This window comes from Amphiura filiformis, chromosome 12 (genome assembly GCF_039555335.1).
Source record: "Amphiura filiformis chromosome 12, Afil_fr2py, whole genome shotgun sequence".
Taxonomy (NCBI): Eukaryota; Metazoa; Echinodermata; class Ophiuroidea; order Amphilepidida; family Amphiuridae; genus Amphiura; species Amphiura filiformis.
In genome coordinates this window covers 42,827,052-42,899,140 of record NC_092639.1, presented here as the reverse complement: position 1 = coordinate 42,899,140, position 72,089 = coordinate 42,827,052, and the positions used below count along the sequence as shown (strand labels likewise).

General features: G+C 35.4%; 1 protein-coding gene across 1 annotated transcript; it reads right to left on the bottom strand.

Annotated features, from left to right (window-relative positions):
• Nucleotides 1–43,415: 43,415 nt before the first annotated feature.
• On the bottom strand, nucleotides 43,416–67,050 carry LOC140166246 (uncharacterized GMC-type oxidoreductase Mb1310-like). The gene is made up of 15 exons (XM_072189653.1): nucleotides 66,699–67,050; nucleotides 65,895–65,954; nucleotides 55,979–56,124; nucleotides 55,247–55,347; nucleotides 54,287–54,333; nucleotides 52,407–52,535; nucleotides 52,055–52,171; nucleotides 51,477–51,569; nucleotides 50,733–50,798; nucleotides 49,838–49,897; nucleotides 49,103–49,200; nucleotides 47,307–47,499; nucleotides 45,431–45,483; nucleotides 44,319–44,486; nucleotides 43,416–43,886 (listed from the first exon to the last, which is right to left on the bottom strand). Exons 1-15 carry the CDS (start codon nucleotides 66,900–66,902, stop codon nucleotides 43,754–43,756), a joined length of 1,668 nt encoding a protein of 555 aa, XP_072045754.1. The 5' UTR covers nucleotides 66,903–67,050; the 3' UTR covers nucleotides 43,416–43,753.
• Between the last annotated feature and the right edge of the window lie 5,039 nt (nucleotides 67,051–72,089).

Sequence of the window (72,089 nt, the reverse complement as noted above, 5' to 3'; positions counted from 1 at the left end):
AAGCCACAAACTTATTACTAATGCAGATAATTATTTGATTTATACCAAAAAGCTTTCTAGCATTATCTCAGAAGCCATTCTTATACTGTGGAATGAGGCATACCAGCATCCCAGCAAACACAAAACGTTTTCGACAATATTCGCAAAAGGTTATAATATGTTGTCAGAAAACGTTTAAATGTCGGGTTATATAAAGGGTATATTAAGGGTATAAAACGTTTTCATAACATTAAAAAACATTTTTTGATAATCTACTGCCCAGCAAACAAAATGTTTTACAGAAAACGTTTAAATGTCGGGTTATATAAAGGGTATTAAAACGTTTTAATAACATTCCAAAAACATTTTTGAAAACCTGATACAAAACATTCTAAGCAGATGTTATTTTTGGGTTGAAAAATATTTTGCGAAAAATGTTTGCCCAAAATATTTGCAATAACGTTTTAAATACGTTTTATGACCTTTATATAACCCGACATTTAAATGTTATTAAAACGTTTTGAAGAAAACATTTTAAGAACATTTCTGTGTTTGCTGGGGCAAATATTTTAACATAATCTTATTTAAGTGTTGACAAAATATTTGGCAAAAATGTTTGCAAAAATAGTTTACAATAACATTTTTGAAAACATTTTAGAAATATTGTTGTAGTGTGTTTTCATACAAAACGTTTTAAAACGTTTTCATGACCTTTATATAACCCGACATTTTAATGTTATTAAAACGTTTTTACCTAAACCAAAAGCCAAAATATAACTTATTTAAAACGTTTTAAAAACGTTTTTGTCTTTGCTGGGATAGTATTATATTTCCATTGAAAGGCGACGGTTTAGAATCGTCAAAAGATTTACTTTTCGCATAATTAGAAAAAGTGAACACACTTAATCACTGAAATACCAGAAACTTAAAATCTGGATGAGGAAAAATTACAGAGCAGGGTCACGTGACACAAAACTTCGGACGTTCTGAGAGGTTGCATATCAATCTTCTGTCACAGTTCAATAACAGAGATTCAAGAGTGATGCTAAAGCAGCAGGCAGAGTTGGGGGTATGAGGCTATTATTGAGTTAGTTTCAATATTCTAATAAAGTTTGGTTATTTCTTCATCATATAGGCCTTAATTTAGACGAAATTAGGATTAGGGTTAGGGTTAGGGTTATTAGAAGGATAATGGTTAGGTTTGGGTTCGGATTAGCGTATACGAAATGTCGGGTTATATAAAGGGTATTAAAACGTTTTAATAACATTCCAAAAACATTTTTGAAAACCTGATACAAAACATTCTAAGCAGATGTTATTTTTGGGTTGAAAAAATATTTTACGAAAAATGTTTGCCAAAAATATTTGCAATAACGTTTTAAATACGTTTTTATGACCTTTATATAACCCGACATTTAAATGTTATTAAAACGTTTTGAAGAAAACATTTTAAGAACATTTCTGTGTTTGCTGGGGCAAATATTTTAACATAATCTTATTTAAGTGTTGACAAAATATTTGGCAAAAATGTTTGCAAAAATAGTTTACAATAACATTTTTGAAAACATTTTAGAAATATTGTTGTAGTGTGTTTTCATACAAAACGTTTTAAAACGTTTTCATGACCTTTATATAACCCGACATTTTAATGTTATTAAAACGTTTTTACCTAAACCAAAAGCCAAAATATAACTTATTTAAAACGTTTTAAAAACGTTTTTGTCTTTGCTGGGATAGTATTATATTTCCATTGAAAGGCGACGGTTTAGAATCGTCAAAAGATTTACTTTTCGCATAATTAGAAAAAGTGAACACACTTAATCACTGAAATACCAGAAACTTAAAATCTGGATGAGGAGAAAAATTACAGAGCAGGGTCACGTGACACAAAACTTCGGACGTTCTGAGAGGTTGCATATCAATCTTCTGTCACAGTTCAATAACAGAGATTCAAGAGTGATGCTAAAGCAGCAGGCAGAGTTGGGGTATGAGGCTATTATTGAGTTAGTTTCAATATTCTAATAAAGTTTGGTTATTTCTTCATCATATAGGCCTTAATTTAGACGAAATTAGGATTAGGGTTAGGGTTAGGGTTATTAGAAGGATAATGGTTAGGTTTGGGTTCGGATTAGCGTATACGAAATGTCGGGTTATATAAAGGGTATTAAAACGTTTTAATAACATTCCAAAAACATTTTTGAAAACCTGATACAAAACATTCTAAGCAGATGTTATTTTTGGGTTGAAAAAATATTTTGCGAAAAATGTTTGCCCAAAATATTTGCAATAACGTTTTAAATACGTTTTATGACCTTTATATAACCCGACATTTAAATGTTATTAAAACGTTTTGAAGAAAACATTTTAAGAACATTTCTGTGTTTGCTGGGGCAAATATTTTAACATAATCTTATTTAAGTGTTGACAAAATATTTGGCAAAAATGTTTGCAAAAATAGTTTACAATAACATTTTTGAAAACATTTTAGAAATATTGTTGTAGTGTGTTTTCATACAAAACGTTTTAAAACGTTTTCATGACCTTTATATAACCCGACATTTTAATGTTATTAAAACGTTTTACCTAAACCAAAAGCCAAAATATAACTTATTTAAAACGTTTTAAAAACGTTTTTGTCTTTGCTGGGATAGTATTATATTTCCATTGAAAGGCGACGGTTTAGAATCGTCAAAAGATTTACTTTTCGCATAATTAGAAAAAGTGAACACACTTAATCACTGAAATACCAGAAACTTAAAATCTGGATGAGGCGAAAATTACAGAGCAGGGTCACGTGACACAAAACTTCGGACGCTTTGAGAGGTTGCATATCAATCTTCTGTCACAGTTCAATAACAGAGATTCAAGAGTGATGCTAAAGCAGCAGGCAGAGTTGGGGTATGAGGCTATTATTGAGTTAGTTTCCAATATTCTAATAAAGTTTGGTTATTTCTTCATCATATAGGCCTTAATTTAGACGAAATTAGGATTAGGGTTAGGGTTAGGGTTATTAGAAGGATAATGGTTAGGTTTGGGTTCGGATTAGCGTATACGAAATCATTTACGTGGAGTATCAACTTAGGTTTTTTTTCCGTTTTTTTTTAAATTTTTTTTTTAAAAGTTATTAAGCATATATAAAGATTTTAAAAAACGAGTTTGAAGAAAATTTATCTTCGAGTCCCAATTTTTTTTCTTGAGAAAAAGGCAGTTTTGTGATTTTTGTTCCATAGATGACAATGTTAAAACTATTTTTGTTTTTATCCGTTTGTCAAAATGGAGACTCGGATGGCTTTCAAAATAGAGTACCACGTGCCCACGGATATGATGATTGATATAAAAAAGTTTGAAATTGACAACCAAAATCAGAAATATTTTTCATTTTATACCAAGAGAGATTTTCCAATTCAGAACAAAATATTTGAAGTGCATTTTACGAAAAATGTCAATTTTAAGCTGTTGAAATCCAAAACGGAAACAAATTTCGTTCCTTCAGGTTGCAAGAGATACGATGTGCATAGAAATGGTCAAAGAGTGTGCTTTTCTAGCACTTTGGAGAAAATCATATTTTCAAATTAATGCAGATATCCCGTTTTGTCGGTTGCGTAGGTCTATACATTTTTAAACATTGGATATTGATAAACTAATGATTGATGATCGATAATTGATTATCGATAATCGATAATTAATTAGCCATAATTAATTCCACGCACAACCCCCCCCCCCCCTACCCAGAAGGAAATCATCCTTAGCGATTCCCAGTTTTGTCGGTTGCGTAGGCCTATAAATTTTTGTTAAATGATTGATCATCGATTATTGATTATCTATAATCGATAATTGATTATCGATAATCAATACCCCTCACCCCCCAACCCACCCCCCACCCCCCAGTATCCACAAGGATATCATCCTTAGCCATTTGAACATGAGAGTCTGTTTCATCATTTGCGTGTTAGGGTTTAGAATTTAAGGGATGGGTTTATATGTGTGTAAATGGAGGAGAAATGGGAGGATTTTGGCATGTTTGCTGTGATTGTTTGCCTAGCAATATTGATCACAAGTACACAATTGATGGTGCATATCAAGGACCAAACTCTATAGTTTTATATTTGAGCACGATCACTTCTGTAAGGTCATGGAAATTATGTAAATCGGCTTTTATATTTGATGTTGCATATCGGCTCACGCACTTTTTTTGGTACCCAGTATTTCACAAAGTCCCTGTACTCTGATGACCCTATGACTTTTTGCTGGTATGTTGAGCACTTTAAACAATTAATTATAGTACTTACCTCCTACTTTAGGAACATGCATATGCCTTAATGTATGTCGACCATGTCAACAACCCAGTGTAGTTTTACATGGTTGGAAAAGTCTATTTCCTTTCGCTATTTTGCCAATCATAATTCATAAATTGTCCAACTTTTTTGACAAAAAAGAGTTTTGCAACTATTCCTCCAGCAAGGAAACACAAATTTATGTGTATCCAGTGCGTCCTTTACGTTTAAATAGTTCAGTTTATTGTCAAGTTGTGCCTCTATACGCCATATTTACGGAATTGATGATACGAGGTGATACGGAATTTTTGAACCCAAATTTCTTGAAATATACATTACCTTTTTAACTTCTCGCCACGAAATTGGATTCATAAGAAGGTCAAATACAAGCCTTCCATTATGGCTGGTATCATCATCTCGATTGGTGTCTTGTGTTAGTATTATTCCATATTTTGCTGGTAGAAGTTCAATGAAACCCTCCATAATTCACGACTACTGTCACTTGTGTTATAAACTCGATGTGTTTACTATATTGTCGCTCGGGTCCGCGACTAATCGCAGGGACCGGTCTATCATTAGCTATTCTATACACTTTTCAATAGCCTTATTGTGATGTGTGGGAGTTTTAAAAGCCGAGCCATGAACAAAATATAATGCGAGCACCCAGGGGGCATCAACTTTAGAGGTGACGGTATGTGCCTGTCAATATATGCCCCTCTTTTGAAGCCGACTATACCCGATGACCAGGCACCTTCAGTTTTCAAAATATTATACCCAATGACCCCTTTTTCATTTTGTTTGTACATACAGGGTGTATCAAAATGATTGGTACCGGGCTATGTGACATTTTCAAAAATATATCAAAATTATAAAATTGCTAATTAATATAGTTTTTGTACTATATATAGAAAGGGGTATATGTTAACGTATTGATCTATTAATCTGAAGTTGATAGGTTGATGCATCTGGGAGCTATTGTCATTTAAACGAAGATCGACGTAATCATGGTTTGACTTACACAACACAAGATGAATAGGTTCACTGCTTGAACCATTTATTGCATACATACTCTTCAATATCTCACCTCAGTATACATAACATAAAATTGCTCAAGTTTACACATGCTTTTAGAAAGATAGTTCCTGAAGTCCCTGCCTTACGACTCTGGCAGTGTGAGGTGAAGCCCTATCGTGAAAGAACTGGGATGGGTCCATTCTGTAACTGCCCATATCAAATTTTGAAGCATTGCAAGTTATAGCATGTTTGCATAGGATACGCCTTGCTCCTAGAAACTGTCTCCTAAATCTCCTCTGCACTTCCCCATAGCTTCGTGTCGACCAGTGATTCTTAACTATGAATGCACACTGAAGTGTGGAATACTGTGGAGCTATTCCAATAACTTTTACCAGGTAACCTACATTGTCTACAGTCTATAGCCATTCCGCCACACCATCTACTTGGTAATCTCAAAATACAATTTAAATTACCTCCCTGGATGGTGTTGATACACAAACTTCTTTCACCCACCTAAATTATTCAAGTCAATAATATTACTCTCAAGCAATAAATATTGATTATTACATTAATTTATATTATGAATGAAGAAATAGGCAAGGAAAATATTAAACATTTCCATGATTTTCAACATATCATCCTCACAAGGTATTTGCAGTAAAATAGATCTTTGAAAATGGTGCGCTCCTGATCCAGCCTTACGATGAAAAGTGTAAAAACACCTACTTTCCTTTAGAATCATGTAACTACTGAATAGAATGTGCTATATTTATGATCTAAAATTCTTAGAGAAGATAAAACTACCATAATTACAAATATTTAAACAATTAACCCCAAACTGGCACAAAAAGTAGACCAAAAATTCGGCAAAATATGAGAAGTCTTCGGTACCAATCATTTTGATACACCCTGTAATGACCTTTTTTTTTTAATAAAAAAAACCCCAACGTTTTGTACTGATATGCGCCTACTTCGCGACGCTTGTAGGCCTACCCATCAATTCTAAAGTTGAGTGCCCCGGGGCGAGCGCATACTGCGGGCCAATGAACAATGAGATAGTGGCTTTTCTGATATAGCTTTGAGGAACTGTTGAAGTATAAATCAGCCAACGAGTAGGTGTGTCCAAATTGCACATCTTGAATTGAGACCAAGACATGCTGTTATTTCCATTGTTATACCGTTCCGCTTGGTTTATTACCTACCATTGCCTACGAGATGCAGTTCTAAGGTGACAGAGAGACAGGTCTGCAATTCGATTCCACAACCATTTATACCTTTCATCTGTTTTATTGTATTATCGTGCGAATTGCTCCGTGGTACCTTACGGGTACCTGAATTTTATTTGAATGAAGGTGACTCTGTCATGCTCGACGTCATATTGCATAATTTCTATACAGTATATGCAATAAACCAACCAGAACAGTATAACAATTGGAATAATAGGCAGTTCTAAGATAGGTTAAGAAGAATATAACGTCACAATTCTGTATTATTATTCAAGGTTGTAACGTGTGTCTATGCTGTCATGTAGGCCTACCTGGCAACAGACACGCCCCCGGTACAAACAGATGAAATTTGTAGAAAAGCGTGCTTATGACAAAAACATTAAAAATGATACTTTGAGGTATTGTTTTTTAATTTTTGTATGGCAGATCATACATACACATGTGCTGAGGTCAAAAAGGTAAACATTTTGTTTTTGACCCCTGACTCACCTGTCATTCCAAACAACCCCTTAACTGAACGTTGATAACTGATTGATCATTGATTATCGGTTATCGACTATCTATAATTATATCTCCTCCCCCACCCACACCAACTCAAACACTACTTAACTGTGGCATCTACTAGCGTGGTCGGAAATGGTTCTGCATTATGAAATATTTTTTTTTGGGGGGAATAATGGCTATTCAGAAATTAACGGCACCTACCCTATAGAAGACTTGGGATTCCCAAAATAAATTTTTTTTTTTTACGAGGTCAGATGTGTCAAATTTGTCTTCTATAGGGTATGTACCTTTTATTTCTGTAATAGCCCAATATAGATTATGAGCAAAAGATGAGTGTCAAGTTAAATTTGTGTAACTGTAGTGTACCCAAAGAGTATTCTTGTGTGCACTAGGTCATATAATTCAGTATCATTCAGTAGACATGAATAACGACATTTCATTGGTTAATAGCCAAATAATATAATTTCGTATTGTTCAGCGTGCATAAATTACCGTACAATATATAGCCGTATTATTCAGCTCTTAATCAGTACCGGCAATTAACGGCCCTGCATACTCGCGTTGTATTGTACACTGTGCTGATCGCGTATGCGGTAGAGACGACAATTACGCGCTACCTCGCGTCGAGTGCTAAGTGTACGTCGCGAGTTGGCAATGGCGCGCTGTATTACATGGCCTGGCGGTAGTTGCATGACAGAAAACTGTAAAGCATGCATGGAAGAGTTTGGAGTAGGCCTATAACTTTTATTTATTTATTTATTTATTTATTTATTTATTTATTTATTTATTTATTTATTTATTTATTTATTTATTTATTTATTTATTTATTTATTTATTTATTTATTTATCCGTGTTAAATTCATGTCCATTGAATGATAAATTCGTTACCCCTTGTCTGTTCATGCAATACGAAAAATATCACTGGTTTGAGGTCGTACCACACGAGGCCGCATGAAATGGATAAGTTTGATATGTACAATATGACCCAAACACCTCGTCACTAATATTCAAAGATTCATTTGTCATACATTCGAAAGTCTGATATAACATATTGCAACGTATTGTCGTTATATGTATATGGATATAGAATCATTAATTAATTAAATCAAAGGGGGGGGGGGGGGTGCAGCTTACCTTTGCACGAGTCCAGGTTACATCTTCGTATGCGAGATATGATTTCTTTTGTATCTTGCACTGAAATACAAGAAGATACACTAGTAGAAATTTAAAACGAGAATTCTTTCAAAGATATGAGAATTGAACATTTTATCATTTCTATTAAACTTTCTCATCCAACTGAATGAGAAATACCAATTAACGCGTCAACCACCTGTCACTTTGTTTTAAATGAGAACATTTAACACTTGTGACAGGCTGTTCACACGTTAATGAGTATTTCTCGTTCATTTGAATCAGAAAGTTTCATAGAAATGAGAAAATTTTCAATTCCCATAGTTTTGTCCAATTCTTATCGCTTTGAAAGAATTATCATTTTAAATTTGATAGTTATTATAGAAAATCATTCTGATATCAACGCTTAATATAACAACCGATGCTGCCGTTTGAAAACATAATCTGGATTAACGTCAAATTATTCACTTATTTGCTGGTTTAAGAAAAATCTAGTTAAAATCCCTTACTCTTTCATTTACTGATGGCGTTTAAGTAATCCTACCTTATAATCCCAATCCACCTCAGTCCTTTGTAATGAACTCGATAGTGACGGGGCACAGTGTCTTCGACCCTATATCTTCATGGCAGGAATCGCCATGGTAGGTTAAATCCACAGCCACGATTAGCCATTTGGTTCAAACCTTTAAAGCTCTTTTAAACTAATAATTAGTCGAGGGACATAACCAAGGCTACTCACAATAGCCGGGTAATCGATCTTGGTTGTGCGTGATTAAGCTTGTATACCCCATTGAGGTCAATGGTCATCGACTTTTATACTGCCTACAGTGAGTGCAGCTGTACTACACGCTGCACGCTGTAGTCCATAACAGGACCAACGCAATATAAAATGGTCAAATTTTGAGTTCAAAGCGCACGGCCAATTTTCAAAGCGCATTCTAGCGACTATCATATCTGTTCAACACGTATTTCCAAGTTTATGAGACCAAATCTGGTTTCTTGAGAAAAAATCATGACGGAGATATTCATCATTTTCTAACCCGGTATCAGAAGATTTTCGTCTGATATCAAAATCGTGCATAGCAATTCACGTGTATCGATCCCGTGTATTCATTTTAGTGTCCTTCTGCACCAAATAATTATTAGCCAGGCGGTGTCGGTGTGCGGGGTATGTGTGTCGATCCAGTCAAGATCTGACGGTCCTGCTTCAAGAAGTAACACGCTACGATTAGGATCCTCAGATAATCGGGAAGCTATGACGCATCCTGCACTACCACCACCACAAACAACATAATCGTAGGAATCTTGCAAATTGGCCATAATTCGGTATGGAATATTATTAAATGCTTAATTGAGGAAACAGGTAAATCCATACGCTGCCAGCAGTTTAAGGTTACACGAAGAAACGTATAAAAACGTATAAAAGACGTATAAAGTTGTTCTCTAAAACCGCGTTTTCTCAGCAATCAAATATCGCAGTGAGTCAAATGTTGGTGCATAGATGTATCTCAACATTATTTTTGTGTGTTTATACAAATTTTTAGAATCTGTTTGAAAATCCTTCGTTTAAATCATTTTTACGCACCATGTTCACAAGATCAAAAACACGTTCCATGCAGTTTTTTTTCAAATATTCGCTCCGTATAAAACCACGCCGAGTGATTGTTTTCTCCTTTTTTGTATTGTACTACAAATCGACCAAAGAAATAATGTTGCCATGGGGAAGAAGCAAATACAGTATCGATTAAATTTTATTAGCCCGTTTTTGGGAACAATTTTCGAGAATCTTGTACCACAAAACACTGTTATGTTACATTATCGATATCTGGATTGTGGAACGTTAATTTTGATTTCTAACTGCCTACATTATTTCTCAAAAGTATGTCGATCCCTTTACCATTTGAATTTCACTCCAAATTTAAGCTACTTTTGCAAAAATCGAGGTTTTTCGCCATCGATACCTCCGACATTTACAGCAGTGATGAGATTGTTTATCATAAGAGCCTGGCATGCACTATTCCATATTAGTCAGTTTGAGATCAATAGATTTCACAGGTCACTCAGTAGCTCAATCGGTTAGCGCGTCGGCTCACGTTCGACTATATAATACTATAGTTTTGAGCTGGAAAACTTTGGTACGTGTTCGAGTCCCTATGTGGTCCATTCCATCTATTTTATTTTATTTTTCTCTTACTTTTTTCTTTTTTTTTTTTCTTGTTCGTTTCTTTCTTTCTGACTGCAGCGATTGATTGTTTTTGCCCGTTTTTTTTTTTCATTATATAATTCAGGAATTTTTAGACTATACTAGTCTAATAGGCGCGGCCTATGAATATATTTTTACAAATTAGATTAACAAAATATTGGTTGTTGGTTTTGTTACTGTTGTTGTAGTTATTGTTGTAGGCCTATAGCATAATCAGGGTATAAATAGGCATACTAGACTAGTATTATAGCCTATAAAGCATTGATTTATTTCACGACAGATATCATCCAGGATAATTTTTAAAATTGAAAATTTAGAAAATCCAAAGGAAAATTGCCGAAAACGGCTGCCCACAATCACCTCCCCCCCCCCCCCCATCAGCCCATATGGTCCTATCATGGTCGCCCCTTCCCTATCCCTGCAACATATAGGCCTAGGATGACTCACGAGCCGCGGTTTGTCCGTGGCCCTAGTTCAGATCGATACACTATTGTACGCGTGAGTTCATTCTTTTCTGCATGGCTGTTTCCATTATTAACTTACGCCCCTCTGGAATCAAGCCTTGAAAATCAATTGTATTTAACCTTAACTAGGCACAATCGTTGGACTTTGACTGGCATAAAACAAACACAATAATTAGCCCAGGCACGTGCCATCCACAGAGGACGAATTCGCGTTTCGTCTTTAACCCCAACGTACATTATTAAACTTTTCAATTATTATATTTAACTTTTTCTCATTAATTCAATAGCATTTATAATTTGCATTTTTTTTTATTTGAATGGTATAGACCATTAATATTTCTAAACATAGGGATTTTGCATTGAAATTACTGTTACCAAAATGGTAAGAAAATATATTGTAACCAAAGGAGTGAATTCATTATAAAGTCTATCAGAAATGTTGGGCTTTTGAAGAGAGATTTACTACAACATAATGACACATTCTAAGGCAATTATGATTAACTATTTGGAGTGGTTTCCTGCATTCATTCTTATACTTTCTTTAATATCGGATATATTCTATAACATACAAACTCTAAGTTGGTTGGAATCACAATTGGTCATACACAGCCTTTTGAGTACAAGAAAATTGGTTTATCACCAGATATAAATCTGCAAAATAATTTGTATAAATAGTACACATTTTGCTCTATTTACAAGTCGGTTAGCAATTTTATTAATTTACTATATTGCTGAACTTGCATATTTTAATAATCTTAAAAAAGCTTAATTGGTTTCAATTATTGATATTTGAAATTATGTGCAATATTATTTTTCTTATTTTGAATGTTGCGTGTATATGATATAGAGTCCAAGTGGAATGTAAGGTTGTGAAGCTGGGGACGGATTGGAAGTGGGTGTACGGCCGGGGTGAAGGACTAAGTGAAAGTGGTGTGCGACGTATAGACGAAGTACGAAGAGAAAAAAGGAGTGAAATTGGTTGTGCAAGGTGAAGACTAAGTGAAAGTGGGTGTGTATGTGAAATTGCATATTAATGGGTAACAGGTCGGTGTTCTTTGCATTTAATTGTTTTATATTTAATAATTATTATGTACCTGGATGTAATTCTTATACAGGGCAAAACGGTTGCAATTCCTTATCCTTTTATGTCATTTTCAGTTTCAGTGTTTTTAATATTGGAATATTTTGTGTGATGAGGATGGCATACAGGGCATTAACGGTACCGTCTCATCCCTGTTCTCTAATTCATGAGAATTCCCACGGAGCATGATATAGAAACATATCTTTTCGTCATTTTGCAGAGTTCACAACAATAAGAATAAATGTTTTGCCTAAAATTGCCGCAAATAATTGAGATGTTCGCAATTTGTGTTCCTAAGGCTAACCAGGCCTTCGGTGTGTGTGTGTGTGGGGGGGGGGTTGGTTTTGGGGTTCAGGGAAAAAGGGGTGTAAATGCAGTGACACCGTCAAGGCAAATGGGTTATTTCTCTTAATAGTCTTATCTAGGTAGATAATTTAGATAATTTAGAAGCGTTTAGAAGACCACACAATACCGTATAAGCTAAGCTTCAAAGCGTAAAAATTCTCATATGCACGTCTCAACCGCTTCAACAAAACAAACAAAAATCTCAAATCAGGCCTACATGTATACCACACTGAATTTAAGATTCTTTTCTCGTTTTTAAACCTCTTTATGGATTTGTTTCAGCATATAAGTCTTAAGATGTAAGTCACATCCATCTTGCCCCTATTACTTCCCTTCATTAATGATCAAATCGGCACCCTTCTCTCCAATCATAATACATGGTGCGTTGGTATTCCCTGAAGTCACGTTGGGCATGATGGAAGCGTCTATAACACGAAGCCCTTCAATTCCTAGCACTCTGTGAAAATGGAAAGAAGAGAGACTTATCACAGAGAATGTTAGCATAAAACCAAGAAAGTGTTAACCGTCTGTGTCAGTGTCTCTTTTATTTCTGCAGTATGTACATCTCCCTCTCAGCACATACATGCAAATTGCAGATATACAAACTCACACCATGGCACAAAAGTACAACCCTACACAACCACACCCCTACTCCACAGACAATCACCAACTGGGGCCCATACTTAAAACAATCTTTTTCCAAATTTTGAGCTGTATTGATCCAGCGGTTTTATATGAGAAGCACAAATGTGGTAATGCTATAAGATCGTGTACATACTTTAGGTGTTGGTTACCACTTTTACCACGTGTTTGTTCATACCATTTAATGAAACATATCTCGTGTGGTGCATTGTTATGTGGTAGGCCTTCTGGAAAATGTGGGAATATGCTGTTGATGTCATCACACACCTTTAACACCCATTTTACAAGACGATGCAGGATCGGATATTTGTATACAGGTTCTACGTGCATCGGTGTTTAGGTTCTTATCAGACTAACACACCCATTCACACCCCACCCCACATCCCTCACACAGTAGCTGACACTTGCCTGAGTTGAGGGTCAACCACAACAGTAGGGTCATCCTTAGCACCCATTTTACAAGTTGACGTGGGATGGTATAGCGTCCAGGCATAATGACGTGCAAAGGCCTCTAGGTTTTCATCAGACCATTCATCATGTTTACTGCCAGGCATCTTCAGACAATTCAGTTTGCACCTGCAAGGAAAGGTCCGTTATTGCACTTATGAAATTATTATTTCACATCTGAAGATCAACAATCATATGTGATAAAAGCTTGTATGTGTAAAAGTTGCTTTTGTTGTGCATGTCTTTTTATTTACCTGTATAAAGTCTCCTAGACTATTATTTTGTGAAGTATGTACTGGAAGTAATTATACACTCCCCTCCACTGCACATTCACACCCACCCTCACCCCTACACTTTCATGGCTTTACACACATTATTTGTACACATGTTGTCAATTTATATGGGGTAGCTTAGAACATTTTTTGCCACCCAAGTGACTTGAGAGCGAATATTATGTATGTACTTACTCAAATGGTGCCATAGCTTTGGTTTCTAAAAGCTCTTTGGCAATACGAATTCCCTAAATTAAAAAAAAAGAAGTGATAAACGTTTATACTGAAATGCAGATCAGTACAATAATATTATGTGAAAGATTCAGTTATTCTGTTACATAACTGTTGCTTAAATACTTCCCGTTAATAATATGATTATGTTGACATTCAAAGACTTGATAATAATATTAAAATGGTATTTGAAAATACAAATTTTGTCTTGTCTTATAAATTCGAATGTTTTATCAGTGTTTGTGATTGGTTTCAGAGTTACGTTATCGTGTCCCAATAGTCCATGTACCATTTAAACGTCCATAACGACCGCAATAATGATGGTATCTTTGCAAAGCCTCGGAGAGAACTCGTCCAAATATTTTTACACCAAATTCGACATACAGAATGTCCCTACAAGAACTGTGTCGTTGGAAACTTACTTTTCGGTATTTGAGTATATCCAAACCAGCTAGAGCTAAATAGTTGATGGGGTTGAAGAATAAACCTGCTATCACATACTTTTTACATTTTGACAATTGACCGCTCCGTTCTTGAATTATAAGAATTGTACACAACAATCCGTTCCAACTCAAGTATCAATCAATGCGGACAAATTGTTATACAGATCATTATACAGATCACTGATTGATATTTGGAATCCGTGGACCGGTTTAAAAATCAGGTAGTTTCATAAAATTCATATATTTCAAAACAGACACCCTGAATAATAATATTAAAAGTATTTTCAAAAAGCCTCAAATGAGTGCTTTGTCAACCGTGAATAGGAATAGCAAGGCAACTCAATTCAATTGACCGTCTATATTATTATCAAATTCATGAATCATCAACGAAATTGCGTATCTCAATTATACAATTACTGGAGTAATCGTGGGGTTTGGGTCAACATACAGTTGTACGTTGTGTAAGGGAGTGTTTGTGGGAATATAAGTTCAACAAAGATTTCTGGAATGAGCTGTGCATGTAAAACGTTTTCACCGGCACCTTCAAGGGGCTGGTGGGATATTCCTTTAGGCTAGGTATTGGGTGCTTTTTCGATTTGTGTGTTATATAATAATTATGTAACAAATAAAAGCATTGTTTTGATAAATGGAAATGAGAAACAAGAAGTTGTGTAAGGGCACACATCACCAAATTACTCCTGGAGTGGTTGTAAAACAAAACACTGGGTGAGCATTTGGGGCTTGTGTTGACTTGGAATCAAAGGAAGTAACATTATGACACCTCAAATAACAGTTAACTGGTTAAGGTATTATAATGCGCTAATTTCATTTGCCAAAAAGTATAACTTTACCTTCATCATAGCCTTCACATCATAAGGGTGATCAAAGTAATTTGGATCAATCATTGGCGGTACCGAAGGGTCAGCGCTGGCTAGTTTGATCTCACCAAAACTCTTTGGGTGTAAGAATGTAGGGAAGATGCACAAGCCTTCCTTTACCAGACGCTCCTCTCGTGGCATGTCTTGAGATAGGATGGGATAGAACCTGAAAAAGTATAGATGAGGTGACCTATGATGTCACATATTTACATTCAGACTGCCCTCTGTTGTTTCAAGTCAGGCAAAATAACATAGGAGTGTCTATGACAGACCACATAAATCTCTTTAAAACTCAACTTTTAAAAACCTTTGAAGTTTTGTGTGATATTATGTATATAGCTTGATGCATTTATAAACAAGATTGATACCATTTTTTTATTATTTGCTTTGAAACCAAAGTTAATGAATAAAAATTAACTTCTTCCATGTAAACTATAGTGTTTTTTGCCTGACAGTTTTGATCACAGACCAACAGAGGGCGTATCAAATGTAAACACATGTCACCTCATCTATATTTATGAAAAATACTTTTTCGTTTGATAAATGATGAAAAGTGTCATTTATTTCAATAGGTGACATTTTTTTTCGTCACAAATCTGTGACTGGTTGAAAAGTCCGTGAAAAATCTGTGTTGAATTACAGATGTTTCATGGACATTTCTGTGACTATCTTCGTGTAAACTTCATGTTTCTAGAGACCATAATGTCATGCTAGGCCCCGAATTAAATTATAAGCGGACCTTACAGGATCATAGCAGTTATCACAATAAACAATGTGCTCCTTAAGGTGGTACTACACCCCTTGATAAATTTGTGACTATTTTTGCATTTTTCTCAAAAACTATTAAAACACTGGTAACAAAAGTTATATATATTATAGGGGCAAGGAATCCAGTTACTACACTGGAATTTCAGTGACTCGAGACAAGTAGTTATTGACTTGTTGATCAAATATTAGTTTTCACTCATTTATGACTGTAACCCCACAACTGTGGTCTGTGCTGAAATAACATTTTCAGTGCAGTAGTTGTAGTCCTTGTCCCTTATACCTATTACTTGTCACCAATGCGCTATAATTTTTGAGAAAAATGCAAAAATAGGCACAAAATTTGCCAGGGATGTAGTACCACCTTAAGATCTTGAACCAACAATTGTATAAAATTATGATCATCAGCACCATAATCCATATACGTACTTTGGATCTTTGAGCACTAGAAGCTTATCTTCATCGATTCCAAACTCGTAGAAACATCCAAGGTATTGGAATTGTATATCAGGAGAATCCACTTCTGGCTACAAAATAATAGAAACATGGCATAATCAAGTGAGTATCGGCTACCCCTCCTCAAATATAACTTGATTTATGTTCTTGTCTTATCTATGCCCATACAAACTTAAAAATGTCTGTTTAAAGATCATCAAAACGTAGTTTTACTTCCATTCAAGATTAACGGAAATCCATATCACATTTACTGGTTGATTTTAATCATATATTCTCGTATAATCTTCTAAAAATGGATCGATATTAAGGGTGTTTTTTTTTCTTTAACTCCAAGCTGATTTTCATCATCAGACGGTATCTCTAGGGGATGTAAATCTTGCATTGCATCATCTATATTGCAACTAAAATTTGCAACCATTGGCTTTTTATTCCAAAGTGTCGTTATGCGACGTTAAATTTGCACATGGGAACCCCCAATTCAGGTAGCCCCTTTTAATGATGGGTTTTGACTCTTTTCCGAATTCTGAAAAAGGTTCGCTAGTCCGAATATTGGGTTCTCTAGTCCGAGGGTTCGCTAGTCCAAATAATAAATAAGGTTCTCTAGTCCGAATATAGAATAAGGCTCGATAACAATGACCCTAAACCTAACCCTAACCCTTAACCATAACCATAACCCTTATTCTTATTCGAACTAAAGAACCTTCGGACTCAATTTGGTTTTCGGACTAGCGAGCCTTCGAACTAGAGAACCATCGGACTAGCGACCCGTCGGACTAGAGAAAAGCCACGACTTCCTTATAATACCTGTTCTTATTAGCGGTACGAACATGCTTAACTTTGACATCGCATAATTACGCTTAGGAATAAAATGCAAGCGGCGAGATTTTTATATTTTTAAGAAAACTATCTTGGGTAATTTTTCATTCAATTGCTTGACTCAAGAGCAATCAGGATTTTAAATTTATACATACTGTTAGTTAAATTTCATGAAGAATGTAAGTTTAATCAGGCTTTAAACTAAAATATATTGAGATCAATAGCATAGCGTCATAGGGGCAGGGGGGCACGTGCCCCCCTATCAATCTGAAAATTTAGAAAATCCCGAAAAACGGCTTGTGCCCCCCCATCAGACTCGGTGCCCCCCCCTCATGGTTGGTGCCCCCCCCCGATATGATACATACTATAGAGGAACCTTAAGATGGTGATAAAGTGTAAGTATCATGAGTAGAATTAGTTTGGAGTTTTAAACTAGAATTATATGGTTTTGGTTTCATGCTAAATTGTCCACATCGAGAAACACTGGGACACAGGGTTAGCGGTTACCTGTCCAGAAGTCCAAATTGACAAATAAAGGGTTCCAGGCATCTAAGTCTACACATAGGTACAAATTTAACGGGTCCAAATCACGGGGACCTGCCAAATCAAGGAGTCCTGGACCCAAAGACCCCTTGAAACGCTATCCCTGCTGGGACATGTGATCCAAGAATTATCACTTTCATGAAAGGTGGTTTATCATATCTAATGCATGGACCAAATTTAGAAAATTTCTCCAACCTTCATCTCCGAAAGTCAGGTGGGTTTTAGAAAACCCACCCTTAATGCTTCTCTAAATTGTGTTGTTCTTACATTCAACCAATGTCAATATTAAGAAGACATTCATAATTACCTCTTCCAGCCCAGTTTTAATAAATCCAGTTGCTTTCACATTTTTTGTATCCTCGAGAACCTGAAAGTGTTAAAGCGAAGCTATAAATTAATGCTAATAAAACTTAATGAAACAGTCTGCTGCTCCCTTTATATGTGACGTGGTATATCGAGACATTTTGGGCAGGATCGTAAATGGATAAATAGTAAAAAATCTGCCCGGGTGTGATTTTTTTCACAGCTTGGGTTTGTTGCAAATTTGTGATGTTAATAATGTTAAAAATATTGTCTAATAGTTTCAGATCGGAATATAACTGGCTTCTTGTATTTTTTCAGACATTTCTCAAGGTCATTCCTCAACATTGTCAATAATGATATATATATATATCTCAGTTTCCAATTTTATAAATACCATAACTTACGTACTCAATATCTTCGCTTAGGAATGTCCGATTTCATTGGGGAAAACGGCGTTGTGGAGCTAAATATTTCTATATTTAGGATATGTAACAATTTATAACCTGCCCAAAAGTGTTCTTTTTGATATACCATGTCACATATTATTCTGATTACAGAGGGTGACAGTTTTAATTTTACAGTGAATTGCTGTTTTTACCTTGCTTCTGCGAAATTTGCTTCGTTTGCTGCAAACTATTAAGCGGCTTATTTCTCGACGGTATATTCTTGAGTCTTTAGATTTATATATCGAGTTCATTTTCCAGGCCATGTCCAGGCGCCGGACATCTGTGACTGCTACATTGTTATTTTTTTATTTTTTTATTTGTTTGACAACCCTGGATAACATAAGAAAGACTCCTGTGGAGATTACTTCCGTTGGGTCCATTTGAACACCGGGTTGGGAGAGTAATAGGTTAACAATCTACTCTTCTCAAAAGTGACTGTGAGCTACAAGTATATACAGGTATGGCTGTTCTGTACACGGTGCTGACGGCTTAATGTCACCTCCGAACTACGGAATTCGCTCATGGTTCATATACCTAAATCGAGGGAGATCGAAAATCTGAATTTACTCTCTAGATGCAGTCAATTCAAATCAGGATCTATTTTTAAAGGTCAATACACAAGAAATTTGTGTTTGTTTGTTTTGAAAGTTTTTGGAATCGAGCCTGGGACCTCATGCACCAAAAGCGAGAATTCTGACAACTAATTCACGCTCTCCCTGTTGCCATTGATGTTTAGAGAAAGCGAATAAATTGTATTTTGGAACCCATGTTGACGAAGAAGTATCATAGTTTACCGCACAGTCGAAAGCCAAGCAGTAAAACAAATTTGAAGCTTGCATTGCGATCACCAGGAATGCTGACATGTAGTAGAATCTTATTTTACCGGAATGTATAGGCGTACTTTTTACAATGATATATAAAAGAAATCACTCACATTTGACACTGTGTATACTTGTGATCCAGGTTTGACAGATACTTTCATCTGAATAGCTAAATGATCCTGAAAACAATTTAAAAGTATGTTGCGATTTCAGGAAAATTCAGTTACTGCAAAAGGTACCTTAGGGGTATATTTTGGAAGTGGATATTTAATTCTAAATGAACAGACAGTAATCTAAGCTTAAAATGGTACAATTGTGTTTTCTACTTTTTAAACCATATTTGTTCATACCCTGCAAGTTTTTCACCAATATCTCGGAACTAGATATCTACAAAAAATGTCTTATGCTTTGGATCGTGTTAACTTGAAACTTCTCATGATTTCAACCAAATGTTGTTGTGTAGAATTTTACCTGTAGGTTTTGTCCGACTGGTAGATCAGCCACGCATTCAATACCAAACTCTTCCAGATGACTCTTAGGGCCCACACCAGACAACAGCAGGAGCTAAGTAAGAAAGGAAAAATCGCAATGGTCCAATCAAGCTTTTTGGCTGTTGTTGTTGTTACTCTTGCTGTTGTTTTTGTTTTTGTAGTTACTTTTGCTTTACTTGTGTTTGTCAGAAAATGGATTGAGCGATTCCTTGTAAGTGATATAGATTGTGATGAAGAGTCTGGTAGAATCGAGAGCTCAAGCCATTTGACGTACCTGAGGTGAATTGACGGTTCCACCAGACACAATGACCTCCTTGTTGACAGCGACACGTTTGTCACCATCGTCAGTACGAAAGCAAACTCCAACAGCTTTCTTATCTTTGATATCAACCTGGTAGTTGGGAAAAGACACAAAAACTCACAAAAGTATACGTTTTAGTTTTCACTAGCGGGATACCCGCGCTTCGCGCGGGTCCCCGCTAGATGGGAGCGTTCACTATAACAGGAATAATAACTGAACAGGTAGAATCATTGAAAAGGCACAGAAGTCATCATGGAACATAGAGCCAAGGAACAGCGACAGGGGCCGTGGGTGAAATACACAGGATGAAAATCTGCCTCTTATTTCAAAACTCTGCATAACCGGACTGACTTTAGCTCAAAAACACCGAAAAGGTTATAAAATCCAAATGTGAAAGATTTAAATTCAATATATAGGAACAGTTGAACAAATAAAAAAACAAAAAAGGAGGTGTGAAAAACCCTCACAGATTTTCAAGTCAACAGTAAGAAAAAAGTGCATCTCTGATAAAAAAAAAAATCAGAAAACTTGAAAACGAAATGAAATGAACACTATATGCACTATTAAGCATCAAACGTTGATAAATTGTTGTATAAAAGTAACTTGTATCATTTATTTGCTTGCTTGCATATTTATGAAAGTGTACAATATGATGTAAATTATTCTGTGACAAAAAGCTAACCCTGCTAGATGATTATAAATCTTCGAAGGCAGAGGTTACAGTTTTTCCCAAAATTAGTGTAATTTCTTCTTGGTGGGCTCGGTGGTACGATTTTTTTTTTTCTATTTTTGCTTTTTCTGTGTTTTTTTTTCAACAACAACTTTTTTTCACTTATAGTTTTGTGTATGTGTTTTGGTATGTACTATAGTTTTCATATAAAGACAGCTGTGAACCAGGTTATGTATGTGGTAATCAAAAATCAAATGAAGGTTTCTGTTAAACATGTTAACATGGTTAACGAATGGATAGTACTATAAATATATGTTCTGTAAACTGTAGAGGGTTGAGTGATAAATCTAAGAGAAGAGATGTTTTAAATTATTTAAGGAAAAAGAAATTTTCAATTTACTGCCTTCAGGATGTACATTGGGACCAGAAATGGGAAAATATGATCAGATCAGAATGGGGATACGAATGTTATACTGCATGTTATAAGACAAATTCCAGGGGTGTGGCAGTGTTAATGAATAACAACTTTGATTTCAAAGTGCGTAATATTCAGCGGGATCAAGCAGGCAATTGGATTGTACTTGATATTACTATGATGTCCATGGATATCACGATAGTTTGTCTGTATGGCCCTAATGAGGATAATCCAGATTTTTATAAGCATGTTAAAAATGTTATCGAAAACGTTGGCAACCCACACTGTATTATATGTGGTGATTTTAACTTAGTCCAAGATCAAAATAAAGATACATTTAATTATTTGAATATTAATAATCCAAAGGCAAAAGAAACTGTTTTACAAATAAAAGAAGATTTGAGTCTGTGTGACCCTTGGAGAATTATGAACCCAGATATAAAACGTTTTACCTGGAGAAGAAACAATCCCATAAAACAAGCTAGGCTGGATTTTTCTTGATTTCTTCTGAAATTTTGAATATAATAGGTCAAACAGACATTCTACCAGGTTATAGGACTGACCATTCCATGGTAGTCATTGGTCTAAGTAAGAGCAATAATATACAAAGGGACGAGGTTCGTGGAAGTTGAATAATGATTTAATTGAAGATGATGAATATGTGAAAGTGGTTAAAGACTCGATAACTAAAGTGAAACAAATCTATGCTGCTTCGCCGTATGACAGAGAAAATATAAACAATATTGATCCAAATGAGTTAGAATTAACTATTAATGACCAACTGTTTTTTGAAACACTGCTTTTGGAAATCAGAGGCGCTACTATAGCATACTCATCAAAACGAAAGAAAGAGATAGACAAGTCTGAAGAAGCACTTGACAAATTAATAGAAAACTTAAATACGTCATACGAGGAAGCTTCATTGAAAAATAGCCCTAATGTTGAAATCTTAAAGAATGAGTTAGATAATGCTAAACATGAGCTTGAAGATATTCGTAGTAGAAGGATTAAAGGATGCTTTATTCGAACAAAGGCCCGATGGATAGAGGAGGGAGAAAAACCCACCAAATATTTTCTTAATCTTGAAAAGAGAAACTTTGTAAACAAACAAATGGTAAAAATTGTGAGAAGTAACAACACAGAGGTAACAGCTCAAAATGAGATTGAAAAGGAAGTAGTATCGTTTTATGAAAATCTGTATAAAGAAAAAGGTGGAAATAATAATGTTAAAATTGATGATTATGCTTGCATAAACAAATTAACGCAAATACAATCAAATACCTTAGAGGGCGAAATTACTCATTCTGAGCTCACCTATGCTTCGAAAAACATGAAGAACAATAAGACACCTGGGCCGGATGGGTTTACAGTGGAATTTTACAAATGTTTCTGGTTGGAAATATCCAGTTTTCTTCTTCGATCTTTAAATGAAGGTTTTAAAAACGGGTCTCTTTCTCAAGTTCAAAAAGGGGTCATGTTACTCTTCTGCCGAAAGGAGATAAGCCCCGCCAGTTCTTAAAAAACTGGAGGCCTATATCACTTCTAAATGTATCATATAAATTGGCCTCTGCCTGTATTGCAAACCGCATAAAATCGGTTTTGCCATATTTAATTTCGGAGGACCAAACAGGTTTTGTCCCGAATAGATTCATTGGTGAAAGTATTCGCCTTATTTATGATTTGTTGAGCTATACAGAAGTTAAAGAAATTCCTGGGATGCTTTTACTGATAGATTTTGAAAAAGCTTTTGACACGGTCTCACATGATTTTATTCTTAAAACTTTAAGGGCATTTAATTTCGGATCAGACATTTGCAAATGGTTTAGAGCTTTGTATAAGAATGCATCCTCTTCTGTAATCATAAATGGAAATATATCTAAACCTTTCCAAATTCAGCGCAGTTGTAGACAAGGCGATCCTCTCTCACCATATGTCTTTGTTTTATGTGCGGAGGTATTAGCTTCCATGATAAGACAAAATAAGGATATAACAGGAATTTGCATAAATGACATAAATTTTAAAATTGCGCAGTATGCAGATGACACTACATTAATACTAGATGGTACAGAAAAATCACTGGAAAGTGCCTTTAAAACATTGCAATCATTTTATGAGATGTCTGGTTTGAAAATTAATATAGATAAAACGGTTGCAGTTTGGATTGGGTCTCAGAAATTCAGAAATACTAAAATTAGTAACAATTTAAGAATTAAATGGAATTTCAATGGTGGCTTTGATTTTCTAGGAATTTCTTTTAGTACAAACCTTGCTCAAATGGTAAATGATAATTATGATAATGCACTTCTCTTGATAAGAAAAATGTTATCAAGTTGGAAAAAAGAAATTTAACTGTGTTGGGACGGATTGTAGTTGTGAAATCATTGGCTTTGCCAAAAATAAGTTACATTGCTCAAATGCTACCAAACCCAAGCAAGGAGTTTATCAAAACGGTAAATGATGAGATATATAAATATATTTGGAACGGCAAGCCAGACAGAGTAAAAAGAAGCCAATTTATACAAAATTATGAAAATGGTGGAGTAAAGATGCCAAATGTAGAAATGCATATAAATGCTCTAAAGGTAAATTGGATTCGGAGAGTTGCCTGTGGTGATCAAAAATGGGTTAAGCTATTTCGTTTTTGTTTGAATGTAATAAGTGATGATATTTGTTGCTTTGGTATGAATCGTTTTAATGACATGAAAAACATGATCGATAACAAGTTCTGGTATGATACTCTGCTTTCTTGGTCCTCGCTTATAAACATTGTAAATTATAATAATCTGGATTTCAATCGTATTGCAAAACAATACTTGTGGTGGAACGATAAAATAAAGATTGGTGGTAAATCAGTTTGTTATGCCCATTGGAAGAAAAGGGGTGTGCTGTTTATAAATGATCTTTTAAAAGTAAACGGATCTTTTTTGTCTAGTGCAGAATTTACAAAACTTTATAAAGTGAAGACCAATTTCTTGGAATACAATGGTATTGTCAGGGCAATCCAATCAAACTTCAATTACAATGGTACTATAGGCTCCAAACTAGCCTCGCCTTTTCAGCCATATAATATGGAATTACTTTTTAAGCAACGGAAAGGGTGCAAAGTGTTCTATGATATTTCTATTGAATCAAAGATGAAGAATACAATGAGTAAGTGGCAAACGGAATTTGGAATGGACAATGATGATTGGAAAAAAATATGTACCTTAAATTTTAAATTTTCTACTGATATTAAAATGAGATGGTTTCAATATAGAATTAATCAGAGTATCATAGGCACAAACACTTTGTTGTTGAAAATGAACACGAGAAATGATGACTTATGTACATTTTGTAAGACAAATCCGGAAACAATCAAGCATCTCTTTGTGGATTGCACTATTTCTAGAAATTTTTGGGATAACTTTAAAGATTGGATAAAAGAAAGCTTAATATAGATCTAGCTATGACCCCTCAATTAATTCTTTTTGGATCAACACATGATTTTATTTTAACACTGATTTTGACTGTGGCAAAACTTCATTTGTATAGAGTAAAGATGACAGAAAAACGACCAAATTTCGATGTTTTAAAAAGGGAAGTTAAATGTTATTACAATGTTTTGAAATACCAAGCAAAATGTAGCTTACAGTCACAAAAGTTTAATAAAAGGTGGCAATCCTGGCAACTGTTAATGGCATGATAAAAATTTAATCCCTGTGTATTTTAACCATTGTAAACTTGCTTCACTCTTAATTTTAAAAAAAATAGTAAAAATTGCTTAATGTTGAGTGAGGGGGAGCGGGACAGCGGGTGAGTCGGGTGGAGCTCAGTGTTGATTGTTTGTTTGATAGGCCTACTAAATTTGAGTCGTGATCCAGTAGTTGTCAGCATTGGGCTCTATTCGCTTCATTTTGGTGCTCTGTTTCCCATTTTGCTCTGCATTGATTAGTTTTTATTTAAAGTGTTGCTTTTTTTTTTTCTCTTATAACTCTCTGTTAATGCCTACAAATGCATGTAAATGTACATTAAGGTCACTGATTAGTGGCAGTATTATGTATTAAGAAACTTTTAATAAAATCAGCTGTCTACAAAAAAAAAAAAAAAAAAAAAAAAAAAAAAAAAGAATCATTGAAAAGGTACATTTTATTTTTCTAAACCTGTCTCTTCTTACACTTTCTTTTTTTAGTTTCTTTTGCTTAGCTTGTGATTTTCCGTTCCATGTTATTTATTTATTTAACCTCGTTCCCATTATTTTCTAAATCTGTTTTTTCTTACATTTCCCTTTAGCTTCTTTGTTTATTTGCTGCTTGTGATTTCCCGTTTCCATGTTTTTTTAAATTTAATTCTGTTCTCATTATTTTAGCTTCTTTTTTCTTACATTTCCTGATTAGTTTCTTGCTTTGTTTCGTTCCCGTTTCATTTAGTTACTTTAACCCGTTGGCCTATTACTCGTACTTTTTTGTCCTCATTTTAATTTTATTCTTCTTTATAGTACCGCTTCATGTTGTTTATACAACAAACATCTTTTCCCCGTATTTATTACGTCCTCTCATAGCGTGTCTGCGGACGTGTTCACCCGTTATCATAATCCCGTGACCCGTCCATGTACCTTTTTGCCCTTTATTTTTCCTTCTTTCCGTATTATCATGTCCACTGGTCTCTGGCTCGCAGTCGCGTGGCTCTGCGCCGTTTACGCGCCCATTGGCGTAGTGCGCATTACGCACGAGGCGCCGACGCGCTGCCGGCCAGCTGCAGTGACGCGTAGGCTGACAACCGATTTTCATAACAAAAAAACCCGTTTTTACTCATATTTTCACTGTGTTGCAGCCAATTCTTGACCGTTTTCAACCAAATAAAGTTTAAACACGTTCCCGCATATTCATCGATCTCCCGTATGAATTTGGCGACATGTGGATCGAAACTGACGGAGCCTTTATAGGCATACATAGATAGATACATACATACAACATTCCCCTATTTATAGTAAGATGGATTTGGACTTGAATATGGATTTGAATTTAACGATTTTTAGATACATGTAACTTTAAACAAAAGCAATGATTTCTCCGATTTGACCATTGCTTTTATTCGATTCTGTTAAATTATACACATTGCTGTGGCAAATGACATGTTAATATAGTAGGAAAGATGAGCAATTCGCATGCAATGTCCGATCCTATACGGTGTGTCGAAAGTCCGTTCCGCCTATATTCCGACTTCCCCTGGAGCATAGCATCAATATGGAAGTACCCACTGTGTTTATTTGCCTTTGGGCTACTAGCTGCAATGAACCCTAAGGCTTACTGCAGCGAAATAAAATATGTCGGCCGTTGTTCCAGAATTTAAGAGCTAATTTTGTATGTTTTGGCAGATTTAAAGGACTGCAGACCTTGATTTTCAATGGAAAAACAGCAATAACCGAGGTTATCGACCATAAAAAGACAACAACTTCAAATAAAGTGACATTTATCCAAAACAATAACCAGTAACAAACTAATATCAAATTAATTGTGTAAGTTTAATTTTAAATGGTTTTCCTATAGGGGGAGGAACAGACTTATGACACACGGTATATAATAGGACTGCTTATATAATTTATATTGAGCGTTCTCATTCCATGCATGCCAAAACGCCATCATTTGACAGATTGGAAACACAGGTTTTTAAGTGTTATTTGGGGGATGTTGATGACATCGGAACCGTCAATGAAGTCTTTATCATCCATTCACTGCAAATGGATATATTGTTATAGACTTGCTTCAAGGCCTTGGGTGTCCAATGAAAGCTACATGGAAGCTTTGCCGCATCTTTCAAAAATTCTTGTTTATTTTTTTCAAAATAATTATTTACCATCAATACTTTGACATAACTTGCTAGGCCAGATAATGGTCTCTCTTATAGCTTGTTTTAACAAGCCTTGGTCAACCACCTTAGCATTTCAATTTTTGATTTTTTGAAACTCGCAATTTAATACAAATTTCATGGCAACTTATTAAAAATTGACATTTTTGATATTTAATAATCCTGAAAGTGAACTCTATGAACCTAATGATGTGCACTTAAAGTGGATGTAGCTGGGAACAAAAGTCGATCAACATGTGAGGGAAGGAATCTGAAGGCAAAATTAAACAATTCTTTAACTATTCAGTCAATAAAGTACTAGTACCTTAGTAACATGAGCATTACATAAGACTTTGAAATTCGTTCGTTTCATCGCAGGATGGACGTATGCCCTGGCAGTGCTGGCTCGCTTTCCGTCGGCGTCAATATTAAGTGGAAAATCACCGAAACCAATCTGATAAATGAAATGAAATTATACAACATGTAGAGTGAAATGCCTGAAGATACATGTTGGCAATTAATCGATAAGTAATGTATTATGTGAACAATATATGTGAATATATTTTGGTAAAAAATCCACCCAATATAGACATAATATATTTCAATCACAATCAACTTCGTCTCTGAGATGTTTTCGATACTATGAGCATATGTTATCGATTCGACTCCAGATTTCCACAATTGTGCCGTTGGCTATCCAGCAAACACAAAAACGTTTTTTTAAACGTTTTTAACGTGTTATGTTTTGGCTTTTGGTTTAAATAAAAACGTTTTAATAACATTAAATGTCGGATTACATAAATGTCATGGAAACGTTTTGAAACGTTTTGTATGAAAACACACTACAACGAGCAACTATCACAAACTATTATTGTTTCAAAGTAATAAAATATATTAATCAGCTACATCAGTGACCTGTCATTTTTGTTTTGATATGTTTATCGTTTATCAGTATGGTAAGATAATGATAGGACTATAACAAGCAGTTCGCTGATTGTGAAAGAATGTTACTATTAAGGGTAGACGAGGTATTGTTGGTCGAAGCAACCTAAAAATCGATTTTCATTATGTAGATCAATATATTATTGAAAATTAACACCTTGATGTTTTGCAAAAGTTCATTCTACAAATCGTATACTCTGCAAACTTGCTTAATTTATTGTTGTTAATTAGTTATTTACGTTTTACAAAAGTGTTGTTGTTTCAGCCCTCTTCACAACGTAACTCAAGAACCGCAGCACCTATAAAAGTATATCTGTGATATTTTAATTCTTCTACATGCTCGCTATGAATTGAGCAATGCAATTTTTGCCAAAGCTCACTACCATTCGTAAGATGCTGTGAACTACCAAATCACAACAGTTTAAAATAATGAATAACCTTAAATAATACCATGTTTCTTTCTTTCTTTCTTTCTTTCTTTCTTTCTTTCTTTCTTTCTTTCTTTCTTTCTTTCTTTCTTTCTTTCTTTCTTTCTTTCTTTCTTTCTTTCTTTCTTTTCTTTCTTTCTTTCTTTCTTTCTTTCATAAACCGGTTACAATTCTGTGGTAGGTATCACAATGAAGGAGGAAATATCCCCAATTTTGCGATTTGAATGCTCTCTTTTTTCATTGAAACAGGTATAACTTTGAGAAATAAAAATACGCAGAACTAAATTATTTATATTATCTATTGATTATTTATTTGGTTTAGGCTGAGTGTCTTTACGATATTGCTTTTGATTTAAGTGTACGAATATGTGTTTTTTCGCAGTATATTCACAACCATCCATATTTAAACTCGACCCGGGTAACTCAAGCTATTAAGCAAGATTATAAACTTGGGATTACTTACGATATCTCCGCTCATAACGTCAACATTTTTGTATCCAAGTTCGAGTCCTAATAATAATAGATATTAGTGGAATTGGAATTTTCATTTACTAGCATGATACACCAATTCTGGTAACCCCATTTGAAATTCCTACCCCCCCGAGTTTGAGATTAAGATCACGTGTTTCATGGGTGTATGGATTACAACTGGAATAGTCTAATAAGTTAATGTTTGTCCTGTATTTTTCTTATGTTTCCTGTGAGCCCATTCTTGGTTCGCCCGCCATGTAATTCTTTCACTTTTTTTATTAAATCATTATCAAGCATGGTGATAATTATGATTATGATAACTTGATGCGCCTATATGCTTCACCCTGGCATGGCGGAGCCACAAAAATATATATGCGAGAATCGGAATTAAACGATGTAAGGCTGAGACATTTGGATTTAGAATTACTTTATGTAGCTCGTGTAAACTGACATAATACATTGAAAGCCACAAAAGGCGGCCTTTGTGCGACATTTTTGCTTTCTCAATTCTTATTATGTAGTTAAATTCCCCGGATTTAATCATAATTTTCTTGGATTGCACCGTTTATTTCCGATCCACATCGCATTATCTTATCTACCTAAATGAGAATAATGACAGTAATTGTGCTTATTGTCGTCAATTAAATTGTACACAGTTAGAACAGTTGGGTAAACATTTATACAATTTTGGCGAAAGTTTACCCAACCAGTATGAACAGCCGTTTTTAATATGGACAACTACTCTGACTGCAAATGTCACTTCATACCTGCTTCTATAAAGGCTGAGGACACCGTAGTAGGGCGAGCAGGTTTGGACACCGTCACAGGTCCACCAACGTTATGGAATTCAGAACCGGCAAAACTGGGACTGTCAAGAAGAAACAAGTAGAGGTTGCATGTAAATAAATTAGGCCTTTCATGTTTTCAAGTTGATAAATCTTATATCAGCTTAAAATATGTAATGGGACAGTTTATCATGTTTACAGTTTGGCATTTTGCTGAAGCTTTGTTCGGTTTTTGCCGGCAAAAACCTGGTTTTACCGGCAAAAGAGGCAAAAGCTGTCAAAAACCTGTTTTTGCCAGATATGCCTGGTTTAAGGCGATATAATACCCCGATTTTCATCAGTACCCCTCTTCTTTTTTTTCTTGCAAATTTATTAAGTACATATATATGTTTATCACCTCATGTCCTGAACTTATAAAATATATCTACATATAAAGTGACTTTCAACCATTTTAGTAAGTCATTTTTAGCCCTATATATTTTTTGTTTACTGTAACCTAGTAACTCAGATCTGTGTTTCATAACAAACCATAATTTATTCTTTTCAAAATGTTCAAGTAGGGTACATGAATAGAATACATTAAATCCTTTGTTATACTCTCTATAGAAAATCTATAGTGGTGCATGCAAAATACCTACCATGATATAACACTGAATAAATTAAATAAACACTTATACAATGGATGCATAGTAATTAGTTGTTAGGAGAAGAAAAGGCTATTAATAGGTCACCGTATGTCAGGTTATAGGTCAATTGGTTCAGGTCAAATTTAAGCATCAATTTTGAATACACATGTGAGAGTCTGTGATATCATATGAGGCATAATTTTGATATTCTGTCTTTAACTGGATATATATCGAGAAGTGCATGGTGGATATACTAATATACCTTGGGATGTAAATGGTGAGTACAATTTAGAATGCCTAGTTGAGACGGATTTCACAAATAAATATAAAATAGTTACCAAAATCACAAACGTTAAGCTTACGGAAAACTACCCAATATGGTTGTATAGGTGACAAGAAATACAATTTTTTCATCATTGCTGTAGTATGGTTGTTGTAACCTGTTACCTATGGCTTAATTAAGTTTCAGTGCAATAATGTCGCAAGTTAAAAATACAAAATATAGCTCAACATTGAAAATAGAAGCATTTTAACCAGTTCCTTTTTGATAGTTGTGGAGCACCAAGTTCATGAAGTCATAAAAGAAATCAGAACCACTTATTCCCATTTTACATATCAACTTTATTTCCCTAATGTGTTAGCAACACATATCCAAAATTTTAACGAAATCCGTTGATAGTAAGCTTTCCAAAATGAAGTGAATTTAAATCATCAGTGATGTACCTCCTTTTGGCTTCTATCTGTAAAAGCATGTAAGCTACATTGATACCGATACCACCAATAAAACGAGAAGATTTGCCCCTTCATTTTGCATACCACTTTGTCCAATTTTTTTTTTGTAATTTCTTCACAAAATGCAAAAAATGCAAAACAAAATCAATGGGTGTAGTACCCCCTTAAACCGGCAAAACTGTAGTCAGTCAAATATTAAAAAGTAATACAGAACGCTCTTAAACAATAACACACGACTTTTGATCAATCATTCCAGTTTTGAATTTGATTAGATATGCTACAAATGCACTTGCGAGCAATGAAAACCCATGTCTTTAATTTCTGAATATGTTACCAAATCTGGCCTTGTGACACCCAGGAAATTATTTTTGTAACTTAATAATTTGTTTTGATATAAAAAAAAATGAACCATTCATCACTTTTTTTTTGCCATTTTTGCGGGCAAAACCTACTTTTTGCCAAATGGTTTAAACCGCGGTTAAAAAAAGAAGTTATATATCTGATATCAGGACATTCCTCGTATTCAGTCTCATTTCCCACAAAAAACCCTATGCAAACGTTTAACGGGACAATTTATAGTTTGACATTTTATCACCATTTGCAGCAGCAACAATTTTACTAAATTATCTGCTTTACAACTCCGTCCGCTGTGTACACTAAAAGTAATAATAAATAAAAATTCCTTTAAAAAGGAACAGGGCGAGCAAATGAGGAAGTGTCAAGATAAAGATGTAGTAATTTTATTGTTTGAACTGTTTCTATAATTCGCATCGATCATAATGATCTTGCAATGAGACTGTACAGTGTATGGACAGTGTAGCCTATTTGTCTAATCATTTTGACTATTTAATTCTGACCATTGTGATTAAAACAGGCTTTCAGATTGGTGAGCTACGGTGTACCAAGTGATAAGGCCGGCCACGTATAATGAATTCTATGGTCTGCATTGTGTGTTTTCTCTTCAATCATTTTGTTGAATGCCATAATAATTATTTAATAATCAACATGATCAAATGAAAAAAGATAGATTCACTTTAGTCATTTTATTTATAATTGATAGAATAATACAATAATTCATTTGTTTACCTACCTATTTATAATACACTAAGCCAAAAAAGAAACTTATAATTTTTCACAAGGTCATATCTTAAAATCATGTCCATCAAAATGAACTAAAATTACACACAGGATTGCCTCAATACTCTACTCTAAACACATGTCAGTAAGCAATCAGTTGGTCAACTGACACAACCGCAAAATGCACTGATATGGAACAACTTCCTGAACCACGTTCACAGCCCTATTGGCACCCAGCAAAAGAAATCTGTGAGAATGGCATTTTGAATCACATCACAGCCAACAATTTTAACAACATTAAGTTAAAAACATTAAAGAGAGTCAAAACAAACTTACCAGGATCATCATGTCACATGTCCAAACAAATAATGAAGTCCTTTAGTGACAGGAAGCATGGGGCAATCTTCCCCAGAATATCATCAGAAACTTGGTTGGAAGCATGAAAAGCGCACGGTGGACATACCCGTTACTAAAGGACTTCATTATTTGTTTGGACATGTGACATGATGATCCTGGTAAGTTTGTGATCTGTTTGTATCTGTTGGTAAGTTTGTGACCTGTGAGTCAAGATGCCGTTCTCGCAGATTTCGTTTGCTTGGTACCAATAGGGCTGTGAATGTGGTCCAGGAAGCTGTTCCATATCAGTACATTTTGCTATTATGTCAGTTGGACAACTGCTTATTTACTGACATGTGTTTAGAGTAGAGTATTGAGGCAATCCTGTGTGTAATTTTGGTTAATTTTGGTGGACAGGATTTTAAGATACGACCTTGTGAAAAATTATAAGTTTCTTTTTTGGCTTAGTGAAATGGTGGTATATTGTTCAATAGGCCTACATGTATAAATTATGGCCATATCGTAGATAGGCCCTGAGGCCCTGAAATTGAATCGGATTTTTCCCGTTGAAAAAACAAAACTGATGTTTAAGAAATCAATTATTTCATTAATGACATTTTGAGTCATTTTTATCCATAAAACGATACAGGATATAGGATATTGTTACTTTGACTTTTACGTCCATAAAGGTTTTAATCATAGACCCTGGAAATAGGGTCTATGTTTTAATCATGTATCAATACACTCGCATCTCATGCTGTGCTGATCTCCAGGAGGTCTGCATATGTACGAACGCCTGATTATAACCATAGATTGTATTCGTTGATATGCTGTGGAAATAATTATAGGCCTGGCATATAACTTTTAATGTCATATTTCCTTCAAACCATAACTTTTGAAATTCTCACTCGTTTTCATTCGTTGAAACGGCCAAACATACTCTCGTTTTCTTACAAATCGAATATCAGGTCTTGCATATATTTTCACCGTAAAAAGTTCCGCAAAGTAATTCAAACCAATGCTAGTACCCAGTATGGGAACAAACCAAAAGATCGATGACGTCCTATAAACGTAACTAGTTTCGTTTCTCAGCCGACCCCCTCCCTCCCTACCAGAAACTTAATAATGAAATGTTGAAAGTTTTGACATAATAATAATAATGACACATTTTTCAGACCGATGTTTTTGTACAAACGTAATCGAGTATTTTTACCCCCTCCCCCCTAAACGAAACTAGTTTCGTTTATAGGACGTCATCGATATTTTGGTTTGTTCCCTTAAATCTCTTTAGCAAACAAAGACGATCTCCGAATTAGACAGCTAGCTCTTAGCTGGCGAAAAAGGACCGCATGTTGACATAAATTAATTGACTGTCAGGTTGACAAATAAATTCGGTGTGTGAATAGTTAATTCGTTGACCGACTATCAGTTGGCACGGTAAATTAATCTGTTTACGCCCTAGTGGTACAAAATGTACCTTGCGCCCAACGTGACGTAAAAACTAGCAATCATGCTTGACAAACAAAGAAATGAAAATAATCTGTTGCAACTTTCGGATTTGCATACAAGTAATTCTAGTTCTACAACAACAGGTTTTATTATTTCTTTTAATACAAACACATTGCTGCCTAAAATGACATTATAGCACTGATTAGATATCAAAATGTAGTAATAATTACAAATTTTCATGAACACTATCGCCTCTGTAATTTCCCGAGTATATAGACAGCACGATTATTTTCTGCAACGCTGTGACCAATATGTATGTCAAAACCCAGCGCAAATGGCGAGAAATGCTCCGCATTTCTCGCCCAAAAAGTCAGTAAAAGTCGCGGTGTATGTAACTCGTGCAGGTAAAAAGTGTCCAATGTGTGATATATCATACTGAGTACCAGTGTGAAGCATCATGATTGCAAGGTACCAGGGTAATGATATAAAATCTTAAGATATTCATACATGTATACATTCTAGCGTGCATTCCAGTGGTCGACATATATCTCACGCCCGCGCTCGTGTCGAATGTCGTGGCAAGAGTGTGGGGTAATGGTACACACCCTGGAATAGCAAAACCTCGTCAACAGGCATATATAGTGTTTTTAATTAAAGCTAAGTTAATACGAAACAATCATGAATATGCCAATACAATAGATTGGTCTGACAATGATACTTGTTTGTTTATGCTTGGATCTGTAATTTATTCGCTCAAACTCCATAATGGCGCCTGGATTAAATTAGCTTTCATCAGAAGCACTCTATATGCTTGCAGACAAGGTTTTACGGTAGATGGGAAACTTTTGGAAATTGATCCTCTTACCATATACCATTTTCGGATTTGAGGAAATATGGCAAAACCTCTTTCCAGCTCCAGCCGTCGCAACCTAACTTGGCCCACGAATCATAGTCAGCAGCCGAGCATCGCGTGAACAACATGCCATTATGACTACTACACCCACCGAGTACCTATATCATGGAAAATAATTAGCTACATGCAATTGAGAGCATGATGGATTGTTTAGGACCGTGGTAGGTATTTACTGCCTTATTGATGAGCCCCGTTCTTTTATATCAGAAAATATTCGTCTATTGTTATAAACAATTTGTTGATTGTATATTAATAACAACAAAATAAGATTTCAAAAAAGATCAGCGATTCGTCAAACTAGATAACTGGGCATTTGGACCGGCTCACGAGCAATCACTCGCGTTGTTGTTAGACAGCAACGAGGGCTTTGCACTTAAGGGGTGAGGTGTTTGGAATACATTTTATATCACACATGATGGATTATTATATAAACAAAAAAAATCCGTAATAAAAACCACAAAAGTACACACTTATAACGGATATTAGTCACGCGATGCGCATTGTTGTTTCCTGCTTTCGGTTCTCCGCTGCCCTTTTTTACTAGAACGAATGCAGTGGCCAAGCGTAATAGGGCCACAGGAGTGGGTACGTGTCCTCTTAATCCCTTTATATGCTGACCTTTATCCTTGGTTTGTAGCGAGCTTACCTTGCCACGAGTCCATGTTACATCTTCGTATGCGAAATAGGACTTCTCTTGTGTTTTGCACTGAAAAACAAACAAACAAGCAGATAATTACGCGATTCCCAAAACGATGCAGCGCCAGCGGTTGCTCTTTTCAGTTCCATTTTGACCCCTGGGCCGATGCGATGTCGCCATGTCGCCATTCTACCCCCATTGGAGTTTCACATAAGAGTAAACTTTTTAAAAATGAAAAAAGTTCCACTGTGGATTCCGTGTGATATCATTAACAGATAGATATCAACAGATAGAAATTGTAATAATGTGCGTGTATTGACGCTTAAACATACAAAGATTATGTTCGTATATTTTGAATGTCGACTTTTCCCCATGATGCACTGCGTATTTTGGCCTGTCCCTAGCAATCGCTGAAAGCGCATTGTGTTCAGAATCTACTTATTAGAGAACATCAGTCTGACGTCAACACTGAACACTGAACTCATAGCTATATCAAAACATAGGGCCTAGAGATGTATAATTACAGTCATGGACAAAAGTTTGGAATATTTTTATTTTTTTGCATAACCCTGTCTTTAAGTGCAGATGTCTTACCATCAATGACCCGTAAGACATGCAAAATGGATCACGGGTGTCTGCCAAGGTCTTAGGTACCATTCCATATCACACAATACCTAGTGTAGGACAAAGGCTTCTTATGCCTGACCAATGAACCATCGGGCATCGTTTTTGCAGTTATTTTAGCGCTATGATTCATAAGGTTACATTGGCTTTTGCATTACGGTGTGAAGAAACCAGCTTTATTTTGTTGCATCTGTCTGTTGTATACGATATTTCTGATCATAGGGTACGAGTTGAGCGCAGATTTATGCGCCAAAGTCATCGACTTACGTAATCGCGGCTACAAACAGAAGGATATAGGTGTCGCTTTAGGAATTGCATAAGATGCAGTCTCTAAAATTTTGAAGAGACGTCGGGAGACCGGAGCTACTACACTTAGACCAAGGTCAGGTCGGCCCCGAAAGACAACCGCCAGGGAAGACCGATCTCTCCTGAGACTTTGCCACAATGGCCGCACGGAGTCTGCAACTCGGCTACGAACAGAATGGCTGAGGTCCATAAAAGCTCCTGTTACCAGGAAACTTGTGAACAATGGACTGGTTAGTGCAGGTTTTCGCGCAAAACGACCAATAAGAAAGCCGGTACTTCTGCAAAGACATCGGCATGCGCGCTTGCTTTGGTCACAGAGACATAGGGATTTGACAGTAGGCCACTGACGTAATGTGATCTTCAGAAAAGAGGCCCGGTTCCTCCTTTACAGACAAGATGACCGATTCAAGGTCCGAAGACAGGTTGGTCAAGTTGCGGATTGTACCCTTCCTAGAGTCCAGGGAGATGGTGGTGGAATCACAGTATGGGGAACATTTCACAGTAGGTCGAAATCACAACTCTACATGCTAGAAGGACACGTGAACCAGAACCAATACCTGTATGTTCTTGATACAGTTATGCTTCCGTTTGCAAGAAGAGACTTCGGGAACAATTTCGTGATCCAAGATGACAACACCACGGCGCACAGAACCCTACGCGTGAGGCAATTCCTTGAAAATGAGAATGTAGAACATCTGGACTGCTCGGCTTTGAGCCCGGATATGAGTCCAATAGAGAACTTATGGGCAGAAGTATCCCTCAGGATAGGTAACATGGACAACCAACCAATCACCCTGCAGGAACATAGACCCGCCCTCATTGCTTGCTAGCGAGATATTCCACAAGGGATCTTGGCAAACCTGGACGAGGGAATGTCACGTTGCCTAAATGACCTTGAGCTGATAAGGGGTGGACACACCAAATATTGAGATGTGTTTTCTCAAGCAAAAGACTTACCTGAACAAATCAAAGTGAGAGTTTAAGTTTTTGTTTAAACAATAAAGTTTTCTATTGTCTTTAATTTCATTTTGTGATACAAAGAGACCGCCAAAAAGTGTTGCGATTGTGTGATCCTTCCATTGTAATGCGCTTCCTCAGGTAATTCTTTGTTTAATTGACAAACTGTGTGATGTAAACATCAAATGACATTCATAACTTTCAATTAAATTCAACTGAGCACTACTCCAGAACAATAAATCTGTTCCTAATATGATTGAAAACTGCATTTGATACAAAAATAAAAATATTCCAAACTTTTGTCCATGACTGTATTAGCATCAAAGTATCCTTTGTTTACTCTTTTAGGAAAGCATAATGTTTTTCTTTATCTTTCACTGAATATGATAAGCATGCCAAAAATCTTACCTTATAATCCCAATCTATCTTAGTTTTCTGTAAAGTAAACGTTAATGACGGGATATGTGTGTCGAGCCAATCAAGATCCGACGGCCCTGCTTCAAGAAGTAAAACGCTACGATTAGGATCCTCAGATAATCGGGAAGCTACGACGCAACCTGAAGTACCACCACCACAAACAACATAATCATAAGAATCTTGCAAATTAGCCATACTTTGGAGAGGAAAAATAAAATGTTCAATTGACGAAACAGGTCCCTTCTGTTTCAATCGTGTACATTGGACTTTGATGTATCATAGAAACAAACAAACATCCCACAAATGACGAATTAATATTTGATCAGTTTAAGGGATCGATCATATTTTAAAATTGCACAGAAATGGGAGGAGTCTGCCATGTGTGCTGTGAATTTTTGCCTAGATATATTGATCACATGTAAAAAATTGATGGTGCATATCAATGATCAAACTCTATAATTTTATATTTGAGCATGATCACTTGTGTAAGGTCATAGGCAATTATGTAGGCTTGTATGTGATGTTGCGTTTCAGCCTCACACACTTTTTATGCAGACGCGATTTCATAACATTTTTGCATTGGTGTGTTGAAAACTCGAGAGAAAAATTATGGTACATATTTCCAACTTCTGAGCACAACATATGTATTAATGAATCTTGTCAATGCAGACAATTTGACATGATTTCACAAGCATGGAAACGACTATTTTCATTTGATATTTTGTCAAAATTCACAAATTATCCCACTTTTAAAACAAAAAAGACTTTTACGAATATTCAAATACATGTAAGCAGGTATACCAAATTCATGTGTACTTTACATGTTTCCTGTCGAAATTCTTGCGCCTAGAACACGGGTTGCTGCATTTAGCATCCATAAATGTTTTTACAGAGGTTTTTAGTATAAACTTATCAATCAACTTGTATGTATGAAATTTGGTACGAATGCTATCGGAATACCAGTTAAGTCTTTTGTTTTTATTTTATTACTTACGAAGTCCTACTCGAATAATGTGATTATTCCCGCGGAAGTTGTCTTCAAACGTGTATTCATATCCAGCGCCACGTATTTACAAAATCTACGCTAACAGTTTTGCGAATATCGCATCTTATTTCTCTAGCAACTAAACCTCAAGGTACCACCCAATTCGATAGCGTTATTAGCGTGATTACTTTTGCCATGATATTAGACTTGTTAGAAGTGATGCGAGTTAACAGGCGAACCACAATCAAAATTGACTTGTGCGTTCTTAATAACTGTTTTCTATAAACTGCTTTGATTGAGGCACGCTGAGGCTATTTTAAAAATGGTTATTGATTGATACACATTATGAGAGTCTGTTTAAGGCGCGAAATTTCCCTTGAGTTTTAACATTATAAGTATTATATTGGAGTTTCGCTCGCTCCGCGCGCCATTTGTTAAAGAAAATTTATGGGAGCAAAATTATTTAGCTGGCCAACTGCATTGACAATATGGTATTATATGTTTGAGTATTGATTACCAATTATTATAAGCGCGTAACTAGGGGCTGCAATTAAAACACTTATCTAACTAAACTTCAAAATGTTTTATATTTGTAATGGCCCGATTTAATATGCAATCAAAAAGATTAAATTTTCAATCGATTACCATCCCGAATTAGGGACAAATATGTATTCAAGTGATTTGAACTTTTTTTTTCAACTAAAATGAGTGCTTCTCATTCTTTTAGCGTATGGGGCATTTTTTTCCAATTAAAATGTCAGTAGAAAGGATTGATTTTCGTTGGAGACTAAAATTAGGGACAAATCCTTTTCAATTGAAAAAAGTTTGAAAATATTCCCTCTAACAAACATAAGCAACAAATTATGCCATTTGTCAGTACATTAGGAGTAACATATTATTGAATAGTGAAATCGGTCTACAAAAAGAGTAAGAGTCAAGCAAAAATAAACCATTCCAATTTATTTTTCAATTTAGATTGATTCCTATTATCAATAGTTAAAAGATTGAATTATTTCAAACTCTTCTTGGTACCTGCACAGTTATGGTAGAAGTATAAGAAGTAAATACTAAATTAAACAATTTAAACATGTTACTAAAATGCTAAATGATAAACACATCTAATCTGTAACATTTTAAGAAATTTTAAAAACATGATGCAGTTTAACTTGCAATCAGTAAACCGGCTGTGTACTTTCATCGAGTTGCAGCTAGGTAAAAACAATTAAATGCATTGACGTTTTAAATGAAATACACCACACCCTTTTAAATAAATCCATTTTAAAATATTATAATTATATGAAATTGTAGGCACATGTGTGAATTTTACACAATTTCGCAGTTTCTTTGTTTTTGAATTCTGATTAACATTTTTTTTAAAATAATACAGTTAACATGATATTAATGAACCAGGTGTGTACTTTCATCGAGCTGTAGCTAAGTAAAAATAATGAAAAGTCAATTGAATGTATTTATATTTTAAATAAACCTACCCTAAATAACTCCATCCAATTGCTTTTCTGATTAACATTTTATAAAACGTAATACCGTTGATTTGACATATTCGTACACCAGGTGCGTACTTCCATGGAGCTGTAGATCGACTCATAAAATGACAATAAAAATCGAGTCATATTTACTTTCAAAATCTATCATTTTATGTATATAGCTATTTAGTTAGAAAGAAAATAATGAGAATGGTGGTCTTACGAGCCATTTAGTTAACATTTTTATTTGCAATTTCCTTAAGATGTCCTCACGCCAATATTTGAAAAATTAAAGAAGTTTCATTTTGCTTTGTATTATGTTATTCAATTCAAACATTTTTAAAGTTCAAGATTTAAAATATAACTTATGGAGTACCCCAAGGGTAAAAAATACGCAGAAATAACTTCTGCTTCCAACGCATTACAGATTTGTAATACAACAGCCCGTTTTTGAATAATGGTAATTATTTCTATAAAAAAAAAAGGGGGGGGGTAATTACTTTTTTTAGATGTTTAGTTAATGGCAATGACAAGTGCAAGGAGGATTTAAACCATAGCGAGATCTGGGCGACCAATCACAAGCCAGATCCATTTAAAGATGCATTACATTGGCCATTTTTATCTTTACATAGAGACCCACGTTAAGAATGTTGAACCGCAATCCAAAGTAAGCAGTCTACTTGTGAAGCTAACAAACAGAGGGAGTACGGTGACTGAAAAGATCAGATGTGAAAACCTAGCAATTGCACACACATTAATACAAATCAGAGTTTTAAACTTTTAAGTTTAACTTTTAAGTTTTGTATACTCTGGCTATTACATTAAAAATGTAATAGCCCGAGTATACAAAATGGGCAAGTTGACTACAAAGAAGTCTAACCCCCAAGCGCTAAGTGTCCACACGCAATCTAATTAGGCATTGAGTTTAAAGTAACTAACACATTCCATTTTCCAAAAAAATGCAACGTGCAATGTCTTCTCCCCTCTAAAATAGAGGCACGGTGATTAATTCACAAATAAAAACACAAAAGGAACGTACAGTTCAATTAGTACTAAGCATTGGAGCATATCTGCGTGCTGGTCTCCCAAGGAATTGAACTGGTCATACTGCAGTTACTGTCCGTTTTCCTATACACAATACACAGTGCTCTCACCATTGACGCGCGACCTTTACAAATAGTGTATGTTAGAAGTATATTGCATTTGCCTGGTTAACATCACTGTGTGAAAAATAACCAGCCAATATTTAAACTATTCTCCAAACTTCTAGCAAATATATTTCTCTAACATGACCTAATATTACAGCTAGGTTAGATGTTCAGAAATAGTCGCACTTTCGTAGAATATGAGTGAGGGCAAAGCATAGCTAGCTCATAGCTAGCCAACTCCCCGTGTTAATTGAATGGAGATTTGACCGAAAATATTGAGCTATATTGGTAACGGACCGCTCCGTTCTGAAGGATGCCACAAAAAAACGGTACAAGCTACATTTAAACTATTCTATGAAATTCTAGAAAATATAGTTTTGTAACATGTCCTAAATTTTTAGCTAATTTAGGTGTTTGCAAATAGTCGCACTTTTGTGTTTTAGGAAGGATATGTAAACGACAGATAACACCAAAAATATGAAGAAATTATTTCCAAACCGTGTTAAGTCAACAATCATTATGTTGCTCATTTTCAAGAGTGCTGGTTAACAAAAAGCAGGCCATTGTCTCATTTCGTGAACAAAGGTCCACATACCATTGTTTCCTTGCGTTTCCTTTATAATCAGTTACCCAACTGAAGCTGTATTATAGCACCACATAGCGATACCGCACATATAAAACAGACACATGTGCAATGAGTTTCAATGAGTGTTATCTTGGTTTAATAGCTTTTAATGGGGTTTAAGTCCTGCAAAGGTCGAGATGAATTCTACTGTAGACATGACTGCATCATGTGTATCCAACGCACTGCAGGGTCTATTGTTCTATTGTGTCCGATTTGAGCGCTGACATAATAGTGACCCATCATATCGAAACACGGCAGTTGTCGTCAAAATGAACTTGTAGGTTTCTTTGCCAAGCTAGAGGACTGCTTTTAAGCTTTAAAATGACACCTCTTCCATCAATGTCGCATGTAGAATAGTGATTTTATGTGACAAATAGAGTTCAAACTTCTTATTATTTTCTTCATTTATTGAGGCCCTTTTTCTTTATTATCTTTAAATGTGGTTTTCCGACAACTGCCGTGTTTCGATGTGATGGGTATTGGAAAATGTTGCCAATCAATATTCATGAAAGTGTACATTCAACGTCCAATTGTGACGCGTCATGTCAAAAGGAGACACTTTTGGGCAGGTCAGGTTTTTACATATCTTAAATATAGAGATATTTTGCTCCACAATGCCGTTTTCCCCAATGAAATCGGACATTCCTTCACTCAAGATATTGAGTTCGTAAGTTATGGCATGATAAAATTGGAAATTGAGATAACGGCCTTCAAAAACATTATTGACAATGTTGAGAGTAGGAATTACCTAGAAAAAATGTCTCAAAATTACAAGATGTCAGCTATATTCCGGTCTAAAACGTAATACCGTTGATTTGACATATTCGTAAACCAGGTGTGTACTTCCATGGATCTGTAGCTAAACTCATAAAATGACAATAAAAATCGAGTCATATTAACTTTCAAAATCTATCATTTTATGTAGCTATTTAGTTATGGCAGAAAGAAAATAATGAGAATGGTGGTCTAACGAGCCATTTAGTTAATTAGGTAAGATGTCCTTACGCCAATATTTGAAAAATTAAAGAAGTTTCATTTTGCTTTGTATTATGTTATTCAATTCAAAGATTTTTAAAGTTCAAGATTTAAAATATAACTTGTGGAGTACCCCAAGGGTAAAAAATACGCAGAAATAACATCACAAATTTGCAACAAACCCAAATTGTGAAAAATCACTCCCTTCTCCATGCCTCTTACTTTTTGTCCCCTCTCATTCCTATCATTTTTCTTATCTTTCTATTTATTTACTTAATTTATTTATTTCTCTTCATTTCTTCAGTTACCGATTTAATGGCGGAAGCCCTTTAATTGTCCTGAACAAAAGGTACCTCTCAATGAATAGCGTTTCGGTAAATCAAATCGGCACAAAGGAACAATGCGTTACGTAATCTATTGCCACTCTATGTTTATTAAAAGCTCTTTTTGTGTATCAGTCTGTTATAGTCTATTCAATAGCATCTTGCGATCAATCCGCAATACTAAACATATTATCAAAGTGATGTGTATTTGGTAGACATTAATATCAAGTTCTGTTGATCGAAGAAAATAATCTTTTCACAATTGCGGGCAAATTACGTCAAACACAGATCGCTTTTGTCCCGTATGGGACTCAATAGAACTTTCATTCATATCGGTCACCTGTTTAACAGAAACGCATAAATTAGTCCAATTGTATGTAAGCTAAAGATTTCATTATCATGATTTTGTGAGCTTATGTTTATATTATACAGGCGGTGTAACCACCTGTATCTTATGAAGCTCCAAAATCTTTCTTCTTGTTCAGCAGGTCGATAAAATGCTACTAGTGCCAGATCCATCTTGCTCCAATTATTTGCCTCCATTGATGATCAAATCAGCCCCCTTCTCTCCAATCATAATACATGGTGCGTTGGTATTCCCTGAAGTCACATTGGGCATGATGGAAGCGTCTATAACACGAAGACCTTCAATTCCTCGCACCCTGTGGAAATGGAGAGATAAGAGAGTTATTAAGGTACATAAAACGAAAAAATGAAGCTTATTAGCAAATCAAAGATGTGGCTTTAAAAATATTTTCTTTTTGATTTATCACTCAGTCTATATCTGTATCTCTGTTTACAGTATGTTATTCTTTTTTAGTAACATACATGCAGCCACACAAACACGTAGACAGACATTCACACTAGTTCTCCTATACAACCACCTTCACCAGCTTGCAAAAAAACAAAACAAAACAAAAAGCACCTTGCCTTTAATAGCTTAAGGTAAGCACACCATTATGGTCGTCATTAGCACTCACTTTACAAGTCTAAACACAATGACGTGGCGTGAATATGCCTGTAAGGTTCTCATCATGTTCCCATCAGCCCAACTAATATTATTTTCAATACCCCACCCACCCCAATACACTTGCCTGAGTTGAGGGTCAACCACGGCAGTAGGGTCATCCTTAGCACCCATTTTACAAGTTGACGTAGGATGGTATAGCGTACAGGCATAATGACGTGCATAGGCCTCTAGGTTTTCATCAGACCATTCATCATCTTTGCTGCCAGGCATCTTTAAACAATTCAATTTACATCTGCAAGGTAGAGTACTGTATTAAACTTCTAAAATTCTTAGTAATTTAACGCCTGAAGAAGACCCCCAATCTTATGTAATGCACGTGTGTATTTGTAAAGCATGGCAAAGGATGCATCTGTTCAAACGAGAAAATGTGACTAGTTGTAACAAAACCCGGAACAAGTCGCCAGACATGTTTTTGAGTTATAGGCCTTTAAAATTGACATTCCCATCAAAAATGACATTTTGGAATTCTTAATTTCATGGTATTTGACTGTGGGACTAAGTGGACTTTCAAATCCTTGAAAGTAGTTATTAAAAAAGAGGTTTATTTAATCAATATAATGGTTGAACTATGGTAATCCCTATTCAATCATGTGTAAGGCAGGAAACTAAATTGGCACATTACTCAGAATAGCAATTTGGCATTTACAATATCTGGAAAAGTATTGATGCTATTTATATAAATTTGGTATAATTTTAAAGCTTATTGTCTAGTGCTTACATTTGTATTCAAATCATGAAATGTCAAAATTGCGACTTGTTCCTGGTTTTGCCAGAAGGGGTCACAGATTGTACGCATCACCCAGTCGGAGGACCATCAAGCGCGTTTTCCGTTAAGGTCAAATTATTAACGTACGCGACCTTTCCAAAATTGACCATTAAAATGTATCATATTAAGTGTAGCCAATCATCTTGAGCAATTTACAATTAAATTGGATTGAAAATATCTTCACAATTCTCTCCTTGATTTCCTTTTTATCAACTCTTGTCGTTAGAATTCATGACTTCTGCGTTTGCTTTACCTTCAAATTTATTTTCGTTGCTAAGGACTTCTAACCCGGATATTTTCTGTCTTAACGCTTTAATCATTTTAGCCAGACAAGTAATTTATAAAGTAACAAAGTCAAAAAGTGGATGTAAGGCGTTTTGCAACAAAACTTTTCATATGCTAATACTTACTCAAATGGTACCATAGCTTTGGTTTCCAAAAGCTGTTTGGCAACACGAATTCCCTGAATTTAAAAAGACAATATTATTAAAATTATAATGATGTATATTCATACGTAGCGGAAAACGTAAATAGAAAGCAATTAATTTAGACCTCTACGCTACTCAAATTTCACTCACCAGAGCGCATTCACCGGGTCAACCGGCGTCTGCAGCGGATGTTACTGCTTTGAAGATTTGTTGTTGCTAGTGATGTTGAGACACATCCGATAACGTCAGATATGACAGATGTTGATATTTTCAAACTGGAAGATGTTGCAAAAGGATGGGAGTTCTATGGACAGACCATGTAGCCCATTGGCAGCGAATGCTTACATGAAACAATTTGAACGCATTGCTCTAGCGTCTGCTCCTCACCCACCACGTCCGTGGTATCGTTGTATGGATGACATCTGCGTTATTGAATCGGAGGAGTTCACGAATCACATAAACAGTCAGGATCCTAATATCAATTTCACGCGAGAGGAAGAGGGAGACGGGCAACTCACCGGGGCAACTCACTTTCCTCGATACACTAATCTCTCGGAAACTAGACGGTAAAAAGTATACCGTAAGCCTATTCACAAGAATCAGTATTGTAGCTCACACCATCCGTAGGAACATAAACTGAGTGTCGTGAAAACGCTTTTATACGCTGTTACTGATCATGATGACACCCCACAGCAGATAAGACACGTGAAGGAGATGCTACACGAGAATGGCCACAAAGACTGGACATTGTTCAGGGCTCGTCCAAAACAAAAATAACAAAATAAGGACAGCGATAGAAAGAAGGGCATGTCACCTTGCCTTACGTGGAAGGCCTCTTGGAACGGGTGTGAAGGGCTTTTAATTATTCTGCAGGTGTCAGCACAGCCTTCAAACCGCAGAATACCCTACGTAGATTCCTTGTCTCTCCAAAGGGCAAAACTGAACAAGGAAAGCAATCTGGTGTTGTGTACAGCATCCCTTGCAAATACCGTGACTCCCTACACATTGGTAAGTCTGGGCGCAAGCTCGAAAATTGGCTAACAGAACATAAATCCAAAGTGGCCAGTTCCAAGTCAGCGATCAGGGCACCAGATTGACCAGGAGAACGTAAAGGTGTTAGAGAGAAAGGTAGTCTAAGGACTTCCCTCGTAGGGTCTTGAAAACCATCCATATCAGAACTAAAAGACCCATACTGAACCGAGACAAAGGGTTTAGACATCGACCCTGTCTGCGACAACTTCCTGACACCCCCCCCCCCGGAACCAAGGGGCGCCACAACATCTTACATCTACATCTATGATGTCATCGGAGATGTGTCAATAACATCACTAGCAACAACAAAGCTTCAGAGCAATGACATCCGCTGAAGACGCCGGTTGACCCGGTGAAAGCGCTCCGGTGAGAAGTCTAAATTTGCATTTTCATACTAAATTGTTTAATTTTGAAAGATTCAGATATTTGTAGTGTATCAAATAATAACCGTTAATAATAGGATTCTGCATGGACTTGGGAATAGAAGATAGGATGTTGTCTTTTGCCTATCCAATATCGGGTCATAATGAATAGGTTTGGCCAATATTTTGAGTTGTTGATGCCGTTGCCGATAATACGATAAAAATATTGGCCAGCCCATCCATTATGACACGGATATTGTAAAAGACAAAATCCTCTCTTATAATATTCTCGTTCCTGTTCATATGACCTCAAATTATAATTATTGATTTAATCATTAAATTGAAAAACAAAAATATAACTGCTATTTGGCTATGGTAAAAGAAAAAAAACTGAACTTTGAATTTGAATTTGAATTTGAAAAAAAAAAAAAAAGAATCCAGTTGTGTTATAACCATAGCTTTACCTTAATCATAGCCTTCACATCATAATGGTGATCAAAGTAATTCGGATCAATAAATGGCTGTGCCATTGGATCAGCGCTGGCTAGTTTGATCTCACCAACACTCTTTGGGTGTATAAAGATGGGGAAGATGGTGAATCCTTCCTTAACCAGACGCTCCTCTCGTGGCATGTTTTGAGATAGGATGGGCTGGAACCTAAAAAAGTTTAGATTAAAAATAGTTTATGGTATTATGACCGGGATATAAATGAATCAAACGGGGAATAATATGTAAAGTTGTAGAAGTAATATTTAATATCTATGTAACCATATTACGATGTTAACTCAACAGATCTCCAATCATAACTCCTTACTGCCGATCTCCAATTTTAACTAACTACTGGTTGATACAACATAAATTAATATACAATTAGAATATGTGTGGGAGTAGGAGATGAACTAACCGTCCTTTCATCTTTTCTGTTTCTGTTTCGGTTTCTGGTTTCGGTTTCGGATCTCATTGTTATTTTGAAGTGTTAGCATGGTACGTGTGAGCAATCCTTTTATTCTAGTCATTTGTTGACTACAGAAAAGTTGAACGAAGATAACTTCTGTTTCGGTTTCGGGAGTTATGTTAATTTCTGACATGAAAAAAGTGAGATGAGAGGGTTGATGCTAATCTAGACAAAAGAAGTGTCTACATTTTACGGTCGTAAATTCGCGATAAATTGTACGGCTTCAATTGACTTGCGTTGGGTGTATAGGTACTCCAGCCTAAGCGGGAGTAGATCGTGAAAAAAGCCCAGCGTAGAAATATACATTAACATGATTAATATAAATTAATCAATAGTAATCAGTGTTGCCAAGAATTACGTATACTTGTTCGTGCAATCGCGCAAAAATCGGTCATATTATGATTATGTAGCGATTAAGAGGCACTGGGGTCCTTTTTTTAAATGTCATAGTAATATGGACCATAATGACACCAAATTTGCGTTCGGACCTGGTGTAGGCCTATCAAATGACTGACATGAGTAAGATTGCCCACTTGAGACGCCAGTGTTGCATATAATTGACTTATCCAACCTTTATTGACAGACATAAGTGTGATTGACATCACCTATTATTACCTCTTCAAATGAGAAGCATGATGCCCCAAACGTAACAATGAAGTCAACTTACACACCATCCTACTTAATCCCTTCCGTTTTCGTTTCTGAACAATAGAGCTCCCGAAACAGAAAAGATGAAACGAGGGTAACTCTGATTGGCCCAAAGGTATGGTATGTGAGCAGGAACATAATAGCTTTCTGTGTATAAGACAAAGGACACCAAACCTGGCCTAAGAATGTGTGATGTCACTGATGCAAGGTTATGCATTGTCTTGATGTTTCAGGGAAATCGCTCATGTCTTGGAATCAAACAATAATGCAAAAGTAGCAATATTCTAATAAATCATTGCCGTCATCAGAGTAAGTCATACACCTACTAACTTAGTATAATGACCCTAGTTATAGTATGATAAAAAGTGCCATTTCTTGCTCAATAAATGAAACCAAATTGAAACTGATGATGAAGGGACACCTCGCATTAAAACCATCCAGATGACGATCAAATTAAATAATAAGGTCAGGGATGTAATAGCATAAGCACTTACACAAATTGTACGTCTGGGCAAAATTAAAATCACGTAAAATTGTGTTAGTATGTAATATTTTGATATGGTACCAATAAGACTTGCTTACAGTATAGGTCCACAGTTCCCAACAATACATCAAAAGCACAACTTCCATATATTTACACAGACTGTGCTTACGTACTTTGGATTCTTTAGTACAAAGATTTTATCTTCATCGATTCCAAATGGAAAGAATCCTCCGGTGTAGACTAATTGCATATCAGGAGAATCCACGTTTGGCTGTAAAATGTAATGTGTTGATAGATATCATCTTCGTGTTGTTTAGCCATTTAGTCATTATCGTTTATCACCACCACCATCATCATCATCCACCACCATCATCATCATCATCATCATCATCATCATCATCATCATCATCATCATCATCATCATCATCATCATCATCATCATCATCATCATCATCATCATCATCATTATCATCATTATCATCATCATCATCATTATCATCATCACCATCATCATCATCATAATCATCATCATCATTATCGTCGTCATCGTCTTCGTCGTCATCCTTTTCCTCCTCCCCCTCGTCGTCATCATCAAAACGAGATTTTCTTGTCATGTCGTATTGAAAAAGTATTTTGTTTACTCGGTCGGCTTCATGTGATATGAACATCGCGTACGTATTCGACTAATATTTTGATCATATGAATTAAGTGACATGTTCCGTCGTTTTATTACTCATCTCAAATTGTGTCACAAATACAGCACCTAAGCCTTGATATTTGCAGGGTACGTCAGTCCATTAAAGTACATTACGATTACAATCGTGAAAGAATCATAATTTTAAACCAAATTGAGGGAGTTCTCCTCAGCAAAGGTTACAATATTACTTTAAGAAGACATTCATACTAACCTCTTCCAGCCCAGTTTGAATGAATCCAGTTGCTTCCGCACCATTGTTATCCACGGGGAACTGAAAGTGTCAAAGCAAAACTAAATAATGTCGGCATAACAAAACCTATTGTGATCACCGTAAACAGACGAAATTGACTCAAATATATTACTTTTGCAAGGTCCTGAATTAGGGTTATGCCCTGTCGGACTTTCATGCCGCTGCGGCAAGTGGCATGACGTATCAATCATAGACAAGCCCTGATTGTGCAATGCGCGTGCGTCACGACGCTCAGCGGCCAGCAGCGAGCTAGTATGAAACCAACAGTAGCAGCTGACAACAAACCCAATTTTCACCAAGCTAACCAAGGCAAAAAAAATGTTGCCCTTTTTTGTCAAAATAATACAAGGGATACGATACGCGGACGCAGACGGTTTACACTTGTATCCTATCAATAGCCGTTTTTGTCTTGGTCTACCCCTATTCAAATGTTAACTACGGAAAAAAATGCCGCGTCCGGTCCGATGATCCGGCGAAACTTTTAGTTTGCATGGAAGCTGTGAAACCCTAATACACACGTACGCGTTATATAACGACATGCGTAATTGGTCCAGAGACGGGCATACACAATGTTAACGGTCGACTGCTAGCGCGTAACGATTTCGGTATTAAAAAACCCGTATTTTAAATTTCTAATTTGTTATTATTTGATATACTACCACCTAATGTCGGGGAGGTATTATCATAATACTCGTAATACACAGAAAAATTTGGAATGAACGCTATAACGAATAAGCAGTCATGTTTACAGTCGTTATTTTATAATCACATGATATCCATATTCTCCTCATCAACGGCAGAAAACCTTTAATTACAGGAATGGTCTTTAATAGGATGTGTAAAAGAAACCACTCACATTTGAAAATGTGTTTACTTGTGATCCAGCTTTTACGGATACTTTCATATGCATACATAAATGGTCCTGAAATAAAACAAAAAGAAAAAAGTTTCTTTCCTTTATAATCATGATAATGATTGAATCCCGAATTTCAGAACAGCAATGTACAATGTTACTTCCGGATTGAAATATACTAAACATGCTAAACATGCTCATGCTCAATTTGGCTATTCCAGAAAATAGAATATATGAGTACCTTGCCAATATACTGAATAAAACAATTATGCATGGATTTCCAAGTCTGCTTTCTATAAACTTTGTCCTACCTACAATCTCACCATTGGCCAAATGATTGTTGTGACAAATTGCCCAAGTCATTTTTCTGATGTTTTGAGCTAATTATCTCAATCTTTATGAAACAAAATGGCTTTCTGCCTACATTCGATAGTGTGACTTACGTCACTCCCTCTCGTAACAGAATTGCGTAAGTCAGTTTTCTCAAAACTGCAACAATGACTTAGGCAATTTGGTAATGAGGATGACGAAATGTAAAACTAGAATTGAAGAATTAGCACCTCTATACAGTGCGTGGTACGTTTTTGTTACTTGTTTAAATTTAGTTCACCTAAGCGATATTGGATCTCATATTGGATATATTATCTTTGAAGGAATTTTGGAGACCAATGAGGAAGAAATCATTGGCAAGATTTATTCAGACATGTTCATCTATCTGAGTGGATTTAAATATCCGGGGTTTTATACCTGTAAATTCTGTCCGACTGGCAGATCAGCTACGCATTCAATACCAAACTCTTCCAAGTGGCTCTTAGGGCCTACACCAGACAACAGCAGGAGCTAATAAGAAAAAAAAAATACCGTAATATTGCAAGTTAGACTTACGACTGTTCAACATATTCTGAACTTATTTGTTTACTTTTGCTGTTGTTGTTGTAGTTATTGATGATAATGTTGTTGTAGTCATGGAAGTTGTTGTTGTTGATGATGATGATGATGATGATGATGATGATGATGATGATGATGATGACGATGGTGATGATGATGACGATGATGACGATGATGACGATGATGATGATGAAGATGGATGATCATGATCATGATCATGATGATGATAATAATGATAGTAATGATAATAATAGTAATGATGATGATGATGATGATATTTCTGTTTATGTGGTTGCCAGAAAATGTATTCAGAATACTCTTTGTAAAAATCCTTAGTCACATTATGTAGTTTGAATGTATAAAGGTTTTGATAAAATATTGTTTGTGGTAGAGATTTTGGTGACAATAGAATCGAAAGCCCAAACCATTTGACATACCTGAGGCGAATTGACGGCTCCACCAGACACAATGACCTCCTTGTTGACAGCGACACGTTTGTCACCAACGTCAGTACGAAAGAAAACTCCAACAGCTTTCTTATCTTGAATGTCAACCTGGACACAAATAGAATTTAACATTAATGGACGGTTTTGCTTTTGACTTTGATTTTAGGATTTTGCAAATAGTTTTGAAAGTATTAACGACCATAATTTTACCAATCCTATATAGGACCGCCTATTTTCAGCGTGTGATTTATAATACTGTAAAACCTACGTCTTTGAAAAAAGTTGAGATCTTGTGATTTACTGCCATAATTCATAATATAAATAGTGCCTCACTCATTCATACCTTAGTAACATGAGTATTACATAAGACAGTGAAATTGCTTCGTTTCATTGCAGGATGGACGTATGCCCTGGCAGTGCTGGCTCGCTTTCCATCAGCGTCAATAGTTGCTGGGAAATCCCCGAAACCAATCTGATAAATCAAAATGAAATAACACATTAAAGCAAGGGTTTTCAATTATATTTGCTCGGGACCACGAAGGCCAAATTCATTTCAATACACCTTGGTTTGCTAAATTTAGTGTTCATGCATTTCAGAGCTGTTTTCTTTCCAGGATCTGCGTCAAGGGCCAACCACAATCAGAGCCGTAGGGCGGGGAGTGGTGGGGGTGGGCTTGCGACGTACCCCTCCAAATATGCAAAAGTATACCCAAAGTCCCCAAATGTAATAATTTGCGGGCGTAGCGAGCCAAAAAAATCAGATTTTAAAGGTAAAGGGCAAAATTTGGAAAGTCCACTTTTTACAAAATTGCCCCCTTGGAAAAAAATAATCAGTTTTGTCAAAATCAGCACCCCCCCCATCACAAAAAATCATGGCTACGGGCCTCACCACAATATGACCCATTGGCTACCTATTGAGGACCTCTATATTCGAGGTATTTTCGATAAAAGAGCCATTCCATGTCAACTCCTGGGATGTGCACCGCAGCACCTCTTCAAAAAGTGGGGATCTGGGCCAAATTTTGACAAGCCATATCTCCAAAACCGCTTGGATTTGAGCATTCATTTTTCCTATGTGTTCATTATGCTCATAGAAGTATGCTAGAAATGATTTTCAGCAAAATTTGAGGGGATGACCACTGACCAACCAACCCTTTTTGTTGATGTGGCTGGAATGACTCATATGTGAGTAGGCAAACCTAACTGATGTTTTTAAAGCAAAGTCATCAAGACCCCAAGCCACTATTTCTCAGAAATGTTGTCCAAGAACATATTTTCAACATACCTGAAGTTGATGGTGGGGCAAAAAATGTACTATTAGAGTTTTGCATGGGTAATATCTCAGCTAAAATTATTCTAATTGACTCAATATTGGATAAGAGTAATGTCCTACCAAAGGGTTCCGACTGGCAAAAAATGGACAAAATTTTTTTTTTACTTTTGGAGTTCTGACCCCCCGAAGTTGGTCCTGGATGGACAAAGTTGCATTTTGAGGGCCCTATATCTTTTAAAGTAAAGGAGTTACAAGTTTTCTGATGCCAGATTGTTGTAGGGGGTTTCCTTTATACATTTATGGACCTCCAACAATCGTCTTTCGCGTTGCGATATATTTTTTACGCTGATCCCCATAAATTTCAAATTGATGCCACGGGAAAACGAAATAGCGTATGAAGCTCAAATGTTCAGGATTTTACTTTCTCATCAATATCTACCACCACACAGAAAAAGAAAAAAATTGAAGAGGTGCTGCGGTGCACATCCAAGGGTTTGACATGGAATGACTCAAAATAAGTAAATAGGTCGAAAGATTAGATTAACTCTAGTCAACCAGATAAACATACATTGGCCATGTTGGAGCAACCAACGTTGCGGCCAGAACCACTGACTTTCAGCTGGGTTGTGATGTTAAACACCTTGACTCCTGATGACGTCACCTTGTGACGTCATTTGGCGAGATTTGTGACGTCGTTGGTTGCTCCAAGGTACGTTTATGGTTGACTATAGATAATCTTATCTCTCGTTTACGTTTCCCAGATGATTGAGAGTATTCACAAAGTTAGTTGGTTATTGCTCGCAATTCTCTGAAATCGTGTGAACAATACCGAATATTTTGGATGAAACGTTTCACTCTAAGTAAATTCATTCACAGCACCATCCACATGGTTTTAAACTCGATATGAGAACTCAAGTTATTATTAACATTATACATTTTGAATTACTTACGATATCTCCGCTCATAACGTCAACAGTTTTGTATCCAAGCTCAAGACCTAATAATCAACGGACAATGTATTGGAAATAACAAAATAAAGTACGTATTAACAGAAAACATGGTTTTCAATAAAAACTGAAAATAACATAAAGTGTAGCGCAGAGTTTGTACTGTATTTGAAGAGCTTATTTCCAAAAGGGATTAAATCCACTTTTGGTAAAAATTGCGTTATTGTTATGGGTAGATAGTTATAATAGTGTCAAGGAAACAAACTCTTTTTTTTCAAATAGGATTAAATCCAACACAACAAGATGCTTGTAATTGCCATTTGTTTCAAAAATTGTAGCAATTGCCATTTGTTTCCGAAAGGTATTTATTGCCATTTGTTTCAAAAATTGTATCAATTGCCATTTGTTTCCGAAAGATATTTATTGCCATTTGTTCCCAAAATTGTAATAATTGCCATTTGTTTCCAAAAGGTATTAAATCCACCGATTTTTTTTCCACCGATTTTCGATTAAATTTTGATATTTTTGATATTTAACAGTCAAATCAAATAATGTGTACTTAAAGTCTATGTAGCTGGGATGAAAAGCCGACGACAATCAATTGAAAATTGTGACCTTTCATATTGAAGATATACATTTTTTCTCAAAAAGGCCTAAATTTGTTTGGTGTTTTGGGGAAAAAATCTGTATCGTCTTTTCATCCCAGCTACATACTAAGTACACTATAAGTACATACCATTATTATATTATTATACTTATACATTTTACTTCGAGGACTGTTAAATTTCAAAAAATATCAATAATCATTTGCCATAAAAGGTATATTACTCGTATATCGCGAATTTCAAAATCTAAATTATTTGATACTAGAAGGACATTTCCCGTATTCAAAATGCAATTCGATATGTCTGATGTGCGCTCAGATGTTGCTATCCGAGTCTTTAAAATGCTTCTCCATCACACCTGCTTGTATAAAGGCTGAGGACACTGCAGTAGGACGATGAGGTGTGGATATCGTTACAGGTCCACCAATGTTATGGAGTTCAGAACCGGCAAAACCGGGACTACAAGAAAAAAGTAGAGATTGCATGTTAATAAACAATGTGTAAAATTGCGCCCATCTGCACGCGATTGAAGAGATATTGTTATATAATTTATGTAAATAATTATATCAAGTACATGTATATACGAGTACATATCTCGTCGTCATTTTGAATATTTTTTTGCAATGACAGGTACAGGATATTTCATCAAATGTGTAGAATTCTTTAAAAACAACTTATACGTGTCAAACTCTGATTATTTGATGCGTAATGTTTTTAGTTTTTAAGTATTTTTAGGTTTTCCATAGGTCTCACAGGGTCTTTTACATTCCTGATTCAAAACATGTTTCTTGGGTTTAAAAGTTGTTTACTTCGAGAATAATCAATTTAGTGAAACAGGCAAGCCTCGTTTTCGCGTCACCACAATGTCTGTATGGATGGCTTATTATGACTATAATCATTTTTTTTTTCAAGATAAAACACAAGATTGCAGGGTCACCAAGGCGGCATAGCTATCTCAAGCCCACTGCCAGAAAGCCTTCGCTGTCGTGACAATAACTGAAAATAAATTATGTACATACAATGAACTGTATTAGCTGCAAAGTTCCCGGTGGCCTTCCGACGGATACTGCCTTGAACCAAGGCTACTTACCATATGTCATTTTCGGCTTTGAGAAAATACGGCAAAACATCTTTCCAACTCCAGCCTTCGCAACCTAACTTTTCCCACGAGTCATAATCAGCGGCTGAACATCTCGTGTACGCCATCGCATTATGACTACCACACCCACCAAGTACCTAAATGAATAATTAGATACATGGAAACAGGTTGTTAAAAGAATGACGTACCTGGTATGCCTAAATAACTCTAATTGTTCATTACAAGAATCGAGGTCATGATTGATTGTTTGGCCTGCGACCGAGCAGAGGGCATAAATGACCATGACATTAAACAATGTAATTATAACTTTTTGGGCGAAAAATGCAAAGCATTTTTCGTCCTTATTGCGATGGGTTTTGGCTTACTTATTTCCTCACAGCGTTGCAGAATAAAAATAAAATAATCGTGCTGTCTATGTAATCAGGAAACTACAGAGGCGATAGTGTACATTTAAATTTGTCATTACTACTTCATGTTGATATTCAAACAGCGCTATAAAGTTGTCTTACCAAGGAATGTGTTTGTATTAAAAGAAATAATTGTTTTACAACTTGGATGAACTAGAATTACTTTTATGCAAATCCGAAAATTGCAACAGATATTTTTCATTTCTTTAAGATTTAGCGGTATTGCCAGATTGTACGTACAGTTGGGCTATACATTAATAGCCTCATTATAGTTTTATTGATACTGGTAAAATACTTGCCTGTATGTGCTTGTTGTTCTGCTATAGCGTATATAAGCTGTTCATGATACGATAAACACACAGTCAATTAATTTATGTCAACATAAGGCGAGGCTGTCGGATTGCTCAGACCAAGAATGTTTGCTTATTGACCAATTTACCAGGAGAAAAGTCAATAACTGGATGCCCTTTATCTGCTAACTTGGTTGAACATGGTGTGGTGGTCCGGGTGGTGGTATAAATAAATATTTAGGGGTTACGTTTAACAGAAACCTAACTGATCACCATCATATTGAGGAAGTAATCAAAAAGGGAAACAAACTTATTGGATATATTAAATCTATCATTGATGGTCAAGATGATTTTAATCGTGTCTATTACGGCGACATTTTATGGAAAAATTTGGGTTTATCAACTATTAATTATGCTTCTTCTGTATGGATGCCTTTAAGTGTAAAAGATCGCAAAAGACTGGAAAGTTTACAAAACCGCATGGCCCGTTCTATTTTGAGAGCACCGAGAAACACACCAATTGAATGTCTGTTAGGTGATCTTGGTTGGCACCCGATTGCCACACTTCAAGACAAATTACGTGTCAATTATTTTGAAAGGCTTCGCGCTATGCCACTGCACCGATGGCCTAAACTTTTGTTCAACATCACGAATATGATTTATAAATGTAATTCAATTAAAAATAAAAACAAACATCTCAGGTGGTTTTCTCATATGTATAACGTGTTTACTGAATACGGTATGGATTATGTGTTTAATGATGTATCAGTAATTGGTAATGCACGGATTAATCGATTTAACAATATTGTAATGGATGTAAATAATTATAAATGGAGAAACGGTGTCAGATCTAAATCGTCCCTGTTAAGCTATGCGTTGTTAAAAGACACACCACACCTTGAAGAATATCTCCTTTCTAATGTAGATTTTACGCGGCATCTCTTAAATTCAAGGCACGGTCGAATACTTTGCCTCTAAATGGTCGCACTTATTTATGGAACAAAGATGGTAACAGTATTTGTCCACTCTGTAAGAATGGGACTGAGGATCTAAAGCACTTCTTGTTTGTTTGTAAATCACTTCAAAGTATTAGATCCGCCGAATATCAAAGTCTTGAAAATGATTTGAAAATTAACCGTTTAGATGCTTTATGGTACTTGTTTATATCTAGTGATTTAAATGTTAAGACATGCTTCTTATTAGGCTTATCTAACACCTTTTTTCTTGACATAGGTGGTATTGATATTGATTGTGCTTTGAATATTTTTGACTTTGTATGTAAATCATTCTTAAAAAGGCGTGGCGACTTCGTAATGAACTCACAAATTAAGTTTTTAAGATAGCCATGCAAGTAATTTAATTTTTTATATGTACATTGTACATTTTGCGTAATTGCTGTGTAAATTATGTTTTGTATTGGAGTAAAATTTGTTGTTCCACAAGTCACAATCACACTTTATTCCTCAGCCATATTTGAATGCTTGTGCTCTGGTATGTTTGTTAAATGCGCGCCTCCACCTACGATGTAGGTTCCCTGCTTTTGCCATTGCACCGCTTCCTGCTCGTGATCATGTATAAAATGGGATTGTGCCTAGTGGATCGATAATATTGTACTCATTAACATTTTGCCATGTTTTATGTTTGTTGATTTATTGTGTTTTCTTGTTTTACTTTGTAATTTTGTGAACGCACAGTCGGGTAGACGTGTGCCGCTGATATAAAAGCGTATGTTCTAATAATAAAATAAATAAATAAATAAATATACAGCTGTACACGTTGAAGTAAATGTTCAATAAATGCCAAATGTTTCTAGCAGTAGAATAGTTAAATAGGCCTACAGCATGCAATGACAATAAAAAAAAGTTCATGATGTCATCATGCGTAGATCTTAAGGTGGTATTTGAGGCATATTCTAGAAATTAATAAAATGGCTGAGACAAAACCGTTTGTGACTTTTTGGTAACGAACCGGAGCGATATTGACATGTAAAACAGATGAAAACACTGGAAACATCAACCTTCTTTTGTGATGACTTTTAGCACCTTCTTTTGGAATGGATGGGGGCATCTTTTGTGATGACATTCGGAACCGTTCTGGGCCATTATTGACATAACCACAACCGTATTAATCATGCAACCTTCTTTTGATCTTCTTCTGTTATGACTTTCGGAGCATCGTGTAATGTTTTGAACTTTTGAATTCATAGTATGGCCGTCACATCTCTAATAAGATTGTTTGTTTTGGGTTTTTTTTCATTTCTTCGATAATTTTTTTCATTTCTTCATTCACCGATAAAGAAGAAATGTTTTTATCTAGGCCTAGGTGCAATTATTTTCGTTTTAACGAATAACCGCGGAACGACATTGACATGTAAAACAGACGTAGGCCTATCATGTAAACATTAATCATGATGATGGGGGCATAATTATGTGCATTATTATAGCATATAACATTCAGCGGAAACTAATGAAATGTTCTCAATAAGTGCAAATACTACCCTGTCAGCTTTTAAATAGAAAAATTAATTATGCAAAGTAGAGCAGCTAACTAATTAATTATCTGGAAGTCATTAGGAACACTTTGACCAAGTTTGAAACCAGTATTCTATAAAATAAAAATGATATTGAATATTAATGAGCACTTTCGAGTCAGTCATACATGTTTTTATCTAGGCCTAGGTGCAATTATTTTCGTTTTAACGAATAACCGCGGAACGACATTGACATGTAAAACAGACGTAGGCCTATCATGTAAACATTAATCATGATGAGAGATAAAATAGCATTGAAATAGAATAATATCTATCAAGGACGTTTATGAACATTAATAAGTAGATGTATCGAGGATGTTACGTTTATGAGCATTAAGACATAGATGTATCAAATTGTTATACGTTTATGAACATTAATAAATATTTGTATAGAGGATGTTACGCTTATGAACATGATTTTCAACATTGTTAACAATATTGCTAGTATGTCAACAAATGAAAGTTCTGTAATTTGTTGAAATCCTTCAATACTAAATTATTTTGAAGGTCATCCAATTGTAAATCTCTAGTCACATTTTCGAAGTATTAACAACTAGCTATATGTAGCAAAGACGTTAACTTCATGTACAAAACATTAACGCTCTTATTTTGTAAACATTGTATACCCATAGCTACTTTAATCAACAATAAATGTTCTGTACTTGTTCATTATCCTTCATTTCTATTAGACTATTAGCAAGTAGATGTATATATGTGACGTGTCATGTCAAAAGGAGACACTTTTGGGCAGGTTATCAATTTTGAGGTTTTTACCTATCTTAAATAGATATTTTACTCCACAATGCCGTTTTCCCCAATGAAATCGGACATTCCTATAGCGAAGATATTGAGTTCGGAAGTTATGGTATTACAAAATTGGAAATTGAGATATCGGCTTTTAAAAATATTATTGACAATGTTGAGAGTAGGAATTAACTTTTAAAATGGCTCAAAAATACAAGATACCAGTTATATTCCGGTCTGAAACTATCAGACAATATTTTTAACATTAATAACATCACAAATTCGCAACAAACCTAAATTGTGAAAAAATCACCCATCGGCAGATTTTTGGCTATTTCTCCATTTACGATCCTGCCCAAAAGTGTCTCCTTTTGACATGACACGTCACATATGTACAACAGATGTTATTCGTTTGTAAACACTTTTTTTTCATAATCATAGGATACCCAAAGCTACTTGTTATGCTAACAATGAACGTTCATTTACTGTTAGGCTAAGTAAACGTTACAGGATAATATGTATTCAAATTCTGCCTCAAGGTTCCTGCTTAAATTGTGTTCAAGAATCAACTAAGATTTATTTGGCCCCACCTTTTGCCAGTAAATAGGCTGTCATGAATTATCCCCGGGAATTATCCAGTGTATTTTTATCACTTGGTACACAATAGCTCACCAATCTGAAAGCCTGTTTTAATCACAATGGTCAGAAATAAATAGTCAAAATGATTAGACAAATAGGCTACACTGTCCATACACTGTGCAGTCTCATTGCAAGATAATTATGATCGATGCGAATTATAGAAACAGATCAAACAATAAAATTACTACACCTTTTATCTTGACACTTCCTCATTTGCTCGCCCTGTTCCTTTTTAAAGGAATTTTTATTATTATATCCCACGATTCGTCACGCAGTTGCCAAACATAATTGTTATGTTGATGTTGTTCAATAAACAGTGAGAAACCTGAGACAATTTAGATCACTTGTAAAAGCGTGGACGAATTGGCTTTCTCAAAAGATCTGTCGATGCTGCTTTCGTGAGAGGTCTGTTGACGGGATGATTTAATAAGTTGACTAATAGTATAATATTGTGTGTTGGATTCTCATGTACCTCCTCAGCAGCGCCCGTGCAGAGTTAGGTTCCAATTACCGTGATTGAATGAATCCACCAATCAAGTAAGACGTGAACGATGACGGTACACATCATTATCATGATAATTTGTCAGGATAGCTCAAAATGTGCAGCCATGGTTTGTTTGTTTGTTTTTTATTTGGCAAGATCATTAGAATACAAAAGCAAATTATAGAGACATATCATTACAAAGCACATCAATGTGACAAATTAATTAAAGCTTAATTCAATCAGCTACAAAGCCATTTGGGATTAGGACACACAGACAAAAATGACAAGCCGGAATAAACCATTAACATGATTAAGCTCGCAGAAAAGGCAAGCTTAATTCCGATGGGGTCCCAAGAAAATAAGAGAGAACAAAAGGTAAACAAAAAAATGCCTACACAGCGAAATCTGACATCTCTTGACTGAGAGAGTTGCTGGCCAGATGTTGTTTGACACTTTGTTTAAATGCAGACTTAGGCAATCCTTTTGATGGGAGTGCATTCCAGTCCAAAATGACATTGTAGTAGAATGTGTTTGAAGCAATGCCTTTTTAGGAATGAAATTAGATTCACTTGATCTGGTTCCATAAGTGTGAGCATTTGATGTTCTAGTGAAATACTGACTAAGATAAAGTGCACCTTGACAATGGTATATAGATGTTAAAGACATGATTAAGCCTCAGCTGTTTAAGGGATCTAAAATGAGCGTTTATTGGGTTTCGACAGTATTTTTTGTGGGACCTGAGAGCACCCCAGACCTATCGAATTGCATTCTGAATACGAGCATGTCTTTCTGATATCAAATAATTTTAATTTTTTTGAAAATCACAATATAGTACAAATTTTATGACAAATTATAAAAATTTGATATTTTTCAAATTTGTGATATAATACAGTCCTCGAAGTAAATTATATAAATCTAATGATATATTCTTAAAGTGTATGTAGCAGGGAGGAAAAGCCGACGGTCAATTGAAAATTTTGACCTTTCATATTGAAGATATGGATTTTTTCCCAAAAAGACCTAATTTTTTTTGGTGTTTTGGGAAAAAAATCCATATCTTCAATACCAAAGGTCAAAATTTTCAATTGATCGTCGGCTTTTCATCCCACCTAAATACACTTTAAGTATAAATCATCAGATTTATAAAGTTTACTTCAAGTACTGTTATATCAAAAATATCAATTTTTAATGATTTGCCATAAAATGTGTATTAAATTGCGAATTTCAAAAAATGTAAATTATTTGATATCAGAATGACATTCTTCGTATTCAGAATGCAATTCGATATGTCTGATGTGCTCTAATGTCCCAAAATAAATACTGTCCAAACGTTCATACCCCAGCCCTTAACTCTGTCACAAAATTTCAACACTGAGATTCACAAGGTTTAGCTCATGTAGCCCAATATGATCTCTGGGAGAAAGTTTCAAGATGTAACGAGCAACCTTATTTTGAGTAATTTGCAGTTTATTTTTGTGGTTCTGAGTGAGGTCGCTATAGGGTAAATTGGGGTAAATGGAACGGTGGGGTAAATGGAACGCTGAGAATACAATTCCCTCAATCAAGAAAAAAATTGGGCAACATCATACCGACTGTTCCATTTACCCCAACGCCATACGTTCTGCTTTCGTTTCATACCCCAAGCGTGGGTTTACTCGGTATTTGAGTGGAAGAAAATCTCAAATGTTGTCACTGACCTTGAAGTGGTGCTACGGTTCAGTGAACATTACTAATTTAAGGGTATTGATTCCTAAATATTTGAATGTTGTGCTGAGAGTTGTCTTACAATATTGGCAATATGTTTGTTTTCTACAATAACATAAATGTTTTAAACAATAAAATAGCAGATTTTAATGATGAAATTATGCAAATTAATATGCTAATTAGCTAATTAATTAGTTTGGTGTTCCATTTACCCCACAACAGATCCACTTGAGGTAAATGGAACACGGTTGACTGACTTCAAATATATATATAACATGTTAATATTTTTTTACTAATTGGTTTAATTATTATGAAATTATATACTACAAAAAACCAATTCATGGTAGATTAGGCCTCCTATTGATTTTAAAAAACCCGTTTTTTACGTGGTATTTTACCATGTTTATAAAAAAACATGAAAACAAAATTAGTTTGTTAATCTTTTGTTTAGTCACAAAATATACGTTAAATAAAATATTCTGATGTCTTTTCAATGTAAATATAGCTATGAATGTAGGCTCCTTGCAAGTAATGCCCCTTGCTCCAACTACCCAACCCACTGTTCCATTAACCCCAATTTGTTGGGGTAACTGGAACACCATGACCATGCATGTATTTGGACCGATACAAGAAACAAAGCCATAAAATGGGAGTTTATCTGTTAAAACAAGTTGTAAAAACATATTATCTACTTATTGAAACAAACAAAAATCATATATGGATACCCTCCTGACCACAGAAAGTGATTTATTGCTTAAGCGTTCCATTTACCCCTATATACCCTACCGAGACTTGAATGAAAACAGATGCAAAATCACAATAAAAATCCCAATGTGAGTTTGGACGTGATATGGTGAATTCCATGGCATGGTGTTTAGATTTGATATTATAATGATCTACTCAGGGAAGAGTAGAAGATGATCAAATGCAAATGTGTTTGATTGGGGAAAGTGTATCACAGGACCGTTTTGGATGAAATAAATTGAATTGGAATGAAGCTGTCGTGTCAATTTGCGATTATGTGGGGTGGGGGAGTTCTGTTTTGGGGGCATATTGTAGTGATGATATTGCTTCTACTTGCTAATACACTGAAAATCTAATAGAGATGAAGGATAAAAAAACCAATTACAGAACATTCATTCTTCATAAAAGTAGCTATGGGTATACAATTTTTACAAGATAAGAACGTTAATGTTTTGTACATGAACGTAACGTCTTTGATACATAGTTGTTAACACACTGAAAATCTGACTAGAGATTTACAATTTGATGATATCCAAAAGAATACTTAGCATTGAAGAATTTTTAAAAAATTACAGAACTTTCATTTGTTAACATACACGTAGCAATGATTAACAATGTTGAAAATACAAACGTAACGTTTTGTTCATAAACGTAACATCCTGATCACATCTAGGATCCGCATAATTTGTTGATTAATGCCATAAACAGTCACAAAAGATTTATGGTCTGATCATTTTATCATTTTAAGGGGACCCGATATTGCAATTGGAAGAACCAGGCTTTTCAATAACTATCAAAACTGCTGGGTACCAAACTTTTTGATACAGCTTGTATAGTAATTTGTTCTAATTTCCATGCAAAAGAACTTGGCCAGTTGTTTCATCCTTAAAACAATAATACATCATAATTTTCAATTACGCCATGCAGATAGATAAGACCTTGGTAAGATAAGCATGTTAATTGTTATGTCACTATCACTATCTTGATCTTGATAACATGCCTATTCATACACTGTACCATGGACAACTATACAACATACATTTGTACATTCATTGAATGACTTAGACACTTTGGGTACAAAAACTCATACTCTACAAGTTAGGTCAAATTTTGCACTATGATTGTTTATTTGAGGTTATTGGACTATGCCATTGAGATTATGCTATTGTGGTCCATAGTGTTGGTCACCGTCTATCGGGTTCTAAGAGGCGGTAAACTGGTTAAGCCCGGTACAAAGGTCACGATTTATTTGGTGTTTTTATAAGTCCATTAATTTTGTATTTTAAACAAAGAATATACGCACAGGATTTTATCCCGTGCATATCAGAAAACAATAATAAAATAAAATCCAAGTAAATTGTGGTTTTATTTCTAAGCTGGGCATAATTTTAGCAAAACGAAGCGAAGTAAATCTAGCAAGAGTGAAATTAGAAGCTTTTCACAAAGTCATGCGCCCCCAAAAAATATCCTCAAGTCAGCAGTAGTATACCATGACATTGTCAAGGGTGACCCGAGGTGATCAGTGACGAACGTGTACTCACGCAATTCGCAAGAAAAGTAACATTTTTCTTTCTAATCATGGTTAATGAATGGTTATTCACCTTAAACCGATAATAAATTTCCTAGAGATATTCGAGATCAAATATCATTAATTAGGCATAATAGGGCAGCGAGTCATCATGGTCACTTTTGAAATGTTTTATTTTATTCAAATTGGTGGTAAAATTTAATAGTAGCAACGTGCCGCACGAGGCAACAAAATACGCACATTTCCAATCAATTGACTTTTTTATTTATTAATTTATGTTTAGTGTATTTAAAATATTGCACGGAAACGTTTTTTGCGCAATATAAAAGAGGTCCATCCCAGGAAAAAAAATAATGCTTTTACCTACCAGAACCAAACTTGGCACATATGTTACTTGGGTTAATAGAATCAAAATAAAGCCCTAGGGCCACCTCGATTTTTTTCCTTAAATCCAAGATGGCACCCAAAGTCAAAAAGTGTACAAAAAATCATTATAAAACATGTTTGGTATCTTTATTAGGAGCAAATGTCCCAATTTTCGCATGCAATGTATCAAAATGTATGTAAAATACACAAACTTCAGTCAATGTCTTATCATTTTACCTTGAAATAATTATTCCAAATGGCTGCCACCTGTAATGTACAGGTACGTCATAGTGACATGATGTGGAGAATGTTTGTACTTATTTTGGTATCACTGGATAGAGGAGACTCATAGCTATACATTCGTACCAAATTAGGATGTGTTAACAACAACCCCCTTCGTAGCCCGTGTTACAAAATATAGCTCAGAAGTTCTAGGATTAAGTCGATTGATGTACGAATTTTGCCGCTTACCTTGCCACGAGTCCATCTTACATCTTCGTAAGCGAGATATGATTTCCCTTTTATCTTGCACTGAAATACAAGAGTTAAATTGTTTTTGTAAAGAGAAGATTATTCTGGCGTCAATAGCTTTTTGAAACAATTTTCATAATGCGGTTTACATGTATAGTACGCTATAATACTTTACAGGATTTTTCATTATTTACTCTTTTTTTTAAGGACAATAGAGGATTGTTCGCCATTTTCGACTGGCCCAACAAATCCGCAAACCAGACTTTTCTCTCTTGGTAGAAAAATATAAATGCATGCTTATTTTTTTTTATCTGAAATTGGTAAAATCAGGCTTCAAAGGTTTTTTGAAAATAAAATCGACCCGTAATTTTACTTCACATGGGCTACTTTCGGGATTCCGGGGCTAATATACACATATATATTTGCCATCTATTTTGAGCCACAAGTTAAAAATTAGTTTCCTTCCAGGGGCTAATTTATATTTAAAAATTAACCCTGTAATTCAAATTTGGAGGGGTATTTGAACAGGATATGATATTAAATATTTATTTGGAGTCTAACACATGCTATTAAGAAAAATTCCCATTACAAGCATTGTCTGTGGTTTTGAAAAAAAAAAGATGAAATAAAGGCTGTCATAAATGTATAGCCTTTACACCACACACTTGTTCCAAGCTATAAAGCTGTCTTAAAAGGGCAAACAAACCATTTTTCTTAGTCATCAAATTATCAAAAAAAAATAATTTAAAAAAAACAACCCTTTTCTTTTACGTAAATGATAAGCATGTGATTCAATAATCTTACCTTATAATCCCAATCTATCTTAGACCTCTGTAATGTAGCTGTCAGTGACGGGATATGTGTGTCGAGCCAATCAAGATCTGACGGTCCTGCTTCAAGAAGTAACACGCTATGATTAGGATCCTCAGATAATCGGGCAGCTACGACGCAACCTGCGCTACCACCACCACATACAACATAATCGTAGGAATCTTGCAAATTGGTCATAATTGGACAAATGAAATGCTCAATTGACGAAACAGGCAATATATTTTGTGTTTTGACGCGCTGTCAGCAGCTTAACTCAGCACAATAGATTGTGTTCCGTCGGACTCTGTGTACCTGCCTAGCATAAAACAAATATATAGTCGGTCTGGGTCAGATGTATACCATCAATTAACTGATAACCAATTATCCATATTTTTGACCTTTAACTCCAACGTCAATTTTCAAAGTTATCAATGTTATTGTTATACATGTATACATGTATTTAAGGGTTGTTTATATGTGCAAATTTTTGACTTGAACGTTTCAAAAAATAGGGATTTTGATAAAATTGAAATGACTGTTACCAAAATAATATATGAGGGGCGGTCAAAAAGTTCGTAAAACTCGGTATGCTACTTTGTCGCACGGTATAGACTACCCCGTAGTCCACTTGCCCATTGTGCATACTCTGGATATTGTATTTAAGCTTAAAACTCTGATTTAATTAATGTGTGCACAATTGATAGATTTTCACATCTGTTCTTTTCAGTCACCCTACTCCCTCTGTTTGTTAGCTTCCCAAGTGGACTACTGACTTTGGATTGCGGTCAGAGATGCTTAACACGGCTGTCTATGAGCTTCTATGGATGAGATTGTCGGAAATCTGGCCTACTAAATTGGCCATGATGTAATGCATCTTTAAATGGATCTGGCTTGTGATTGGTCGCCCAGATCTTGTTATGGTTTAAATCCTCCTGTCATTACCATTAATAACTACATGGTACACAAGTATGTGGCCTACCCCGCCTTTGTGTTGTGTAATTGCATGAACGCGTCAATAAGTGCATGAACGCGTCTTGTATTTGCTTGCGGTTAAATTTGATTGATAAACAAGTATGATTGACAGTGTGAGTGTTAGGAACTTTGCCCGTTCAAAATCCCGTTTAAAATTGAAAGTCCATAGTCTATTTTTAACATGGAATTTCGCGATTAATAAACTGGCAGATTCTGAAATCAGAATTGTTCAGTATTGAAGTGCCAATACAATTATGACATTATGATATGTTGCATTCAATAATATAAGCCTACGTACACTTTACTTTTACTGTCACTAATATAATTATATAAACTTTTTCATAACAATTTTATGTAATTTTGATGTAATTAATATCAGTATAATTTCGAGTTCATACTAGTATTTTGATGTAATTAATATTAGTATAATTTCGAGTTCAACTGAATGCTTTCATCATGATTAACATCAACAATAGACTATGGCATAGTCTACGCACGGTATTGAATTTGGTCTCATTTGAAAGCTTGTTCCTTCAAAACATTACTGCAAGGATATTAGATTTTTACATCACTGTATGTGGGCAGGACACTCTGCAGAGGAAGCCTACCTCCATGAATTCACAGGTACTAACAGAAGTGAATACAGGGTCATTATAGAAATTTCTCCGGATGGCGGTGAAAACTCAAATGCAATTTAACAATGTACAGTTGCTGTAAATGGTAATGAAGTCCTTGGTATTCAACAGCAACGAAATGGTTCTTAGAGTTCAAGAATGGAATGAGCGTCCTTGAAGATCATCCAAGGTCCAAAAGACTTGACAATGGTAGATGTTAAAGACATGATTAAGCCTCAGCTGTTTAACTCTGTCACAAAATTTCAACACTCAGATTCACAAGGTTTAGCTCATGTTGCCCAATATGATCTCTGGGAGAAAGTTTCAAGATGTAACGAGCAACCTTATTTTGAGTAATTTGCAGTTTATTTTTGTGGTTCTGAGTGAGGTCGCTATACCGAGACTTGAATGAAAACAGATGCAAAATCACTAAAAAGATCCTCAAGTCAGCAGTAGTATACCATGACATTGTCAAGGGTGACCCGAGGTGATCAGTGACGAACGTGTACTCACGCAATTCGCAAGAAAAGTAATATTTTTCCTTCTAATCATGGTTAACGACTGGTTGTTCACGTTAAACCGATAATAAATTTCCTAGAGATATTCGAGATCAAATATCATTAATTAGGCATAATAGGGCAGCGAGTCATCATGGTCACTTTTGAAATGTTTTATTTTATTCAAATTGGTGGTAAAATTTAATAGTAGCAACGTGCCGCACGAGGCAACAAAATACGCACATTTCCAATCAATTGACTACTTTATTTGGCTAGTACTCTTTCAAGTACCTTGTTCTACGAACTTATTGACCGCCCCTCGTACTGCGCCAAAAAGTATCCTTACACTTGGGAAAAAATCCTAATTTTAAAACTAAACAATACTTGGGTAAATTTAATCCAATCCGGCACATTATGACACCCTATTGAATCCAATGTGACTTTAAAAAGGAACGTTACAAGCATTTGATTAGACGAAGATCCCGTTTTAAAAGTGACACACTGGCCTATTAAAAAAAATACACGGACTAGACATCTGGTTTGAGAGTGGTGAATGGCTAATTTATGCGCGCCTTTAATTTAAAACAAAAGGAGCAAAAGAAAACTGAAACAAAAGAACTGACAAATAAAATGAAAGTTATGAAAAGTACAGAGAAGTTAAAACTTAAATAAAAACTCTTTTAAATAAAGCTCTATTGAGGAAACTGTTGTCTCTATATGTTGCGTTTGTTGGAATCTTTTCGCCTAGTTGTATAGGCCATTTTGTTACTTTTAAAACCGAACCTTTGTCTAATCAATTGCTTGTAACTTTACTTCTTGAGGGGTGTCATAATGTGCAGGACAAGACAGTGCATCTATAAAAAAAATTAATCTATCCAAATTTTCCCAAGTGTAAGGATACTTTTTTGGCGCAGTATAGTAGGAACATCTATTCGTCTTACGTATTATTTATACCTTCAGCAGTGTGAATCTCATTGATAATAATTATAAGCGCTGGAATGAAATAGCACTTTTCTTTGTATTAGCTTCTTTGTTGGTTCGAAATTAAAAGGGGACATATTGTGATCAGTGAAAATTAACATTTTGTGTGAAACAATAAGAATCTATTCTTTATTGAAATCGCATGTTATTGCTTTAATATCTGACATAACATGTTAAATCCAAGTTCATTAAGACTCATATTTAACTATTTAAAAGAAACCAATTTATTATATACTCCCAATAGTGTGCAATATGAACATCATACGTCATTACATTTTCGAGTTATGAGACAACATAAAATTGACATAAAATATTTTACATTCGGCATAGACAATCCTGGAAAAAAAATACTTTGAATAATACACACTCGGTTGAAAACTCGCGCAGAATTTCTTATGATGATAGAAATTACGCATATTGTGTTTGAGAACAAACAAGACACATAAAGAATAGCTTATCCTTCTTTTCTTCCCATCAATCAGTGTTGAGACACATTGGAAAACTGTTGAAGACATTGGCATTTTTTGGGGGTGACAATTTTCCGTTCTTTACAAGAAAGTATTTCAACACATATTATTTCCAAGATTGTAGTTATATTACCATTAAAAACGCACTACATATGTAAAATGTAAGATTTTTACATTTCGTTTGAAATCTCTTCATAGAATTACTGCAGCATATTTCGTCGCCAGAGTGCTACACTATCGTAAGTGACATTTTTGGCCAAAATGAGATTTTGACGAATTATGGAAAGCCATATAAAAATGCACATTTTAAACCAGGTTTTAAGTTTCAAAATTGCTTAATTATTTTTTAATCAATAAAATAAAATATCATAAGTGCAATGCAATTTTAATTAATGTATGTAAGACTATTTTATGTGCCACTTACGATAGTCTTGCACGCTAATTTTGTTTTTCATTTGCTGCAAGACCATCGTATGTGCCACATACGCTACTTTATAGGGCCTAAACAACAAAATCACGGAATGCTACACCATCGTAAGTGCAAAACAGTCTCTAACACATCACTGGCTGTGACGCTGACGGCTGTATGCGTTGTCATCATGCTGGTTAAGTTCATAGCTCCCATGACTGGTAATAGAGACGATAAATCTGGTGTTTTTAGTTTTAGATTCAGTAATAAATCTTGAGAGATAACATTGCGGCAAAAGGTGTCTTGCTATTGTAAATATCATGTGCCAAAATAAATTAACACTTGTTAAGAAACATAAAATGACAAAATATTGGATATTTGACCGATATTACGCATATCCTAATTTAGCAATGAATGCTACACTATCGTATGTGGCACATACGATAGTGTTGCACTCTACACTTATTTCTATTTGAGTGCAACACTATCGTATGTGGCACATACGATAGTGTTGCACTCTACACCATGCGCGTACGCAGGAATTTGTAAAGGGGGGTGTGATGATTTTTAAAAAAAACTAACAAAATAAAGAAATGACCGCACAGCAGTCATCCCGTCACCTTGCGCGACGCAGAGGTGTCTGAGGGGATGTGCCCCCTCATAATTTAAAACTTTTGCAAAATGAAGACCTAATTGAAGCGATTTGGTGAACAATTTTGCCACTATTAGTGTGTAAAATTTTAATTTGAAAAAGCCGAAAATTTGTGAAATGACGGTCCATGAAGCCTTTCGTGAACAAGTTTTCCCTACAGTTGTAGGCCTATAGTGTTAAACACAAATTGGTAAATGTCGAAAGCAGAAGCCAAAATGGCTACTTGTTTATCCACTACACAGGGGGTGTCTGAGGGGGATGTGCCCCTGAAAATTAAGACACTTTTGCAAAATGAAGACCTCATTGAAGCGATTTGGTGGACCATTTTGGCACTATTAGCATGATTAGTGTGTAAAAATTTAGTTTGAAAAAGCCGAAAATTTGTGAAATGACGGTTCATAAAGCCTTTCGTGAACAAGTCTTACTTAAAGTTGTAGGCCTATATATAAATTGTGTTACAAATTGGTAAATGTCGAAAGCAGAAGCCAAAATGGCTACATGTTTATCCACTACACATAATGCCACCCCCCCTTCAGAATTAAGAAACTTTGCAAAATGAAGACCTAATTGAGGCGATTTGGCGGACCATTTTGGCTCCGTAGTGTGTAAAATTTTAGTTTGAAAAAGCCGAAAATTGGTGAAATAACGGTCCATGAAGCCTTTCGTGAACAAGAGTTTTCCCTCCTGCAGAAGTTGGAAAATTTTGCAAAATGAAGGTCCGATTGAAGCCATTCGGTGCATAATTTTTACACTATTTAAATCATTGCTTCAAACAGAAAAAAGGGCCCGAACT

Bases quoted from the DNA above. Each gene is read 5' to 3' on its own strand.
- LOC140166246 (XM_072189653.1), bottom strand. From the start codon at position 66,902: ATGACCAATTTGCAAGATTCCTACGATTATGTTGTATGTGGTGGTGGT. The intron at 50,799-51,476 runs GTATAAAACCCC...GTTTTATTTCAG, and splicing joins CAGTCGGACAGAATTTACAG to GACCATTTATGTATGCATAT. The intron at 49,201-49,837 runs GTTAGTATGAAT...TACATTTTACAG, and splicing joins TTCAAACTGGGCTGGAAGAG to CCAAACGTGGATTCTCCTGA.